A 72,089-nucleotide genomic window follows, 5' to 3' on the forward strand; every position below is an offset into this window, starting at 1 on the left:
TGCGGCCCACTGCAAAAAAATGAAATATTGTTGGGTTAATAACTTGTACTCAGAGGCTAGATTGTTAACTGTCCTTATTGAATGAACTGACAATGAACAGAAAATAACTCTGGCTGGCACCGCTCAGCAAAGCGGGAAAACCAGATCCAGGCAGAGCTCGGCAGTGGGTAGACAGTCAGCGGAGCAAGCAGTCAGGAGGAAACATGTTGACAACCATTTAGGTATGGATGTTTGAAGTTGTTGTTCTGTAGCATAAGCAGCAAAAATATCTGCGGTTTATTCTTAAACCAATCAGCGAGCTTGAATAGTGGAAGCATAGTTACAGTTTAATATTTATTTTTGTTATTTAATTATATATATGAAATTATATTATGTAATGACTTAGACGATTTTTACATATATTAACAATATTATTATTTCTTTTAAAATCACTGGTTGAAAACCACTGGTTTAACATATGTATTTTGATAGTTTTTTGCGTTTATTGACTCACAATGACTTATTTTTATTCTAATGCTAATTAATGAGTAAATTAATGCACAATGAAATCAGTGGTGCGTGCGCATATTTTTTCGGCGCTTTCCGTTGGAAAGTGGAAAGAAGACTTGCTTTAAAAAGAGAGCAGAAGGTAAGATAGCTACTATTAAAACTACTGTTTTAAGACATTTCTTGTGACCCATTGTTAATAATACTTGGAAAAGATGATCTAACGCGTTACGTAATAAAAAAAGACCGCAAGCTGTGTAACATTTTAGTCAGGGTCAGACTCAGTAATGGCTAAAATAGCCTAATATACAAGCTAACGTGACTGGTGCGACATTCAAAATTAGCAAAACATGTATACCTCTGGTTTTGTGCGTTTTCTAACATTTGCTATATTTCATAAATTGTTTTTAGACGACACAAAACATCTAAGGCTGTTGCAAACAAGCTAAGTGTTTGATGAATTGTAAAGACCTGCATGATATGACTGACCTCCAGTGGATAGTTGCGGTATTATAAAGAAACAGTCATTCAGGTTTTCACAGGGTTTGACATTTATTGGAATTATAACTCAGCAATACTTCACATTCCTCCATGTCCCTTAGTAAATAAGAAATATATACATAAAGATGTAAGCACAACGCATGAATAAAAGTTCTGTTAAGCAAAACAAAACAAAAAAAGGTTTTATTAGACAAATGGATGGTCAAAGAAACCACATTATGTTGAACTGTATATTTCATACACAGGATGAAAAAAAATCTCAGGTTACCAAAATAAGAAAAAAATTCTCCCTATAACTTGGCATTAATGTAGAACACTAAACATGCTTGCCACATGAAGTGAAGTCACAATACTAAAACGGCAAAAACAGAAATTATGGATGGATTATTTTTTTAAATGTGTTCTCGAATCAATTCATCTACGCCTTAATAAGATTGTGAATAATGCCCTTCTCATCATCACCTGTGTTCAGAACGGATGTGAATGATTGAGTAGTATGTAAAATGCCTTATGTTAGGCGTATATTTAAAAATAAAAATATTACCTGATTGTAGTTAAACCGATTATAGTTCACCTGTTACCCTTACACGTTCCATATGGCTATTGGCCCAAAGTAACGCACGTAGTAGAAAACATGTAAAGCACCAGGCGCTGTGGAAGGAAACCTTGTGGATATGTGAATACAGGAAGGGCCGTGAGATGAGCAAGGTCAAAGGTCATTAGATAAGCAAGAGAAGGATGGTTAGATGTTCAGGGTCCCTCGCTGATACTGAATAAGGGAGCTCATGCAGCTGGGCTGGAGAACTGAGAGAAGACGAACAAAGACACCCGACCTATCCACAGTCTCACCATCAGCATGTCACGCTCAGGACTTTAGGTAGGACACAGAACTGCAGGATGGAGACGTGATATTGTGTTCTTGGTCTCAACACTACTAAATGTCTGTGCATGTACTTCAGATGCATTTATATACTGTATTATACATTGTTATTATAGTTCATTAAATGTAAAGCCATAAAAAACTGAAATCTAATAAAATATTAAAAAATTTCAACTTATTTAATTTCAGCTAGTTGCCAAAGCAACATTTCTCATTTCATTTAGTTTTACTTGATGCACTAAAATAACTAAAACTGAAATAAAACTTAATAAATACTATATAGCCATATCAAAAAAAAAAAACTAATTGAAAAACTCAGTGATACTACAGTAATGCAGGTGAGTTATTTATGAGAATATTTAGAGGAGAACAGTGATATTCTGTGAATCCAGCTATTGAATAAAATTGAGATAGAAATATACATTATCAAAAAACTGTTTTCCATGTATAACCTATTTCAGAGCCACAGTTAGTTTCTCTAAAATTTCAGAATAAATAATAATATTATCTAAAAATGATGACAGCTAAAAACCCCATAACCTAACAAAACCATTTAAAACATCATTAAAAAATTATAATAATACAAAATTATTGTGGTAGATAGTGGTGGATACCTTTTAATATATAGTCCGTCAGGAGGGTCGGGACCTTCTCACTGTCTTCTTTCATGGCACAAAGAACTGAAAAAAAAAATCAGTTGTATTAATGGTCACTATTATCTTTTCCTTTGATGCCCTAAATTTGTTAAGTATTAAATTAATATAAGCAAATATTACTATTATTAGTGCAGTTCAGTACACTTACTTTTTGTGAGCATTTGCAAGTCATCCACAGATGGAGGAGCCCCTTTTTTCTCATATGGGATGACTGTGTTTAGGTACTGTCGAACATACATATGAAAAAATTATCAGAAAGAGTACACAAATCAGATCTTATTCCTGCATATATATGCAAGTTTAGTTCAGAACATTAGCTGAAATGCTCCTCCTTACCTGTCGTTCTGTCCCTGAGGTCCCAAAGGTCTGTCTGATGCCTGTCTGCAGGATGTTGGAAAGACCCTCCATGCTGAAGCGCTGGAAAAATGTAAACATCAAATATTAGTAAGTGCCAGAGACTTCCACTCAGATTCTGTAAAGCACACATCCTTCACCAAACTAGAGAAAACAGCTGGTAGAATTCAACTGGGGAAATCATCTAGAAATGATGAAAACAAAAATGATCTCATAATTAAGTATCAGCAAATTATTAAATGCATATATAACAATAAATATTATAATATCCGTTCTTACATTATACTTACTGTACATCATAATGTTGTGATGCCATTTATTTAAGCTTTTGAAAGTATTGTTTTTATTTCTATTATGTTTTATTTGCATGTTTTGAGGGTTCATATATATATATATATATATATATATAAATATATATATATATATAAATATATATATATATATATATATATATATATATATATATATATATATATATATATATATATATATATATATATATATATTGTGACGCGTGGCCCGAGCTCTCATCAGTGTCGCCCTGGAAACTGAGCAGGCACACCTGCACCTGCTCATTACAGGGAGAGCGGTCACAGCTGCAGCCCATCAGGAGCGGGCTTTATAAGCAGCGTCGATGAACACAGAGGTGAGAGATGTCTCCAAAGGACTCAGCTAACAATTCTCTGTGTTTCCCCTCCAGACAGCAGCGTGTGACCGCCAGCCCGCTAAGGACACGGACCTCACGGACCCACACAGCACTGCGCACCAAAGGAGGAAGAGAAGGCTGAGCACTGAGCACCGGAAACCCCTCACATTGGCTATTTTTCTCTACATCACCTCAATAAAATCCACCCTTCGGGGAACTTACCTTGATCCTCGTGTCGTGTGCTTCTTCACCCCGTCACACTGGTGGAGAATGTGGGCATTGCAGTGAAGAAGTCACCGACCAGGATCCCACTACATCCCTATCACCGTTCACTTGGTTTATTGACGGACGTTTTTTTTCCCGGGCTTGTTTTCTCACGTCCCCTTCCTGTTTCCCCAGGTGGCGCTCCTCCCCCAACTATGGAGGATCTGTTAAAGCACCTCACCGAGGTGAGCATCCGCCAGCAACAGATTATGGAGCACAAGTCCTCCCGACAAGGGGAAACGGAACGAGAGCTCGCCGCCCTCCGCATGGCGGCCGCCCCGCGAACTCCGCTACCTGACCCCCGAGCCCAGGCTACCCAACTCATCCCAAAAATGACGGCGCATGATGTCGTCGAGACATTCCTTCAGATCTTCGAGGCGATCGCCGTCCGGGAGGCGTGGCCCAGGGACGAGTGGGCATGGATCGTGGCACCGTTGCTGACGGGAGAAGCGCAAGGGGAGTACTTCATGCTTACCCCCGAGCGGAGCGGCTCTTACGAAGAATTGAAGAAGGAAATCTTGGGGTGGGTTGGACTGTCACCCATTAGTGTCGCCCAGCTATTTCACGACTGGTCCTACAACCCACTGCGGCCTGCCCGTGCACAAGTGACCGACCTCTCATGCCTCGCCCAACATTGGCTACTGGCCGGGGGTCCCACCGCACACCAGGTAGCGGAGCGCGTTGTAGTGAACCGCCTTCTACAGGCCCTTCCCCGCCCTCTCAGGCAGGCGGCCGGTATGCGGAACCCCACCAACATCGACGAGCTGGTTGAGGCCATCGAGCTGGCGAAGGCCACCCAACACCAGAAGGCTGGGGAGCGAGCAACGCCTTTTCCCCGAAGGGTGGTCCAGAAGCGACGCGCACCGGAGGGCACCCAGCGACCAGTCGGCAAGCCGGCGGTTCCCGGGCCACAGGATGAACCCATGCCCACCGAAGCCCCTCACTCCTCTGGACACGCTTGGCTGGCAGGCTGCACCGTCCACACGGAAACTCCGAAGCGAGCCCCACGGGCGAAAGTGAAGATAAATGGCCGGCCGGTCCTCGCCCTCCTCGATTCAGGCAGCGCGGTCACCCTTGTCCGGCCAACTGTCCTTCCTCCACTGCCGGAACCCAAAGCCAAACTGCCCATCACCTGTGTCCACTGCGATACTACAGAGGTACCGGCACGGCGCGTCACTATTACGGTGCACCCTGGTGCCTGGCTGGTGGAAGTCAGGATCGTCAAGGATCTGCCTGTACCGGTCCTCCTCACAACAACTGTCCCACCTGTCAGCGGACGTCGCCACGTACCCCTCCCCCAGCCCGCTGATTCCGCTGCCCATCATTGAGGTGCCCTTCGAGCGGATAGGAATGGACCTAGTGGGGCCGCTGCCAAAATCCGCCCGGGACACAAACACATCCTGGTCATCCTGGACTACGCCACCCGCCACCCTGAGGCCATCCCACTCCACAAAGCCACAGCGAAAGCCATTGCCCAGGAGCTCTTCCTCTTGAGTAGTCGGGTCGGCCTACCATCCCAGATACTGACTGACCAGGGCACCCCCTTCATGTCCCGGGTGATGACTGACCTCCGCAAGCTCCTCCAAATAAAACAGCTCCGCACCACCGTATACCACCTGCAAACGGACGGCCTGGTCGAACGCTTCAACCAAACCCTGAAGCAAATGCTTCGGAGAGTGGCTGCGGAGAACAAGCGCGACTGGGACAAGATGCAGTCCTATGTCCTGTTCGGCATCCGGGAGGTACCGCAGGCGTCCACCGGGTTTACCCCTTTCGAGCTCCTTTTCGGCCGGCAGCCCCGCGGCCTGCTTGATGTCGCCAGAGAAGCCTGGGAACAGCAGCCGGCCGTCCACCGCTCCACCATCGAGCACGTCCGGGAGATGCGGGAGAGGATTGACAGGGTCATTTCCATCGTCCAGGAGCACCTTGCCAAAGCACAGCAGGCCCAGCAACGACATTACAACAGGGCGGCCCAGCCACGGGAGTTCCAACCTGGAGACCACGTCATGGTCCTAGTCCCCACTGCCGCCTGTAAATTTGTGGCCAGCTGGCAAGGACCCTATACTGTTACGGAAAGGATCGGCCCTGTCACCTACCGGGTCCGGCAGCCTGGACGACGCAGAGAGGACCAACTATACCACGTGAACCTTCTGAAGCGCTGGGTCGGGTCCAGGCCCCAGCTTGCAGCCCTAGCTCAGCAACCTCCCTTGGCTGTGGACATGGACCTCTCGGCCGCCCAAAAGATGGAGCTGCAACACCTGGTCAGTCAGTTCACCGATGTGTTCTCTCCGCACGATATCCCCACAGCACCCGGAGTGATCGTCCGGCAACGGCCCTATCGTGTTCCGAATCTCGGCGCCACGCCATTGAGGAGGAGGTACAGGAAATGTTGAGGTTAGGAACCATCGAACCATCACGCAGCCCTTGGTCCAGCCCCATCGTCATGGTTCCAAAGCCCGATGGCACCTTCCGCCTGAATGAAGTCTCGGAGTTTGACGGCTACCCAATGCCGCGGGTGGACGAACTCGCCTAGGAAGGGCCCGGTATATCTCAACTCTTGACCTCACCAAGGGCTACTGGCAGGTCACCCTAACGGAGCAGGCCAGGCCGAAGACGGCATTCTCGACCCGTAGTGGCCACTGGCAATACCGGGTCCTACCCTTCGGCCTGCATGGGGCTCCCGCCACCTTCCAGCGGCTTATGGAAATCCACCTGCAGCCCCACCAGGCCTACGCCGCCGCCTACCTAGATGATGTGGTCATACACTCCGAGACTTGGGAGGACCACCTAGAGCGGCTGCGGAAGTTGCTGTCGAAACTTCGCCGGGCTGGGCTGACCGCCAACCCCTGTAGGTGTCACATGACCCTCACCGAAGCCAAGTACCTCGGCTACCAAGTGGGCCGCGGCCTCATTCGACCCCAGGAGAAGAAGGTGGCGGTGATCCTCTCCGCGCCACAGCCCACCACCCAAACGCAGGTATGGGCCTTCTTGGGGTTGGCGGGTTACTACCGCTGGTTTATTCCTAACTTCTCCTCCTTAGCCTCTCCCCTGACAGACCTGACCAGGAAGGGGCAGCCGGAGAAGGTCTCATGGAACCCGGAAACGGAGAGCGCGTTCCAGGGCATGAAGGCCGCCCTCACCTCCGAGCCCATGCTCAATCGCCCCTTCCTGTTGCAAACGGATGCATCCGATACCGGGTTGGGAGCCGTCCTCTCCCAGGTCCTTGACGGTGAGGAACACCCGGTCATCTATATCAGCCGGAAGCTGACCTCAGCGGAGCGATGGTATGCGACCGTCAAGAAGGAAGCACTGCCCATCAAGTGGGCAGTCCTGGAGCTCCGCTACTACCTCCTCGGCCACCAGTTCACCCTGATTACAGACCACGCCCCTCTACAGTGGATGGCCCGAGGGAAGGACACCAACGCCAGGGTGACTCGGTGGTTCCTCGCGCTCCAGGACTTCCACTTCACCATACAACATCGAGCGGGGATGGCCAACGCGAAACGCCGACGGTCTCTCAAGGATATGGTCAGCTTTCGCAGGTCTGTCAGGTTCCAATCCCCACCCTCCCCCAGTTTCCCCACTTCTCCACATGGACAGAACGACGCTTAGCGGGGGGGAGTGTGGCCCGTGCTCTCATCAGCATCGCCCTGGAAACAGAGCAGGCACACCTACGGGCTGAGCGGTCACAGCTGCAGCCCATCAGGAGTGGGCTTTATAAGCAGCGTCGACGAACGCAGAGGTGAGAGATGTCTCCAAAAGACTCAGCTAACAATTCTCTGTGTTTCCCCTCCAGACAGCAGCGTGTGACCACCAGTCCGCTAAGGACACGGACCTCACGGACCCACACAGCACTGCGCACCGAAGGAGGAAGAGATGGCTGAGCACTGAGCACCGGAAACCCCTCACGTTGGCTATTTTTCCCTACATCACCTCAATAAAATCCACCCTTCGGGGAACTTACCTTGATCCTTGTGTCATGTGCTTCTTCACCCCGTCACAATCATCTTAACAAATATTAATTAAAAAATAAAAGTAGTAGCCATTTATCAATTATCAGCCATGACATACAATACAATAATCCTAAGCTTCTGAGTTCAGGAAAAAAGTGTAGAGAATTTAATGCATTTAATAATAATATATTAAATCTGAGCTTCACAATTTGCCGCACTTACTAACTCAAGCCACTGTGTACAAAATAACTCAAGTGATCAACTCATCCCTGTGAGAACATGAAGGATGAGGACGCAGAGATGCAGTCCTAGCAGGATGTAATGAAATCACAGCGGCATTACTGTAAGAGGAAGCTGGTATTGCCTTCACAGATCATACTGAAGGGGAATGCTTCCTCTGCTCTTCCAGTAAGTGCTTAGTGCAGCTGAAGAGTAATGGGCCAAGAACCATTAACCAAAGAGAGAGCTGTCTGTGCATGAGTCTGAATGGAGGTAAACAACATGCTGTTCGTATCAACACACATACTTTTGCAGGCATGCCCCCAGTCTTCTCGGAGCGGGCAGATCCTTGTAGACTCATGGCTTTGTCCTTACGCCTGCGCTTGCTCAGCTCCCTTTGCTCCTTCTGTCTGTTCTGGACCTCCATCAGAGCTGTGATGAAGGTATTCTTCACCTCCTTCTCAAACTCCAGCTCATCCCTCCAGGCCAGCTGGGCCACCAGTTCCTCCGAATACTCTCGTATCGACGCCTCCATTCGACACAAGATGTCAAGCAGCGCCGAGCTTGGCATCAGCCTCAGACCTACATAACAAACATTCAGTTTAAAAAGACTTGATCAAAGCGAGCAACACTTGACTTTCACACTGTGATAATGTAACGTTTCTTTAGTGTTGTTCTATTTTTCATTGGCTTTTACTCTATTGCATCTTTGGTTTCAAAAACATGATCTGTTTCATCTGTCCATGGGATGAAGAAATGCTGAAACAACATAGCTTAAAATAGAAACTTTCCCTATATACTCGATAGGCACCTGTTTAGTATCCTAGGGAGCATGTTTGTATTGACCTTGATCTTGATCTTTTGCTGACAGACATCATAGACATCATGAACTGTATTTGTCAGTTACATTTAAAGCAGTATTTGTTCATCATTAGGTTCATCTGAAGATTCATAAAAAGCTTAAAAAGTCATCCTGAGGTTCACATATATGAATTAACTGCAGGTTAGACGAGCACCTTCATAGGAGCAGTTGTTGTTGGAGGCCTGAGACAGCATGCGGATCTCCTCCAGTAGAGAGGGACTGCTTATAGAGGAAGACACCCCGATATCATCCTCCTCCTCTTCCTCTGTCTCTCCAGGATCTGGTGAGTTTTCCATCATCTCCACAATCTCCTCAATCACCTGGTGAGAGAATAAATGACAGATGTCAGGGGGCGTTTAAACAATTTTGAGGACACAACAAAACTGTAGCTTTGAATATTAGCTTTGTATGCAATGAATGAATAAATATAGCACACTGGATTTTAAATATAGCATAGCTTTAAAGCTAGGTTACTGTTCAAGCGTGAACCTGCTCGATGTACAAATACAGAATTAGGCTAAATGATCAACCGTTAGTATCACAAAATACTGGCACAGTAATTTATTAACCTTTTGATGCATAAATTGTTAAATAACAAAAGGCAAAAATAATCCTGTCCTATAAACAGCATATAATCATTCTATATATATATTTATAAATGTACTTTTTTTTTTTGACCAGTGCAACACATTTGTTTATATTGTGTAAAAAGAAAACAGACAAAAATCTACATTTTTCTTAAAAGGCATCTGGAAAATGTTATGCTCACCTGATCAGCTGTAATAAGAGGTTCTTCACTCAGACAGCTGGCATTGTCATTCTTCTCGTTCATCTCATCCTCTTCTTTTTCGTGGATCTTTAAAACCAAGACAAATATGTAAATGAAAAGCTTCTCAACATGTTTAGTAGCACCTGTCATATCAAAATTACAAGCTCCATATAGTTTCATTACACTCATTGGTAATGTGTTGAACAGAGTGCATTCAAACGTTATCTTTGCACTTCTTCTGAAATGCATTGATGTACAAAAGAGTCTTGACTAAACTAGTCAAAAGCTAGCATTAGATTACATCATTTAACTATTAAATATTAACTAATTAACTAACATCTGACCAGTTGCATTAGTTTGTAATTAGTGCAATATTGTGTAAAGACTGTAACTGACTCATCTAGCATGGTGACAAAATATAAAATAGAATACAGAAATGCCAATTAGTCATGAACATTATATTTAGAGCTTCTGTGGGATTTTTTGTTGTGTCTAAACTGTTTATTGCAAAGCTTGTGACAGTCTGATTGCCAGAGAAAGTAGATCAGGTTGGGTTTTTGGCTCCGAGTGTATGTATCTGCCATCCATTTGGCATAAATATACACACCACACCCTGAATCAAGAGGGCGAAGCTGTACTCTCATATAGTGCGGCAGTCATTTGCTCAGAGGAAATAAATGCCTTTTCAGTGAAGGAGAAAGATATTCCAAGATCTTTCAAGAAAATATATATAAATAGTATTTATTGATATTAACCAAATAATAATATTAATACCAGGGATAATCTAGTAATACCATTGTATGATAAAATTCATATTATAATGTTAAATTACTAAAAAATAATGTAATATAATCATATAAGTATCAAAATAAAAATTTGTGTCTGCATTGGTAAAAATATTGTTGTCCCTAACATGTTATTGTACTCTTAACTTATAGTCATGTTCTGTAACACTAATCAGTAACCTTGCAGTGTAGTGTCATGTCAACACCATGAATGTTATCAGAGCAGAGCAGCATTTACCTCTTGGTCTGAGAGGTTGCCGTTCAGTGTTTCTGAGGTGGGGTCGTCCCAGCTGGACACAGAGGAGGGGATGTAGTTGTCAGTCAGAGCATCCCACACGCTACAAAAACACATGCATGGACATTTATATGCACAACGTTCCAACCGACACACAATGAAAATGGAACAAATGAGACATTCGTTCACACAAAAAATGAATAATACAATCTTTAACAACACCTTTAATAAGCCCTAACTTCATTAACTGAGGAATTTAATTTATATGTATCAATTACGATTTGTTAGCACTGAGAAATATAGAGCATTAGTTTTATGTGCATTTGTGCACCTGTTTATTTTAAGATGTTCTAAGTAGCTGGTTTGCATGTTTATATAACTGGGCTAGTGACAATGCTTTCTTTCTCTTTTCTATGTATTAATCTACATATTGAAATTACTCTCTACACTTTGTGCCTCTGTCTAGTAATCCAGGGAACAAGTGGCCATTCAAAGTGTGCTGATCCTCTGAGGGCACACAGACACAAGACTACCAGCCTCTATTCCAGCCCTGCAACAACACCAAACTGGTACAGACTCATCGTCTACCCATATGCCATTGTCAGAATGAGTTTAATTTCTGTTTGCTGTCTGGAGATCTTAAAAGGCAACATCTTATCTAGAATATTTACTAACCACAGATAAAATAAAAATACTGAGAACTGCAGCAGGCTGGTTTCTTTAATTCGTCAGATGCACAGCCACAGGCTGATTTCTAGCGCAGGGACAGATTTGTGTCTGAATACAAGCCAAGAACAAAAGCCACAGGCAATGAGAACACATCACAGTGGGAAGCGCAGAAAAATAACATGCTAACAAATCATAAATGAACTGCATATTTACAGCACAAACTATGAGAGTAATGAGCAAGATGCTCAAATACTGGAAAACCCAGTGACGTTCATTTTTATCTCTTGCAAGGCTACAAAAAGGATAAAACATTTTGATTTCAATCTCATTTTGTAATTTTTATGCTCTTTTTTTATTTTCTCACTAATGTTTGTGTATATATTTGCCATTACAGTCTAAATCAGTGATGATGTTTGGACTGTTTTAAATCAACAATTAAGTGCGCTATATTTAAAACAAGGGATTTTTTTGCGAGAGGCAGATTTGACGGCAGAGAGAGAATGGTGACAGGCTGCCAGCACAGACAAGTCAAGACAAAAAAAGCACCGAGGCGTATAAAAATTTGCTGAATAATTCACGGCCAAACCGTGGACACACGCACACAGACAGGCTCTGGTGATGGACAAATGGTATTTTTATACAGTTTGATTGGCAGGCCAGTTGGCAAGGATGTCAGACATGTCCTCACTTTTGATTGGCAGAGAGACAGCCTGGATGGGGATATTTATCAGCACAGTAATAACAGTATACATGCTAGATTCTTTTGGTGGTGCAAAAACGTGATGCTAAATGCATCAAACTTCATACAAAATTCATTAATTAATCTAGCTATATTTATTTACTTTATATATATAAGGAGTGGAGCAGAAACAATCTTACTCTTCATCTTGAAGCCTCTCCTCATCCTCCTCGGCGTGTGATTGGTTGCGAACAGGTGCCAGACCTTCTGTCTTGGTGTTGTAATTGTGGAAGCACACGTTCAGCTTCTCGTCAAATTCATTGACGAGGTCCTCCATGGACTTGAAGCTCATCATCTCAGAGAAGTTCTCCAGCTCTGAGAACTCTTCACGGCACAGCGGGGCCAGAGGAATGGTTTTGTGAGGCCTGCAGGAAGGCTGCTCGGGTTCGAGCTCGTCCATCTTGCAGGGCCGCAGATCCTCGAATTCCTCATCCAGGCATACCAGAGGGGCTTCCATCCTGATGCCCTCTTGATCACACGTGGAGGTTGCTGCTGCAACAGTCCCTAATTAAAAATATGATTATTGTCAGTGTATCATTCAACATCTCAAATCCGCATCTAAAACATAAAATGCAGATTTAAAATTTTGAGTAATTCAAATAGATTTTTCACTTCTCAGCTAAAACTTTATTTGAATATGAAACATTATATAACAGCAATGGCTTCTTCAGAGACAAGAACATTTTGTGAGGCTTTTTTAACTATGAAAATTTGTACTATGAAATACAGTTTTTCCCAGATGACATCTCATTAAATGAATTACCTTCTTTTCCACTAAGCGAGCAGGGAACAGGAATGACTGCATTTTACTCAAGCAGCGTGAAAGTAGTTGTGTTTAATTTGCATGGTGGTTGCTTCAGCAGAACCTTTGGGATTTCTCCTTGGGATTTTTTATCCCTATTTAATGAATTAAGGGACTGTGAGGCAGCCAGAGTCAACCTGCAATTAAAGCTAATTCTAATCCACTTTTTCAAACATGAAAAAAATAACACTGTATGTAGAAATATAAATATAAGCTTTTTTCTGCAATTATTACTGGCTACTATTATTACTGTTTCTAGGCAAAAATACATCTTGTTATATTCTGATTCACCCAAAATAAATGCTTTTTACATTATGTTCAGCTCAAGATGACTTCTATAAATATTTGCTCTTTATTAAAATTAACCTTTAGTTCCTGCATCCTTTTTCGGCCTGTCTGACAGTTTCCATGAATGAGCTCTACAGGCTTTATCAGGCATTACATCAGGCTAAAAGGCTGCAGGATAGAAATCCATTTAAGACAGGCTTGCATAAGCTTTAACCCCAACATTACATTAGTCAGCAAAGTTTCATTCCACTATTACACTATATTATTTTACCCTAGTATGTATGTGTCTGTCTGTACTATGTCAGAATCAAGGGAATGACTTTTTCACCTCATGGTTTTTGGCTACTGTTTGATTTGTTTATCCACCATATAATTCTGTGCCTATGGCCAAAACCCATTCAAAAAACAAAGCACAGAGGTAATTCAATGTTACAGTGATAAAGAACTGTCCCTCATTCACAATTCCTGAGTAAGGGGTGGGATTGAGCAGGAATGTAAATAGCATATTGACTGACCATGGAATAGAACACTTTTGCTGTGGGACCCCTGCTGAGAATGATATCATCTAAATGTGCATCACATTCATATTTATCACTGTGCTGAAAAATGCAAGAGATATTTCTCAAACACATTACTTAGAAGATAAATTTGGACCACAGTATGAATTGTGAGTGCCAGTTAACAGTGCTTGTGGCAGGTGCGCCCTATATTGTGAAATATGAAAATGAACACAACTATGTCAAGGTAAGATTAATCGATGAGCCATGATGGGAAGAAATATGGCGGATATAGGTCAAACCATGTGGATTTGAAAATATTATTTTTAATTATCTAAATGGAAGAACAATATTCAAATTGTGCAATACAAAAATAACAATTATATATTCTTTCTAGAAATATGTGCAGAATGAAAATGGGAAAAAAGGGATGGATGCAGAACGGATGGAGATCAAACTTACCCCATTTCCCAGTGGGAATAATGGGAAAACAATGGCGGGATGGAGACGGAGTGATGGAGGTGAGAGAAAGAGAGAGGAACAAATTACCTGCAGAAGAATCTCTCCTTGTGTATCTGGGTAGAAACAGCCCCTCCTATTCCAATATAGTCAGAGAGAAACCACCATCAGCAAATCTTGGTCAGGATGAAACAACAGCAGACACAATCATTCCCATCACACACACAGAAGCTCCGTGTCGTGATGGCCTCTGTTCTAGTCCACGGCGTCTTGTCTAAGCCAGTCAAGACTCAGAGTGTTGTTTTCTGAGCATTAGCAGCAGCCGTCCTCTCCTGTTCCACGGAGTCTGCGCATTGCTACGGCAACTGACGGAATCATCCACCTCACTGCCCCTCCCCCTTCTGCTCCTCTCCTCATGCACCTCACTCTCTCCGCCCCTTACCCCTCCCGCTCCCTTTCTCTCAATCTGCCATAAGCCAAATCCCTCCATATTCATGAGGAAGGGGAAAAAATAGTGAGAGGTAATGGAGAGAAGCTGTTCTGGGGCTTTAGTCACACCTTGAACTCGCTTGTCATCGGCCACATCAGGGGTCTCTTGGCAGTATCCCCTTCTCATTATCCCTCAAAGCATGCTCAAGGGATTTTCAATGAGGAGGCCTTCCTAACAACAACATGTAATGCCAGTTACTTACTGTCAAGTCATTCCTATTGAAATGAAAGCTATAAATTTGCCAAGATTACAGTATTTTAATAATGTTGTAAGGTCATATAGAGTGATAGTATAGCATAGTAGGGTCCAAAAGTCTGAGACGACTAGTGAAAATGCTTCTATATTGTATTTATATATATATATATATATATATATATATATATATATATATATAAATTACAAGTAATGTTATTGGTATAACAATTTAAGTTCAAATTAACACATTGTCAAATGTTACAAATTTGGTAATTTGATTAGTGACCTATAGAATGTTGTCAACATTTGTTTGTTTAAATAACGTAATATCAGTTAGTGGAGGATTTTAATTGTTCATACTCATCTTCCCTAGTTTTACATTTAGATCAAATGTGTTAAATACACTAACAATTTAATACTTTTAAATATAATATTTTGCTAATCTTCTGCTTTTTATTTATTTAAACAAAATAGGATAGAATTTTAATAATATGCTGTTTATCAGTTATCGGACATTACATGAAAATAATTATGATAACACTCTACAGTAAGGTTTCATAACATTAGAACTAATAATGAACAGTACTTCTACAGTATTTATTAATCTTAGTTCATATATTTTTCAAATCAAAAGTTGTATCTGTTGAATACGCTGTTTCCAGCTAGATTTGTCTGACTCAGTAGACAATCCAGCGAGTCAGAAAGACAAAGAGCGTGGCTTATAGGAACTGATGGGGCATAAAGAACCCGTTTATTTTGGTCATAGTATTGCCCAGTTGCCCTTTACGGCACACATATCCACAACTCCTATGTGCAATGCCCCTCTCCCTGCTGCCCTATATCCTTCATGGTTTTTAATCAGAGTCTCAGCTTGTAGAAAGACACATAGAGTTAGAGACGCTTTCCAGCATGCATGTGTCTGCATGCAAACAAGCTGCTTAAAATTGGCTTGCCTTATTCTAGGGATTAGCATCTGATTTTGTGGATCACAGACAATGCTTTCACAGTTTCGAACAGATGACTGTGGGAAACAACAAAAGTGTGGCACACGCTGCTTTAACAGAGCTTGGACATCATAGGATGTCTGGTCCTTATATAGTAAAGCTTCCTGTCCATGTGGCCAGATTTACTCCGAAATGCATTTTGTTGCTTGAAGCATGCAGTGTGACTGAAATACAAATGCAGGTGTATTACTGGCTGCTTGAATACGAACTGTTAATAATTATAGCATGCTTTAATATATTTGATGGTTTAGGACCGTTGTTGGCTGCATGTGATGTGGCACTGCTTTGTCTAACAGACTTTAAATCATGTCCATTAATGGTTAATAAGGAGGAGGAGAGAGCAGAAAGTAACAGAAGTGGATCTTTATGAAGGGGGAGGAATATTCTGCAAAGCTCAAAGACAAATATGACATAATCTCCTATGGGAGTGTCAATCATTGTCTAATGTATTCAACAACTACAAAACTGTTAGCTATATTTTTATCATCAAAATTATTTCGATGCAGAGACCCTTTCAAAGCATCTTTCAAAACCCCTTCCACTTGTCAAAAAGGGAAAAAAGTCTAAATAAAACCGCAGATCATTCATATACCTCACGTTTGTTTTTTATCCATATAACATTAGCTGAAATAGAATTTGATGAGATAATATAAAAAACTGAGAATTACACACAGTGACCTGATTTCCTGTGCAGACTCCTCCTTCTCCCACAGATGCAATGCTTCTCCACAATACAGTCAAAAGACTCGGAATGACGGAGGCCCCTTCACCATGGTAACTGGGTTTGTGCAGCTGAGCATTGCGCTTGGAGCAGTTGCTGCAGTTATTGGTGAAGGATTGGAACTGGCTCATTATCTGCACGCCTCCACTGAAGGCCTAATAGGTCTGAACAATGTGGCCGCTGGATTTATTAAGCTAAGATGTTGTTTCAGCTGACATTTAATATTTATGATGTGAGGGCAAGTTACTGTATTTACTATATGAACCTCCATTTGTTTTTGTAGGGCAAGATGGTAGTTTGCCCCTGCCACTGACACCTTTGACAGAAAATCAGTAAACTAAACTTAAATTGCCAATAAAATGTTTAATAAAAAGAATTTCCTTAAAACAATAATACAATTTATTAATAATGTACTATTTATAGCAGTAGTAATGACAATAATAAAAAAATACCTTTATATTATTTCGTCTAGTACCTTTTTTTCAAAATCAGATTGAATTTCCTTCAAAATGAAAAGTGATTTTATTTCACACAAGGAACAAAACAGCCTCCCTGAGGAAAACATATGTTGTAGGGCTACTCTATATTGTGTGACAGATTCAGTTCAGGATTTGAACACAAAGGCTTGTTATTGCTCCTCAGTCCTCATTAGTGTCTATGGGCTTGAATTCTGCAGATGTAGAGAAAGAGGACTTCAGCTATGATCAATACTCATCCAGGTTTCTCTTCTCAGCTTCAGAATTCACTTGGAAAATACAGCTGTCAGCACCACGGCCAACCGATCAATAACAACATCTCCTCAAAGCCAGAGGACTGCACACACTATTGAAAACTCATCGGCTAAGGTATCTGCCTTTATACTTGTTCATATGGAACATTTTACAGCGAAGGAGTAATAAAAAGCTTATACCTAAATGCCTACAGTTTGGAGTACGTTTTTTTTTTAAAGTCTCTTATGTCTACCTCACGATTTTCATGTGATTTTTTTTTATATATATAATTTAAAAAACTGTTTTCTATTTTGATATATTTTAAAATTACATTTATTCCTGTGGAGGTACAAACCCTATTCCAAAAAAGTTGGGACACTGTACAAATTATGAATAAACCAGAATGGAATGATGTGGAAGTTTCAAATTTCAATATTTTATTCAGAATACAACATAGAAGACATATCAAATGTTTAAACTGAAAAGAATTTATAATTTTAAGGGGGAAAATAAGTTGATTTTAAATTTCATGGCATCAACACATTTCAAAAAAGTTGGGACAAGGTATCCCCTCTTCTTTTTATAACAGTCTGGGGACTGAGGAGACAAGTTGCTCAAGTTTAGGAATAGGAATGTTGTCCCATTCTTGTCTAATATAGGCTTCTAGTTGCTCAACTGTCTTAGGTCTTCTTTGTCGCTTCTTCCTCTTTATGATGCACTAAATGTTTTCTATGGGTGAAAGATCTGGACTCCAGGCTGGCGATTTCAGTACCTGGATCCTTCTTCTACACAGCCATGATGTTGTAATTGATGCAGTATGAGGTCTGGCATTGTCATATTGGAAAATGCAAGGTCTTCCCTGAAAGCGACGCCATCTGGATGGGAGCATATGTTGTTCTAGAACTTTGATATACCTTTCAGCATTGATGGTGCCTTTCCAGATGTGTAAGCTGCCCATGCCACATGCACTCATGAAACCCCATACCATCAGAGATGCAGGCTTCTGAACTGAGCGCTGATAACAACTTGGGTTGTCCTTGTCTTCTTTAGTCCGGATGACATGGCGTCCCATTTTTCCAAAAAGAACTTCAAATTTTGATTAGTTTGACTAAAAAAAGTTTTCCATTTTGGCACAGTCCATTTTAAATGAGACTTGGCCCAGAGAAAATGCCTACACTTCTGAATCATGTTTAGATATGGCTTCTTTTTTGACCTATAGAGTTTTAACCGGCAATGGCGAATGGCACAGTGGATTGTGTTCACCATCAATGTATTCTGGAAGTATTCCTGAGCCCATGTTGTGATTTCCATTACAGTAGCATTCCTGTATGTGATGCAGTGCCGTCTAAGGTCCCAAAGATCACGGGCATCCAGTATGGTTTTCCGGCCTTGACCCTTACACACAGAGATTGTTCCAGATTCTCTGAATCTTTGGATGATATTATGCACTGTAGATGATGATAACTTCAAACTCTTTGCAATTTTTCTCTGAGAAACTCCTTTCTGGTATTGCTCCACTATATTTCACCGCAGCATTGGGGGAATTGGTGATCCTCTGCCTATCTTGACTTCTGAGAGACACTGCCACTCTGAGAGGCTCTTTTTATACCCAATCATGTTGCCAATTGACCTAATAAGTAGCAAATTGGTCCTACAGCTGTTCCTTATTTGTACATTTAACTTTTCCGGCCTCTTATTGCTACCTGTCCAAACTTTTTTGGAATGTGTAGCTCTCATGGAATCCAAAATGAGCCAATATTTGGCATGACATTTCAAAATGTCTCACTTTCAACATTTGATGTTATCTATATTCTATTGTGAATAAAATATAAGTTTATGAGATTTGTAAATTATACCATTCCTTTTCTACTCACAATTTGTACAGTGTCCCAACTTTTTTGGAATCGGGTTTGTATTTTCAGCAGCCAATCATTCTAACATTCTGATTTGGTTCTCAACAAACAATTATTATTTTTGTTGAAAGCAATTGTGCACATTAATATTTTGTGGAAACTGATACATTCACTGATGTACAGTGCAATAATATGAAAACCTATTTTCAAATTGTCTATAGTGCATTGCTGATTGGTTAAATGAGGTTAGTCTGCCCTCTAGGGGTTATCAAGAGCTACTTCTGACTGATTTTCAGTATTTACAAACTCAATTAACCTCAAAAAGTTTAATTTTACCATGCAAATCAAATTGTTTTGGAGAAAGATATGAAATGAAACTAAGTTTATGAATTAAAGATAAAAGATACTCATTTTAAGACCAATTCAAACTCCTTTAGCTATTTTAAGAGATATTTAAATACATATGCAAGATTGACCATGTGGATTTTTAATTAGAAATATTCACAAAGGCAGCACTATGTATAAGACCACAAAACAGCTTACTTTATACAGCTTATCTTTCCATTCTGAGTTCCATTGCTGGTGAAATGACAACACACAACACTGTAAGTTTATATGAGGGAAAAGATTTTTAATCAAAAAACAAAATGTCATATACAGCACAATTACTAAAAGAGCAGTTAGGTTATGTCTGTTCTGCACTCATATTTTACATAAGCACAGTTCTAGAATCTTCTAGAATCCATTTTGTAAACTCTGCTAGTACCTTAGAGTGATTTCTAAATTATTTCAAAATCATATACTTAGAGTTCATACATAATACACTGTACATACATAATATTAATATAGAAATATGGTTATCTAATGCCATTTTAAGCAGCACTTTTTTTGCACAATGATAAATGTAAAGAAAGTTCAGAAACAACAAATTATTTTTTCCTGCTTTGTTTTGAAAGGATACACAGTGCTAATTTGTAAAATCATATACGTGAAGTCAGTAAACACAGCGTGGCACACAAAGCTATGATTATTCTGCAAAGAGACAGCTGAGACATCAATTACACATAGAAATGTGAGCTTTAGCCCTCTGTGACAGGCCTTGCCACCTTTTACTAGTTTGACACCAAAAGCAAGGGTTCCTGACATGGTATGTAAAAAAAAAAGAAAAAAAAAGGCAATTTTATCAAACAATTATCCAGAGTCTAGTGTTTGATCAGTATATCACGATCTTTCATCAAACACATCACAAATCTTAGTTTCAAATCAAATCAATGTTCATTGCCGGACACACGGATCATTTTCTACTCAAGTGAATGGAAGTACTAACAGAAGACCAATATTGTGAAATTGCAGTCTCACAGAAGGCAGCTCATTGTGACGATACATCCTGTTTTTTTGGACGGATAAACACCCCCACGGTCCTAACACAACAAGAAATAATCATGACAATGAGAGCCACTAACAAAGCAGCCGTAATGAGCCTGCAATCTCAAAATGGGTGTGCAGTTACTTCCAGGATATGCATCCATTAATACTTTTCATCCTCAATACACACTTTATCAGTATTTTCTAACCTGTATGTTATGGTCAAAGTTTTCTGACATAGGGCTATTGGATAGTGACTGGTTAGATATGTGACGTACTATGAAAGCTGATCTCCAGTGTTGGTAAAAATGAGAACTAAAATAAGACATTAATGCCACCGAACATTAAACATTAAAACAACCAATGATAACTTAGTAACGCTTCGAAATTAGGTTGTTCAATAGTTAATCCTTTAACATTTATAAATCTTGATTAATGTTAATCTTTACATAAAAATAGTAAATTTTTACTTTAAAGTTTTTTTTTTACATTAGTTTGTTTTATTAGCCAACACAAACTAACAAATAAGCAGTTGAATCATAATTAATTTATAGATAAACATTAACTAAGATTAGCATTTTGAACTTTATAAAGAAGTGTTACCCAGCAACGTCAAACATTTCGGTTTCCCATACCAAAACATCAACAGAAATAACACTGAATTAAAATTAAAATCTTTATACACTTTTATAAACACTGCAATTAGGTTGTTCATATAATGTTATCATTATATCTGCACAATCTGACAGATAAAATCAAAATAAAATGCAGGTGCATTTCAGTTTAGCTGCATACGTTTATGGAAATTGATTTGGTTTGTTTGTTGAATCGAAGCAGAAATGTGTACGTGATTTTGGGCTGATATGGAGTTATGGGTCCCTCCGGAGACACTGAAATCACATCGGCAAAAACCCTGAAGTGCTTAGAATTTATCGTCTGGAATGGCAACAAAAGCAAAAAGGCATGTATTGGTAAGTATATTTAAAAAAGATCACTAAAAATATGAATTAGTTCAACTCCATTTCATTAAAAACAAAAACGGAATACTGTATGCAAAGTATAGGTTATGAAAGAAAAAAAATCTACAATAGCAAAACATTCGATACAGAATTAATTCGAAAAAGGCTGTGAATGGAATATGGAGATTGGAATGGGTCGATTAAATTCAGGGTGGCTGGCAAAAAGTAAACAATCTCTGAGGAACCGCAAAGAAGAATTTGTAAATATCGCATTGAGGTTTCTGGAATCAGTATTTTTACTTTTCATATTCATCCCTTTTTAAAAGCAACTTAAGAACTTGTTGATCATAAACTGGTATGTTTAGGAATGTGAAATATCACGTTTACATTGCCATCTATTTTGGGAGCACACAGCTTCTTTAAATCCATACACACACTCTTAACACAAATGAGATGATGAGAAGACATAGTTAGGTTTAGTCGTCCTCCTCTTTAGCTTGAGAGAGTGCTTTCTCTGAGCTTGCCGAGCCCTCGAAGCGCTGGGAGGCGATGGCAGCTTGATGGGACATGCTCTTTCTCACAATGTCTCCTTTTCTCCATAACGTAATCTCCTAGAAATCCATAAAAGTGTCAATTCATACATAAAATAGATCATGTTCTAGGCATATAAAGGTTAAAATATCCCTCCTGCTATGCAAACAAAAAAGAATGAATCATTAAAATCAAAGTGGTCAAAAATGGAAGTAGTTATTAATGAAAATTAAAATGCTTTTGTTTTCACATATACTTTGCTATTTTTTTATTTATTAATTTAGTAAAAAAGTAAAGACCAACCTGTTGTTTGAAGTAACGTCTCTCTTCTTCATCAATGAGTACAAGATTCAGGTAATAACGAACAGAGAATTTTTTATTAATGTCCCTCATCGTGGGCGTCATCTCGTACCCAGCCAGAAAAAGACGAATGGGGATGGATTCACCTAAAGCCAGTACAGATCAAGTTAAAAATCAGTACACTTCATTTCATCATTGAAAACAGAGTGAGTCAGTTTCACATTAATCCATCAGAAACGTAATCCTTATAAACGGATGTGTTAAGAATAGTTTCATACCTCGTACAGGCGCTCCATCCATTATCTCATATTTTGCAATGGTGTCATTTTCATGGTACACATTGGGCCCTGTCCCTGTTGTCTCCCGTTTAATAATATCAATCTCCATGTGTTTGATCTTAATTCGCACCAACAGGAAATAGATCTTCCCTACAATCACATCTTTCAGGTGATACCTGCCATTTAGGTGAAAGAAAAAAAATGCAAGCAGGATATCAGTGGATGAAAAAAAAAATACATTTTATTAACTGGTTTTAGTTAAAACCATAAACTCCCATCCTCTGGCTGTCTTGGCTTACTTGGACTTGTTGTACTCAAACTCAATGTGCAGACAGTCCTCAATTCCCACCTCCATCTTGATGGAGGAGTTGAGTTCTGGATATGTGCTGAGTGTGTGCACTACAATTTCCAACTCTTTGCAGATGTCATTGAGTCTCCTGCTGATGGTCGCCCGCAGGAAATAGCTGTAGGACAAATAAGAGTTTAAAATAAAACCATCTAAACCAACTTCTTAGAGGGTTAACTATCAACTAAGTGCACAATATATTGTTGGGAGCTCATAAAAACAATCTTTCCAGAGCTACACAACGGGAACATACCGTAGTTTTACATTCTGGCCTGTGTAGGACTCGTACGGTTTCTCCACGTGTGTGAACTCAAAATCAAAGGTCTGAGATTGAGCCATTTCCCCAGGCCGAGCTAAATCCTTAACCAGAGAGACAAACTCATGATGGTTACCTCTGTCGAAGTACAGCTCTAAGAGGAAAAAGCCACAGGAGAGAAAAAAATGTTAGTAGATGCACAACGTTTGACATGGTTTCTTAATAAAATTTTCATATTTTGTTTGTGTATTCTTTTTCCAAGTGAGAACAATTTGTTAAGGCTTTGTGTTTGTTAGGTTTGCCAGGTATGAAACAGCACAGCGTTATGGAGTAAACTATGCCTTTAATATACACTAAATAAGGCTGTATAAATATATTGATAAAATTAAATAGGCATCAGGTGAAAAAAGAAATTTTCTTTCCATATAAGTTACTGCTCATTTCTTTGAAATGCAATAATGGTATATACAACTTTAAATACATAGAACAAGGGAACACAAGCATCTTTTAGGGAACCTGTTCATTACTGAAAATAAAAACAGGATTCATAGCTTATGACGAGCATCTAGGGGTGTGGTTCCTATTAAACCGCGTTTTTTACTAGAGATGGGAGTCGACTCATTTCGGAGATTCTGTTCTTTTGAACAATTCGTTTCAAAGAACGGGATAAAAGAACTTAATATGGTTATTTTATATGGTGCACATAGTACTATTTATTATTTATTTTCCTCCATTTAATCTGTTCCACTTCAGTTTGTTGCAGGCTTGCAGCCATGATCATGCTAACATCGGATATTTGTTTACAACATAAATATAATTAGCATTTACCTTAAAAACAATAACATTTTATTTACCTTTCTTAACTTAAAAATTCCAGGTACTTTTTGGTTAATAAACCATCTCCAGTACAGGTTTTACAATTTGTAACATTTCTGCTTTTTAAAAATCAACTTTTTTGCCTCACTCATCAATTCTAGACTAGTGAGGGAAAAATGTCCGACCAGGGCGGTTCTCGGATCAACAGGTCGGTGAGTTGTTGGCTGAATTAGGAAAATCATACTTGTGGATTGCTCTTGCCTTTTTTGTCATATTAAGATACGCTCCGAGTGATTTCTGAACGATTCATTGCTAATCGTGAAGGAATCATTAGACAGGCTTTGTGAATCGGATCGCTCGGCTCACTGAAAACATCCAACTCGAAAGGACGATTCGTTCACGAATCAAAAATGTGTCATATGTCACGAGACTAACGTAAGGTGTTTGTAATTTGACACCTCAATATATTAACATGTTATTACTTAAGTCTGGACCCCCTTAATTATTTACAAAACAAATTTACCCGCGACAACTCCAAACAAACGAACACAGATGTTAAATGTTGAATTGTCACATAACAGCACATACGTTGCATCGCTCGTTCAAACGTACTTACCGATTTGCCCGATAAATTCTATTTTGATTCCTTGATGCTCAAGCCTCTTGCCTGGGTTCTTTAGGGTTACGTTGACTTTCCCAGAGACTGTCTCCCCATCGTAAAACAGGAAGTATTTGTCCTTTTTCCCGTCCTCTGTTTTGTGCTCGACTTTTTTTCTCGTCTCGGCATCATTTAGAACTATGTCAATTTCAGCAGTTTGTCCGAAACTGAAGAAGGTCATCCCGACACCTTGTGCTGGACTGGAATCCTTTTGTATTCTAACACCTGGTCCAATTCCACATCAATACAATCCCGTCCTGTTCACAAGCGAGCTGCTTTGTCTTCTGCAATGCATGTACGTTTATAATAGGCTGTTTCAAATAATTTTGAGCTTATTCTTCATATGGCTACTGTATTAAGACATGCAGATGATTTTTTCAGCAATGTACAAACAGGCACAAGCTTCAGAAATGAATTTACTACCGGGATAGTCCACGTAAATATTTGCTTTTTTCAAAATAAAAGTCTTAAATAGACGACTGAACTCAAATGTAACAGACTGAATTTAATTTACCAAGAGTCAAATGTACATAAGAGTAGTTGTATTTAGGGGTTTTAAATATTTTCATTTTTAATCATTTTATGCACACAAAATGTTATCCAGGGGAGCACAGGTGCGCATACGCGACCAAAATAAAAATGCGATGTGTAAATTATATCCAGACCGTTCATTGCGTACCAACATTGTTGACAGCTGTTAATGCACCTTTTTAGATCGACTAGCTGTGATACTGTATAAGATTTCCACTCAAAGCGAAAGCATAAATCTGGGTTATGCATTGCTGGTCTTAGAGCAAAACTCATAACTGATATTTCATTCACTCTGCAGCAGGCGCAACCCGCCAAAATAAAAGCGTGCTGATTTTAGGTTTGAAAATAATGAAAATACATAAAATAAATAAATAAATAAAGAGTTAATATTAGCATCGTATTTTCAAGTGTAGTATAAAATAACTGTATTTTTATTTTATACGCAATTGATTTATTTTTAAATATAATAGTATTATTACAGTGATTTTTTTATTATTTTTTTTATTATATTTTGCTTATTATTTTATTAAAATACAAAATAAATAAATGCAATAGGCCCTAATACTATTATCTCTATTAATAGTTATTTTATTTGTATAGTTATATTTAATGAGCCAAACTATGTGCCGTGTGAGTTACAAACCAATTCTCCTGGTGCTCTCATAAGAACCAGACCGAAAAAACTCATGTGCATCCCGTTTATATCATTTGTCATATTGGACGCGGTTTTTTCATCAGTTCATGAAGGCATTAAATGTTGCATGCACTAAAAAGTTCTTAAAAAGTCTAAACAATTACCTTCAGACAACCTGCAGAAACCCCGATCCATGGCTGATCGAACTATTAGGAGAGCCCTAGTTTGTTGAAGTGTCATATTAAAAAAAAATTAAAAAAACGTTCTTATTTATAATTGTAACGTCTTTGAAAATGCTGACAACACTGTCTTCGTTAAAAAAAAAATTAAAAAAAAAAGATTAATTTTTAAGAAAAGTAATGATGCACCCTGGTCTATTTAATGTCTCCCTCTAGTGACCACAGCTAGTGATAGCACAGCTCTGCATGAACACCGGTTACTAACATTCATATCGTTGTCACATGCATGTGTCACATGCATGTTTTGTTGAAAACATAAAGGATTTTGTACAAATTTAGAAAGCCAATTCCAACCAGATATATATACTATTTGACAGACGTAGAAATCCCAAATGGGTTCTAAGTCTCATTGCACTCAGCCTCTTAAATCTTGATGAAAGGACCACTTTTAAAGCCTATTAACAAAAAAAATTAAATGTTGATAATTTGATTTAGACAACTAAAAAGGTGAATGGAAAGCTACAATGTGTGGTCAAATTCTTTCATGGCAGTAATAATCCTCTGGAATTCCTGTTTAACTGAAAGTATAAGGCATATTAACATTTATTTATATCATACCAATGGGCTACTTATTTTAACATATATTTTAATTAAGCAAACAATCCAACACTGACTAGTATCTTTTTCGATTTTATTAACTAGATATGAATAATGTTCACACAAAGAAAGAAGTGTGGTTTCAGTAACCTCAGTTAGTGTTGAAACAGCCATGTCAGGGAGATGCTGTGTGTATCTCGGCGAAAGCAAAAGCACTTTATTTGGCCTTCAGAAAGTAGAAAGTGCCTTTAGGAATCTTTAAGGTTACTACCAACAGAACAGCAAAGAATTTTATGGAAGACTGTTTTGTGAACCTAGGAGAGGAGATAATTCGGACTTTACGACGACAATCTGGGGCTTCTGAATCAGGTACTGTGAGTATGTTTTGTTATTAGTTTAAGTATTTGCTATTGAATGATCAAATGTGGAGTTTTGCGTGTCATGTGTGTGTGTGTGTGTGTGTGCATGCACACGTGAGAGAGAGAGAGAGCGGGACAGGGTCACATAGTGGAGTCAGCTGTCTAAACCGTCCATAGGTTGTGTACTGCAAACATATACGAGCTTCATCACTGTGTCTGTCACGCGACTCTGTTCCCCTTTCAGGCTTGAACTGATGGTAAAACTAAGGACATTATTAATTGTCTTTACATTTATTTTGAAAGATGAAGCTTGCGATTATGGAAAGGGGTGTTACATTTCCAATGAGTGCTTGCCGTGTTCCACCAATCACAATGCACTGGGTCAGTTGGCCAATCAGAGCAGACTGCTCTTGTCGGAAGGAGGGTCTTTGTAGAAAACAGCTTGTTTGAGAGAGGCGGGGCATAGAGGACCTACAATAATGTACAGTATTTAAAAAATAATGTTTAAAAAAAAAAAAAAGCATGTCAACATATTATATTACACCAAATACACAAAATAGCGATCTTTAAAAAAAAAAGCATCATGTGACCCCTTTAACTATTCACTTCTTAAAGGTGCATTTCATAAGTTTTGCCTCTTTGTTGCCCTCTCTGTTTGAAAACCTGCAATTGCAGCTATTTGCGTAGTTATCTACCTTGCGTGGGTTGTTCACCAGCACAGATCCAGCGCAGATTAATCTAATGTGTGGCTGTCAGTCACTGCACTGGAGTGGATACTGTATGCACAGATCCTATGTCGTGGAAGGATGAACCAAACAACAGTTTTTACTGGAGAATGTCATCTGAACAAGTAAGTAACAACTGCCACTTTTGTTCTGATCAACTGAGGAAAAAGCATTGTAAAAAAATCTGCTATCAATGGTGATTAAATCTAACGATTGGTTAGCTTATATCACATCAAACCGTGGCAATTCGATCTTTCTGTATCGAAAACTTACCCATACCACTCAAATTAGAAAACTTTATTACAAGCTTACAGTGTGAATGAGCTAGGGTAAGGCAATAGTTTTGAACATTGGCTGGTTATGTACTTGCTCAAAAATTTATTTTGGATCATTTTTAAACAAAAAAAGTTATGGACTGTAAACTAGTGACATGAAAAATGTCCCTAACAGGGATAGATACTTTTGTCTCTTACTTTAAATAATAGTGACTAACTGAAAGGTAACTAGTCACTAGGAATAATTACTACTAGTGAACTTGAAAATAGATGCTATTAGTCACATATGAGTGTGATATATGATATAAGTGATTAATACTAAAAAGTGAAAGACTTTTCGGTGGGGGGGGTGATTGTTAAATGAGCTTGCCATAAAAAGTGATAAACTGGAGTAGCGTGTGTTATGCAAACGCAATCTCTGTTTATCTTTTGAATACGCGCTTGTGATTGGCCGTCCAGGCTGTCACTCCGGCTGTGGGCGTGGCCAGCTCACTATACTCTAAAACACGCTACACCCTGAGAGCGCTTCATAACAGTCATTTCATTTACGACCATCGGCTCTGATCATGTGCGATTGTTAGAGTTGGCATACTAAACTAAATCTTCATTCACTTATCCTCTGTTTAAGGACTTTGGCTTTAATTTTGTCATGGCAGAACCGCAGCAACAGCTGGTTGACATCGACCCGGATTTCGAGCCTCTCTCCCGGCCGCGATCATGCACCTGGCCACTGCACCGACCGGAATCTAGCGAGCCGGGGAGCTCGAACACGTCCTCCCCGGCACCGTCCGTCAAGCCGGAGCAAAGCGTTGTGGACTTTATCAACAGCCTAAGTTTACTAGAAGAGACCGAGGACTACCCGGAGGAGAAACCCGTCCTTTTGAACGACTTCCACTGCCAGGACAACTGCGTTCATCCCCAGCAGCCGAATCCCCAGCTGACTCACCCGCAACAGGTGCCGCCGCTCCCCGCCCCTGCCAGCAGCTCCAGCCCTGTATCGGCCCAGAGGAAGAGCAGCTCGTCTCGCAGGAACGCGTGGGGGAATATGTCTTACGCTGACCTCATCACCAAGGCGATCGAGAGCTCCCCTGAGAAGCGGCTCACCCTGTCTCAGATCTACGAGTGGATGGTGAAGAGCGTCCCTTACTTCAAAGATAAGGGCGACAGCAACAGTTCAGCCGGCTGGAAGGTAATGGCTCTCCAAGGCCAAGCACAAATCCCATTAAAAGTAGCATTATAGGTCCCATCGTATTGTATTTTATGTTTAAACACACTACGCACACTATATGTTAGTGTATTTAAACAGTATTTGTTGTAGAAGTATTTTCTCCTGTGGCTCAGTCAGAGCATTGCTTTATTAGCGCAAGAGGTTGTGGGGTTCAATTCCAAGGTAACACACATACTGGTAAAAAAAAAATTGTGTATATCCTGAATGGACTGTAAAAGTGTCTGCTAAATGCGTAAATCTAATGTAAGTATTTTTGCACAATGAAAGCATCCTTTAATGTGTCCGTAAAATTATTATTTAAATTTTATTATAACATCAGAAACTCAATTATATATATATGAACTGAGGAAAATAAGGCATGTGATTCACAATAAGCTCAATGATGGATGTATTTTTACACTTAAATGTATGCAGTTTTAAGCTAAAAGAGCAATTCATATCTGATAGACTTTAATCTTTTACACACATTTTCTTAATCGATATTTTCATCTGTATATCCAGTAAAAATACTTAAACTTCCTTAAAAGAAGATTAATTGAATGTGTAGGACATTATTATTATTATTTTTTTATTTTTTTTTAAATATACCTTAAATTAATTGTTCATCATTTCTAGTATAAATCTAACAAAATCAAGAAACACTATTTATGATTTATTTAGGCAGTGTATTTCCTCCTAAATGACCTTTTTACCTGACCTAATTACATGCCTGTATGGTAATTTTTGTTGGTAACCTAATGTAGGCAAGCTTCACCAATCATATTCTAGCCCACCCCTTCAGTCACCCACAACTGTCAGTCCCACCATATATCTCTTATATCTTAGAGCTAGTGAATTGAATTGAATTGAATTGAATTAAATGCTTTTGACTTGAGTGTTGTTTCTTACTAGCTACTTTTGGTGTTACCACATGAAGCACATGTTTAGGTGGCTTTTTTTTAATGCAGCGTAACATATGACAGTAACAATTATCCCTCTAAAGTGCAGTTGTGGATTTGTTATGGTTTGGTTCAAACATGCGGTTTGTTCTGGAATTTAAGGCTCAAAAGAGGAGGGATCTGAGCTCACAGTGTTCAGAAGAATGCATAACAACCCAGTATCAGCTGCGCATTTGCTGATCCCAGATCAGTTTAATCGTTTAATATCCTTGACAGAAGAACATGTGGATTGGCTTTCTTTCATCAGCCTGATGTAGAAAGAGGGTTAAATAAAATTTTACTTGCCCTCATGTCACTCCAAACCCGTATGACTTTTTCTCTTCTCTGAAGATGGAAAATTTGTTTCGAATGCTATTACTCAAGCTTCAAAAGGATGCAAAACCGTTGTTAAAAAGTGGTCCATACGTCTTGTGCACTATATTATTCGAAGTCTATGCTTATGGCATATGACAGCTTTGTGTGAAATATAATGAAAAGAGCGACCATTAAAGCCTTTAAAGTTTCCACTTTTTGTGTGTAAACTACTGTTATTTATCTTGTTGTGTGACTGAACTGTGGTCATTTTCATAGGTTGTAGTTATGTGACATATGCAGAGGTATGTAGCAAGTCTTGTGATCTGACGACACATTTCTAAAGCTCCTGAGGTGCTTTGAGGTTCCTGATGACTAAAACCAACTATCATGAGTCCTTTAAGGTTGCCACGAGTGAGGTGGAGCAAACAGAGAGTGTTTTAATGTTGAAAGGGTCTTTGTCAACCTGTCATTTATCTCTATAAGAACACTTGTTCCTGTCTCTGATTCACCCCTCCATACAAGCCACTTTTGTTTCTTTGCTTGCTCGGTGCGTAAATGGAAATACAAATCCTTACAGTCACACATGTCAGGGCCTCCTCCCAAGACTGAGCTAAAAATACTGGCAGGATTACCTGTCATTACAGGGAGACACATTTACCTGAAAGGTGTGGTCCACCCCCCTCCTCACCACCATCGGCTGTACACGCCACAGCAAAACATTGTCTGGACTCCTTCACCCGTGACATCAGAGTTTCAGCATTCCAGTCACTCGTAGGAAGTTTGTAGGGGTTGGACTGTTCTTTATCATCATAATGTCTACATACCTGAGACAATACAACTGTATTCTGCTTCCTGTCCCAGTAGATTCCAGTCTATAATTCATATAAAAAATAAATATATATTCATATATTTTTATGTATTTTAGACGAGTAGCAAGCTGCAACAAATAGTTTATTTGTTTTTAAATTAACAGTAATAGCTGGAAATGATACAACTATGATGCAACTTCATTACAGCTATAAATTCATAAACCCACTTTTGCTGGAAAATTATGTCATAATGGGATTTCTTTATGATTTTCAACCCTTTCTAACTGATGCTTGCAAGACACCACAAATTATTCTTGAAACTGTGTTAGCCAGCTGGATAAATTTAACATGGTGACATATTTAAATTTGCAACAAGAAAACCAAATGCTTAAGTTTGAAAGACATACAAACTGTATGCAAATGTCTGTTAATGGAAGACATACCGTCTTTGCACCACTTTATTTTTTCTTTGCTTTTAATCAGAAACTTACACCATGTGCTAAAGAGTTTTTGTCCTAACCAGTTATGATAACCAGTCATTTTGTTGATTGGTTGGCTGTGGTTTTTGTAGTGTAATGCTGAATTGTTCTTTCCACTTTGGAATCTCATTGGTCCGAAACACTGTTCCACATCAAATGTGTTCTAATTGGCTGTTATCGTGCCTTTTGGGCCACATCAGTTTCATTGTGGACAGATTGCTTATCGCTGGAGTCATGTTTGTTTAAGATTCAGAATCATAACTGAATCAAAGCTAGAGCTGTGTGCAAAATGATCACTTTTGTTTAGTTTGCTATAGTTTTTTTTTTTTTTTTTTTAAGCCTTGAAATTTAGGTGTAGCTGCTAGATAGAAGTCAAGGAGGTTGAAGTGAAAAATGCTACCCTGTGGTTCAAATGTCTCCGGGGTTCAGAGGTCAAAATTTAAAGGTCATGCTACCAAGTTTGTGGAACATGTAATGGGAGTCCATACTCATTCCCTTTAAGTCAAAGTGAAGTAATGAGAATAGTGTTTAGACTCATTTTTTGAGGTTTTGGCACGCAGTATGTTGTTTCATAACTCTCCTGTGTCTTTAAATATGCACACCATTGTTTATGCGCCTTGAGTAGTCAAAAACACACACGCATACAGGTAGAATTCAATGTGGGTCAGTTTTGTTATTCCCATGTGCCCTCATAAGCACCATGACTACTGTAAAAGTGGCGTGCACTTTCTGTTTCAGAGCCTTGGCAGTTTGCACCCAAAGCTAGATATGTATTACTATGTCTGTGGTATAGTGATACAATCTTGTGTGGAGCCTTACTCTAGCTCATCGTGTAAATCAACAGACTCTTTATCATTCATATTGTTTTATTGCCATTTTTCTATTTTAATTCCATTCATAATGTCATTAACGGCACTAAGAGTTACTCACCTGAATTAATAAATGAACTTATGTGGTGTTCATTTAGTTATTTTAGAAAAAAAAAAAACAAGCTTTCTCACTTCCCCCTTTTTCTCAAGCTTTTGAAAAATGTTTAACTCTGAGCCCTACTTACGGCAAATGAACCCTGTTACCTCTACATGCTTTGACGTTCACCATAGGCTTTCACCTCACCCACTAACACTCACACATGCACAAACATGCAAGCCATACATTTGTACGTTAGTGTTTTCAGGCTATTTCAAGGCACACACAATATTTGTTCAAGCTTATCTTGAGCAGATACCAATTTGTATCCCAGTTTGTCGTTCAGTAAGTTTCGAGTGTAGGCGTACTGGCCACTGATTCTCCAAAACTACAGTCACTTTTGACCTGTATGTGGATTTTAAGTGTGCATTAGGTAGTTTTAAAATCCAAATTCTAGAATTTTACCTTTATCTTAGTCAGTTTGTGAACTCTGGGGCCGTTTCTCAGAATGTATTTGACAGATAAATGTCAGTACGTACAGGTGAAGCGTGCAGAAGTTGAAGTTTGTGGTTTGTAGATGATACCTGATCTGCATAACACGAGTAATGTGTAATTAGCATTGTGCAAGGTGCAGCAAAATTGAGGGACATTTTGCTTTTACACACACACTCAAAGCGAAAGAGAGGAAAGAGTTGAAAATGAAATGAAAGCATATGCAGTGCTGCTCCACCGTGCCACAGACAGATGAAAGACTTCATCACTGTGGCTCTGCGAGTTGGTGCAGACTTTGGCTCTGTGGGTACCTGTGGCTTTTAATCTAGATGTACATCAGTGTGCAGGCATGGGACAGTAGCGTGACAAAATGATAAACCCTCTGAATACATCAGATATCAGGGTAAAAGTCCCCAAACTGAAATGTCAAATGATGACAACCGGATGTCAATGCCAAATGCAGAAAAAGAATGTAATGTAGTTACTTATGATTACAATTCATGTGAAAAGTTATTTCACTATGTACTTTCATTGTTGTCATCCAAAATAATAGTGAATAATGATTTACTGTTAACCCTCATACTGTGTTCCAGTTATCTTGAACCGGATAGGTTTTTCTTTTTCGAAAATGCTGGACATTGTTATTGCAATGGACTATGTCCAGCCTATAAAATCTACTAGATTTCTCATTATGCTACTGTGTATTATTACTAAATATTAGATTCAATCTTCAATCTTTATCGACTTGTTTTCTTTCAGTTAGCACAGGTTTTGTTTTTCTATTTGGATCTGATTGGTTGTAGGCCTCATTAGCCTGAACTTTGCCAAATTGCCAAAACATTGTCCAAATCATCCACAATTAATGCTTTTTTCACACACAAAAAACTGTGTGTAAGTTCAGATCAATGAGGCCAATCAGTTCCAAAACGAAATACAACACCTAATTTAAAGAAAGATAAAAAAAAAAGATTGAAATGAAAGACTGAATCCAAGATTTGGTAATAATATAGCATAAAAAGAGATTTATAAAAAAAAATGTAAAAAGGCTGTTCATTTTTGAGTGGGAACAATTTCAGTTAAAGAATTGTTTTATTGGGGTACAATTGGTCAAATTGATTGGTAATGAATGATTGGATTTGGACTGAATTAAAGGTAACTGTAGGTAAATTGAAATTAGTGGAATTTTTAAAGCTGATTTATTTGAATGGGTGTCCGAAGGCCAAATCACATCTATAGCGGAAAACTAAATTTGAATTGAAATGATTTTCACTGAATTGCATTAAGGTGTAGCATTCCTAGATAAGAATGAACCATTGAAGCCTAGACTGTCTTTCATGATGAAGACACAGAAATATAAGATAGAGAGGAATTTACCCTTTAACTTGCCAGCGACATTCCTCAAAAACTTGTTTGCACTTGCTACGGAAAGACACATGCATTTTAGCTCGAAAAATTCCCTGGACTCATCAGAGCTGATGTCATGCCAACTTTATCTAATTATTCCAGAACGCAAGACAATAATACATTTGTTTTAAAAGCTACACCACAAGAAATCAGATCTCTTATTGAGATTTTTCCCACCACAAAAGACAAAACATGTCTCTCAACCTCTTTTTGCCTATTTTTCAAAACATTCAAAAGTTTGGGTCCAGAAATTATTATTTATTTTTTTTATTCCTGCAGGCTGCATTTATTTGATAAAAACTGCAGTAAAAACAGTAATACTTTTATATTTTAGTACATTTTAAAATGTAATTTATTCCTACAAAGGCAACGCTGAAATTTCAGCAGCCATTATTCCAGTTTTCAGTGTTACACAATCCTTCCAAAGTCACTCTAATATGCTGATTTGGTATTCAGTTGTTATCAATTATTGCCAGGTGGTTAATCGTTGAAAATGATTTCTTTATTCATTATTGATAATAATTCTTCTTAATTTAGATAAATATATGAAAACACTGGAAGGTGCAAAGATACAGCATACCAGGTTTAGGTTGTTCAGGACAGCTGTATCTAGCTCATCTTTCAAATTGTGTCACTTCAAAAGGTCAACAACATCCAGGCGGTGGTAACCTCCACATCTCGTTGTCAGATCTGTCATATAGAGGAACGCACCTGGCTGACGCCATGTATATAGTGGAGGTGCCATGGGAGGTCTGCATTGTTATTAAATGCAGACCTCCTATATCTATACCCTATAAAGCATGCATGATCTTTGATCCCATTTCTGTCTAAAAAGTCTCACTTGTGGGATTCCTCTTGCTAAATCCCGTAGAGTTCAGAGACATCTGGGATCACTAAAAGGCAGCGGAGGGTATTTTGTAGGCCCCACTGTACTCTAGCCCTACTGCACAATCACAGGAGGTGACAACGACTCGTCAGAATTGTGGAGAGACGGAAAGGAGAGAAGGAGGAGGACGAATAGAGGGAAGGAAAGGGAAAGGGGGTTACTAGGGGAGAGCATCAAACATCCTCCATTCCTGAGCACTGCTCTCATTTCCATCTGTGCGTTCCTTAAAACATTTCCTCTGCATTCCACAAGAAAACACAGTGAAGTTAATTTGAACCACTTACATCAACATTGTTTCTGATAGCATATTGTCCTGCTTAACAGTCATTTCTGAACCCCCCCCTCCCCCATTATGTCTTTTTGAGTACTAAGACAACATCAGAAAGAATGTGAGATTGCTGACATTTGAAACAGCATTGATTCAATGATTCATTTGAACTTCATTAATCAAGTTTTCGATTGGATTGTGTTTCGTGATTATTCAGAATGTCTCCTTTTGTGTTTCATAGAAGAAATAAAGTTAAACAGATTTGAGGGTGAGTAAATGATGACCGAATTTTCATTTTTGGGTGAACTATCCCTTTTAACCTAAAAAACAAGCATGTTAAAGCTTCGTTTTGTGTAACTCTGAGCTTTCCTTTCCCTCTGATATCCCGCTCTTCTTAACAAAGGCCACTGACCTCTCCGTTGTCCAGTGCTGCTGTGCATCCGTGTCTCTGTAACAGAGCCGCTCTCTCTGAGAAAACACTGATGAATGACTTCCCCATTTCCTACCACTAATCATTCCAGCATTGATTAGAATCCACGTCCTTCCCGTGTGTGTAAATCATGCTCAGAGAATGCCTGCACATGCTCTTCTCGGTTTTTAATGTTTCAATTTGCATAAATAGCACATCATTAGTAGAAATATATACTTTTTTAGTATAGAAAATCTTGTAGGGTTTTTTTTTCCATCAGAAGTTTGTCCTTGACACCAAAGTTATTATTCAAGTCATAAATAATTAAATATGTAAAATTCATTTTATTTATTTGTAATTATATCATGGTATGTACATTTGCTCAATTCAATTTTCATTGGCAAAAAAAAAAAAATTTAAAAATGTTTTTTGCTCCACCTATGCCTGCTATCAAAATAATATCTGTTGCCCCAAAGGGATCTCATTAAAACCATGGCTAAATCAAACATAGCCCTTTTCTCTGGCCCCTGCTGAGAGCAGTAATATCCTTTTCCTTCAATGTAAAACTTCAGCCACTCCTGAACCTTAGTCATGTTGAGTCCAGTGGCCCCGGTGGAACCTTTGGCTTGAGGTTATTTTTGCACTTTCCTGTGAAAACAGTGCACACGTCTCCCACAATGAGTGATGATGCGTTTCCTGCTGAGTGGCTGGAAAATAGCGACATTCTCTCTGCTGAAAAAAACACATACTGCCTCACCTGGGAGATGGGGGGCACCAGAGTTTGACAACAAAACCCGTCTTCAGCCTGTCTGGTTTATTCCAGAATTCAGACTTGACTGTGCTGTACAATATAAAGCAGTTTTGCCATCCTATTAAAGCACATGGGAATTAATGATGATGCTAACTCCCACTAAATAAAATTTTATAAAACTGAAATATTTATTAGACTGGGAAAAAAAGGAGGCAGAATCCTTTGCTCGGCATTAAAAACATTGTCATGAGTAGGGCTGCACAGATTTTTGTGACCTTTATTCATGTTTCTTGCAATAATTGTGTTGGGAAATCTGTGCAATTCTAAGGATTAGATGTAAATACAGGGCTAAGAGTCCTACACTTATTTTTTTGCTGAAAGCATTATAAAATTAATCGACATAATTACTGATACAGATAGCATTGAAAATCAGTAGATCTTTGTGGATGTGATGTTCTGTGGAGATTTATGGAGGTATTATAGGACTAGACTCAATTTATCCTTTCAGCATTTGATTGAATCATGAATGTTAGACTGTGATATTACTGGTTATATTACTTTACCCCGCCTACTTGGTCTTGGTTACATCAGCAGAAGAGGAAAGCTGTTAAAGTGGCCAGGAAAGTTAGTAGTAGGAACGCCCGGATTGATCATCCACTGACCAGAATCGGACAATAATCACTTCATTTAAAAACTATTATTTATATATTATTTATTAATATTTAGATTTAGCTTTTATTTTAATTTATTTTAATTTTAGTTTGTTTCAGTAACTTTTTTTATATTTTTATTATTTATTTATTGCATTTAATTTCAATAAATTGTTTATTGCATTGCAGTATTAGTTTTAGTATTTTATACCTCCAATTTTTTATAATTTGCTTCTGTTTTGTGTTTTCATCTAAGTCTGTTTCAATTTCTTAAAATGATTTTTAAGTTTTAATTTTAGTTAATAGTAACACTGGACTTGTTCAGTGGTCTTATGACTTCACCAGTGCCATAAACTAGTGCAGTGATGATGCATAGAAATTTCAACTGTGAAATGCAAAGTTTAAGTGGAAAATGTATTTAATTTGTATGTGAATTCAATTCAGGGATATCACATAAAAATGTAAAATGTAAAAACAAAGATACGATTTTCAGAATTTGCATAAAAACACTCGCCTGAGGTAGATAAATTTATCAAATATCCTGATGACGAGAAATTAGCAATCGTATCAAATCCACAACTGATCAGCTTTTCTTTTAATAAAAACGAATAAAAAAATAAGTGAATTTTTTCATTATTGTTTTAGCTAAAGTTGTCTTTAAATATTTTCAATTTATAATTTTTTTTGTATGGTGGAGGAGAATGATAGACCGAGCAAGAAATAGCAGGGGAGGGACAGGAGGTGTGTTATTCTTAACACTGTCTCACAATAACACACACGCCCCTTCAATCCTCTGGGGGCTAGTTGAGCTGGGGGGCTCCGCATCCTGTAACACACACACACACACACACACACGTACCCGTGCAAACATGCACTCATAACAAACACACAAATGCACACACCCACAAAAGCATGTTTGCTCCGATTCATGCACACAAGGCCAGGTGCTTGTCTTGAGAGGGTGTTCCCTCAGAAGGGGGTCCCGCGGTTCCGTTTTTTCGCTTGCTTTATTTCTCAGGGGAAGCTGTTGCTCACTGGATACTGGTGGGCAGAAAGACCCTCTATGTGTGGCGCCTTATATAAAGCCTGTATTTTTCTCAGTGGCTTGTGACTTTAACAGTTACCACACGTGCAGTATGTCAACTGTCACCGGCACAGATTAACGTACAATAAACCTAACCAATAAACAAACCTACTTCAGAATTTCTCAAAGTCATTTTTCTTTCACCATGAGAGTCAAAGGAAGTGAGTGGACATTTGTTGATGCGGGAAATCCAGTATAAAGAGGTGAATGTGTGTTTGTGTGTGTGTGTGTGAGAGAGAGAGAAGAGATAGTGAGAGAGTGTGTGTTTGCGCACACTTCTTCTGTTTGTGGGGAAAAAAAGCCAGAGATGAAAAAGAATAGATAAGGCTTGCTTTTGGAACCACATGATTAGGGTGGGTAAATGATGATCACACATTTTTGTTTTAAGGTCAGCTCTCTTTAATACAACAAGTACTTGATCTCAGACCTTGAGTGCCTTTACTAGTACAAACCAGCTTTCTTACGTTTTAAGGACAGTGTGCCAAACATCTATCCAGCCTCTGTCTTTCTGATTGACCCTGAGCCAGATGTGAGAGAACTTAAAAAGAAATTGAAAAGTCTTAAGTCCTAAAAGGGTGAAATGAACAGTCAAACTCATTTAGTGAGTGACAAAGTTCATGTCGAGACACCCTATTATTAAAGCAGAATGAAAAAAAGAGGCTGCAGCAGGCTCCTCTGGTTTCACAGCCCCCAAAAACACACACACACACACACACATTCTTTAAAAGGCACATATTATTCATTTGAAATGTCACATTGTGATCTATTATAAAACATTTCATTTTCATTTCACTCAACAGAAGAACTGAATCACCTTCAGAATTTGTGTGTGTGTGTGTGAGAGAGAGAGAGAGAGAGAGAGAGAGAGAGAATGTGTGTTTTAATTCATGCTGTTCCCATACATGCTTTTTAGTTATCTCTGCCTTGCCTGCCCCTCCCTGGAGAGACCACATGAAATGATAAAACTACAAATCTGAGTTCAACCCAGGTGTCTGCTCGTGTGTATGAGAGTTGATTGGGTGGGGTCTGGAAAGCAGTTAGAAAAGCATGTTAAACCTCAGTGGGTGTCGAAATGACTATGACCTCCTGCCCTCTTTGTCCCTGTGCACAACATGTTTAAATTCAAAAATAAGAGCTCTAATTGTGCTGGTGTTTTCTTAGTATTGAGGGCAAAGAGAGACTTTTGACTCTTCAGACTTTAGAAATCCCACGTTTCTTTAGAAAGTCTCACACATCTGCAATCAAAAGTCTGAGATTCAAAATCTGCTAATCAAGTATGCCTAGATTTGCTGGGGAAGCTGGTGGTTGACCTAAGAAGTCCTGCTTGTTACTCTAGTTGACGACCAGCATTCAAAACAGGCAAATTAGTTTTATTGCTCAAAACTACTACTAACGTTATATACACTAACGTTCAAAAGTTTGGGTCAGTACGTTTTGTTTTTTTTTATCTCGAAATAAAGTAATACATTTAACATGTATGCATGAATTTTACGTTTACATTTCAAATAAATGCTTTTGAACTTTCTATTTGTAAAAGAATCTTGAAAAAAAAATATCACCGTTTCCCCCAAAAAATATTAAGCAGCACAAGTGCTTTGATAATAATTAGAAATGATTCTTGAGTATTAAATCGGCATATGAATGGTTTCTGAAGGATCGTGTGATTCAGCTTTGCCATCACATATATCTAAAAATAAGTTTTGTAAATTATTTTGTAAATAAAGTTGTTGTCGTAAATCGCAATAATATTTCACAATATTTCTTTTTTTTTTTTTACCATGTTATTTATCAAATAAATGCATCCTTGGTGGGCTTAAGATACTTTTTTTTTTTTTTTTTAGAACTTCCAAAACAAAGTTGATACTGCCATAACTGATGACTCCAAAATGTAAAAGAGCAACGTTTTAGCAATAAAAAGTGGCTTTGGTCAAGATTAAAGGGTTCAAAGTGCTAAACGGCTTAGTTTTATTTGGAACTACAGTTAATCAGTCATTGTCGGACTACTTAGTATTGTTGCTTATAGCTGCAAAAATGTAATTTACCCGTTACAGTGACTGACTGATAAACAGTAATGCAATCAGGGACTCTTTTCACATGTCAGACGACACAGAGAAGCATTCCTCTTAGCAAAGGTGTTTGGCACTGTGTCTCTTCGCTACATCATAGGGCAGGTCTTTGTATCATTTATTAGGGCATATTACTCCCCAAAGGCGGCCCCTGTGTGTGTCTGGTCTGTGCCCGCGCGGAGCCCTGTGGTCTGGCAGAGCGGGAGGGCAGACGGGGCTCCTATCAGCTTCACGCAGCTTTTCCTGAACGGATGGGCCAAGGAGGGCGACGGGCCTCTCTCTCGCTCAAGTTTTCACTTTATCCCTCTGTCTCTGTTTCACGCTTTTAAAATAACCCTGCTGCCAGAATGCACACTAATACACACACACTCACATGTGCATATGTTTTCTAACTACTAACCAAGAGAAAAAAGAAAAGAAAACAGACTTTGAACAAGCAAGATTAGGGCTTTTTGCAGTTTATGCGTTTATCCCTAACAGTAGGCATGAGCAGGATTGTGTTATTCTTTACAGCAGTATCAGGTAGATTACCGTCCTTAGCACGCAAAGGAACTGTGTGTACGTTTATGTACATCTCATTGCGTTCGTCATACTTTCCTGTCCCTCCTCTCTGCGACCACATGAAATGAAGGTAAAGTGCAGCCTGCGTCTTTAATCTAGCTGTAGATTTCTTCAGAAGTGCAGGTGTTTTTTTTAACTCGAGGTGCTTACTTGTTACTGTAAGAATCTACTTCAGATTACAGTGCTACTGGTTTTCTGTAGGCGTCACTGTAAGGTCTGACATTTGTTTGAGTTCTGATATTGAATTTAGTTCGTTTATAATTAAAGAAATATTCAATTAATTGTCTCTTTAAAAAGATCACGCTATTATAGTAATAATTAATTTGTTGTCGTTTTTAATATATATATATATATATATATATATATACAGTACAGACCAAAAGTTTGGAAACATTACTATTTTTTAATGTTTTTGAAAGAAGTTTCTTCTGCTCATCAAGCCTGCATTTATATGATCAAAAATACAGAAAAAACAGTAATATTGTGAAATATTATCACAACTTAAAATAATAGTTTTCTATTTGAATATACTTTAAAAAAATAATTTATTCCTGTGATGCAAAGCTGAATTTTCAGCATCATTACTCCAGCCTTCAGTGTCACATGTAACATCCAGTCTATCACATGATCATTTAGAAATCATTCTAATATTCTGATTTATTATGAGTGTTGGAAACAGTTCTGCTGTCTAATATATTTGATGAATAAAAGGTTAAAAAGAACTGCATTTATTCAAAATAAATTCTAATAAATAAAATAAATAAATAAATAAATTCTAATAATATATATTCTAATAATATATTTTCTTTACTATCACTTTTTAGCAATTTAACACATCCTTGCTGAATTAAAGTATTGATTTTATTTTAAAAAAAAGAAAGGAAAAAAAAATACTGACCCCAAATTACTGACCAGTAGTGTATATTGTTATTACAAAATATTTATATTTTAAAAACATAGTTTCTTTTTTTTTTTTTATTCATCAAAGTATCCTAAAAAAGTATCCCATGTTCTGAAAAAATATTAAGCAGCAGAACTGTTTCCAACTTTGATAATGAATCATCATATTAGAATGATTTCTAAAGGATCATGTGATAATGATCCTAAAATTCAGCTTTGCATCACAGAAATAAATGATAATTTAAAGTATAATAAATTTAAAAACAATTATTTTAAATTGTAATAATATATCACAATATTACATTTTTTTCTGTATTTTTGATCAAATAAATGCAGGCTTGATGAGCAGAAGAAACATCTTTCAAAAACATTAAAAATAGTAATGTTTCCAAACTTTTGGTCTGTACTGTGTATATATATATATATATATATATATATATATATATATATATATATATATATATATATATATACACAGTACAGACCAAAACAAAAATCAATTTAAATATTTTATTTATTATTAAATTGTAGATTTTAGTATAATTAAAACATAACTTAAAATAACTGAAAGACAGTATAGCTACATTTTTGCACATTGAACGATATAAGCCCAAGAAAATCTAAAAAAAATCTTGCCTACAGTATGTGGTTGCTAAAGGAGCTCTAATTGGTTTTTAATATTGTGCTATGTGGTACCTAGAGTGTTCTGGGTAGTTGCTGGTCAAAGTGGTCACCTTACCCCACTTCAAAGGGTATCAGTTAAGCCTGTATCTAAACTGTCTGGAGCATGTTAAGAACCATAATTTAATACTGAAAAGATTTCTAAAAAAGCTAAAAGAAAAGTTCTGCTGAATAAAAAGGAAAAATGATGAACTCTCAGAATAATGCTGCACGTATGTATATATAGAATACTAAAAGTTCTAACCTAAGTTTTTCATTCATAACAGGTTCCCTAACACATAAATGTTTTTAGTCTCTTCTTTTTCACTTCAGTGGTAAATATTTACAATGAAGGAGAGAGAGTGAGAGAGAGAGATAAAGCGGATGTGCGCAGGAGGAAGTGGTTAGCCCATTGAAGTCTCTTGTCACAGCTTATCTCTGAGGACCTCTTGCCGTTCTCTGTTGAACTTGTACATTCCACTTGTGTTTATCTCTTCTCACTGAAATCTCACCCACTGACACTATTGTCTCAATCAGAACTCGGAAAAATCTCTTTTTGACATGTATATTAGTCATGGTTTATCTGTTTATGTTTATTTATTTTATATATATATATATATATATATATATATGCCTAGTTACCAGACATATTGAGCCTTGGTGCACGCATGGAACCTGGCAGGTTTGAGTCCAGCTTGCATCATGTCCTGATCCCATTCCTCATCTATTTCTCCATTTATTTTCTCAAATTAAAAAAAAAAACATCCATTTCATTTCATTTTTGACATCCATTTCAAACTGTACATTTACTCCTTTCTGTGCATATGGCAGAGAGGGAGGTGTTGTGTTATGTTTATGTGTGAACATCAGGCACTTGCCTGTCGGTTCGCACCTGGTCTTTGGAAGTGCTGCTTGTTTACTCGGACTGGTGTTCGTTGTCAAGACGTCACGGCTGACTGGTTCCAGTCAAACAGCTGTGTGGTAGTTATCCAATCCACTGGCGCCAACGTTTGAATGTGTTCTCAGTAGAGCATTTTACACCATGTCTACACTGCAGGCCTTCCCCTTATTACCGTAACAAAGCAAGTGCATAAAGCGTTGACCGCTCTGCTCTCACAGCCGCATTCTTCAAACCCAAAAACTGATAAAACAGTAGCCCTAAGTGTCTATATCTAGACCTCAAAATCAAGGAAGTCTTCATATCTCACGATTGCAACTTCATATCTCTCATTCGTCTCACTGTATTTCATAATTATGAGCCTCATGTTTCGTAGTGTTAATATCTCGAAATGTTACACGCAACTTTATATCTCATTATTGTGACAATGTGATCATCACATGATTTATCTTGATTTTATCATGATTTATGCTGCTAGCTTAGCTTAGCATAGATATTTGAATCTGGTTAGACCGTGAACATCTCACTTAAAAACGACCAAAGAGTTTCTTTATTTTTTCTATTTAAAACTCGACTCTTCTGTAGTTACATTGTGTACTAAGACCGACGGAAAATGAAAAGTTGTAACTACGATGTAACTACAGAGTCCAGTTTTAAATAGGAAAAATATAGAAACTCTTTGGTCATTTTTTGAGTGAGATGCCAATGGTCTAATCAGATTCAATGATCTATGCTAAGCTAAGCTAAAAGTGCTACTGCCAGACCCGGAGATAAAAACTAAACTGTTTAACTCCAGGGGAGTTTGAAAATGAGCCTATTTTCAAAAATAGTGGAGTGTACCTTTTAATTGTGTCAGTGTTTCATAATGTATCTCATAATTGTGAACAGATTGACTTCATGACACTTATTGTAAACTTTATCTGACAATCATCTGTTTTATATTTTATTCCAATTAAGAAAAAATTACTTGTATAGCTTTCTAATAAAAGAATTAGTTCACTTTCAGAATAAAAATTCCCTGATAGTTTACTCACCCCATGTTGTCGCAAAGAAATTAAGGTTTTTCAGTCCGTTGGCCACCACTGAATTCCATTATATGGAGAAAAATCCTGGAATGTTTTCCACAAAAACCTTAATTTCTTTGCAGCTGAAGACAGAAAGAGATAAACATTTTGGATGACATGGCATAGAGTAAATTATCGGGATTTTTTTATTCTGGAAGTGAACTAATCCTTTAAGGTCATCTGTTTAAAATCATTGTTGTCTTTGTTCACATACATTATATTATGTGAGTTTGAGTTGGTTTGGTTATGTTGATGAGTTGTACGTTGTGAATGTGATGGCTGATTAATTATGCCTGCTTGTTTTTAAGTGGCAGTCAGTGTGTGTGCTGTCTGGGGTGTCAGACAGGATGCAGATGGGGTCTCTCGGACTTGTTTATAAATCCCTCAGGAGATCTGATGCACACACACACGTGCACACACTCCACTACATAGTGACCTCTTCAGCACAGCCTATTGGCACCTATCACTGAAGAGATAGATCTGAAGATTATAATAGAAATGTGTTTTTCACACATGCGCACACACACCCGTTTTAGCATCACACACACTTATTTGCCACTGCACCTGGGTACTACAAGCAAATTCACTTATGTTTACCAATTTGTCATACTGACCTTGTGCCAGAACTGTGACATTGAATTCAGTTTATGTTTATGATTTTGTAAATTAATTAATTATTTTAAAAAAAAATTAATTAAATATATTTTTATTTATTTATTTTAGTTTTATTTTAGATAACAAATAATTTTAACAATGTAATTTTTTACGATGATGGTTTGATTTAGAAACTGTGACACTGGACTCAAATAATATTTGTATTTCATAACTGTATTTATTTTAAACTTAAATATGTTATAATCTATTAGTTGTTTAATATATATACCGTGTATATATATGTGTGTGTGTGTGTGTGTGTGTGTGTGTGTGTGTGTGTGTGTGTGTGTGTGTGTGTGTGTGTGTGTGTAGTTTTTTAATCAAAATATTTTATTTTATCAGGTTAATTAAAAATAACTGTAACACAATGTAATTTGTGGCATGTGCCCCTGCACATTTTTTCTCATGATGGTTGCATGTGGAGCTGATCCTGTTTGACTGACGAACTGATGAACCTTTATGTAACAGCCTGAAATTAGATGAGTTTCAGTTTGCACAAACTCTTAGCACACTTCCCACCATCTCTGTAGAAATTGGTGCATAGGTCCACAGTTTTTCATCTCACACTTCCAGCTGACTCAGATCTTACCCAAAGGGGATTTTAATTCACACTTTTCTTTACTGCCTCAGATCAGTTGGGGATATCCCATATCTGAGACCAAAGGTCATTCTGTAGCCTTGAAATACCTTGCATACCTGTGATAAGAGAAGGGTAGAGAAGGCCCACACCATGTGTAGATGATCCATGTACTGATCTCAGACCAGAATTACTAGGTTCAATCACCCAAAATGACAATTCTGTCATAATTTTTGCACATCCTTCCAAAATAACTTATAATATATATATATATATATATATATATATATATATATATATATATATATATATATATATATATATATATATATATATATATATATTCATTTGTTATTGAAAATCTACCTTAGCTCTCAAATATCAATTGCATTTATGTGTCTACAGCATCCAGAATTGACATCTGTGACACAGTTGAATTGATGTGCTGATGTGTCTGTTTATTAATATTTGTAGAAATCTAAAGAGCCTTTTTCTGATTTTAGGGGGAGCAGATTTCATGCAAACCTGGCTATTACTCACTTCCTGTAATCTACATTACATTTTAAAGCTGACTTCAGATCAGTAGTCAAAGACTAACTGCAGGCTTGAATTTATTTTGAGGATATTGAGTAAATAACCTTACCTGAACCTGAAGAAAATATTCAGGCATTAGGGTAATTTTTTTTATCTTTTCTTTTTTTTTTTTTTTTGAACATGTGATCTGATCACCATTTTGATTAGAAAACTGTCACACCTTCTCCGTTGCATTCCTGTAGTGACTCATATCCTGGCTCCAGGCCTCGTGTGCATGTGCTCTGAATGTGACTGTGTGTGTGATCTGTTAATACACTGGAACACTCACAATATCCTTTCTTTCTTTTTTTTTTTTCTTTCTTTCTTTTCTCCCTTATAGGAGGAGTGAAGTGTAGAGTTTCAAGAGACAACCTTTTGTCAAATTATGTTTTTGGTAAAGCAAAGTTAGAAGTTGATGATAAATTAAGTGTTTAGTGAAAGTATGCCGTATCTGTTATGAATAAATGTATAATCTTTTTTTATGGTCATGAATGTTATTTGAATGAGAGTATGTAAGAATATGGTATTATGGTGCAATATTTCTTTGGAATGTACAATATAATGGTACTATAATGGTTACTGATACTTTTACATTGCCTTTGCTATCAACTACGATCACTTAAATCATAAAAAAATAAATAACAGTTTAATTTAGAAAACCTCAAATTTAATATTCATTTTTAATATTGCATATTATTAGTTAGCATTTAACATGCATTTAAAAAAATTTTTTTATTAATTTGAAAAGTAAAAATTCATTTAATTTGATATTAAAAATAATATCAGAATATATATTTCCAAAAATTTAATATCAGCAGCTTTGAAAATTATATATATTAGAATTTCTTTATAATATATTATTGTATTATCGTTTTTAATAATATTATAATTTAATAATATAAGAACAGTTTTAACAGTTATTGGCCTGAACATATTGATTATTAACTATTAATATTGGACTGAATTTTAATATCCAGGCATCCCTATTATTTCTTTGTGTCTGTCTTTCTCTCTCTCTCTCTCTTTCCCTCTCTCTCTCTCTCACTCCCTCTCTCTCTCACTACCTCTCTCTCTCTCTCTCTCTCTCTCTCTCTCTCTCTCCCTCTGTGCTGTGTGGGTTCTGTTACAGTGTAGACAGACGCCAGACAGCCCCATAAGTTAATACTCTCTCTGCGTCTGTTTGCAAGGATCTGTCAGCAGTACTGGAGAGGCTGTCCTCCTCTACACACAGCAAACTCATCGACCCCGTCCCTCTCAGTAGGAAAACATTCCCACTGCCCTGCCTCAACACAGCCTCCTCCTCCTTCATGACTCAATGCTTACTGCCTCCCTTCTTCACCACTTTACTTTCCATACTGGTACCTCTCTTTCTCATTTTATCTCTATTCCTCCAGTTCTTCCTTTTCCTTTCACTCAGCATCCTGTCTTCCGCTTTGTTTTCCCTCATTATTCTTATCCTAGTAGGGCTAGTTAAAGGGGTCAGACAGAAGATCCAGAATGTTTCCAGAGCCCCTGCACATTTACTCATTAACCCTGTTCAAATCTATGTGGGCGCTCTCTTCACTGATTCTGTGATGTAGAAGCTGCATTTCCCTCAACTTGACCTGTTTGGTCATGACCTTCAGCGTCAAAGGTTGACCTTCTGTTGACCTTCTTCTGAGGCTTGAGCCTCTACTTTCCCTCTTCCTACCAATTTACCTCCTGTTACTCAGGAAACAGTCAGTTCACCCCGTAAGTAAAGCGACACTTAAAATTTTGATTTAAAATGTAGTATTGCATAAATACTTTATTTGCTTGGACCAATACATTCAAACTGCTTTAACTTTTTCTAGTGTTGATTTAGTAAGTCTTCCCAAAAAGATTTGGTCATTTTGAATGTTTTAGAGACACATAATGAATAAGAATATAACCAGAAACTCTTCCCTTAGAAAGATTCGAAGCATTTTACATGTGGACCCATGTGGTCAATATGTATGGTGGCAATTTCTAACTTTCTTCTTTTCTTTTTTTCTACATTACTTGAATTATACTAAAACAGGCCTCATATTATTATAGGTCTCATGACTTCTTGTCCAAAATGTATGCTAATGTAGAATTAGGATGGATATCACAAATTTACTTTTAGATCTGATGCCAACTACTATCAATGACGCAAATAACTATTAAATGTATTTATTTTTTTCTATTTTTGAGGGAATAATGAGTAATTATATCCATTTGTCATTATGTACTTATATTATTTTTAATGTTTGTTGTTCGTCATTACAAAAAAACTTCAATTTATACTTCACTTAATTTGAAAACACTTCAGTTATCAGGCATTCATCACTCAACACCATTAATAAATGTCACATTTACTCTTTTATTTTTAACATTATTTATTGTGAAATAACTCTTGTTATGACCTCTGGTAACACTGTTATTTTTACACTTTAATAATTTCGATAGCATGAAATCATCCAAAGTACCTCACAAAACAAATGACCAATCACTTTCAATTTCAATTTTCAGTTTGACCTTTATCCTCTTCTGAAAGTCTGTATTGTTTACTTTTCCTGTTCATCTCTTCAATGAGCAGTTCAGGCCTGAATGACATCACTTTTCTCCAAAGGAATCACGATAAGAGTTAAGCTAGCAAAATATTTGAGACTTTTAAATTGTACTATGATGTTCTCTCTTCTTAGTAGATGTAGGTCTGGTCAGGATGTGAATTGAAAACTGAAGCAGACAAAATATCATTAGTGCAGGATGTGTGTGTACAGGTTGAGTTCAGTGTTTGCCTCCAAAAAGGACATGACTAATACAGCTTTTCCTCTGCCAGCTAACTGGCTATTGCTCTGCTTCATATTGTCAATAGCCTCTGAAAAGGCTGCTTGTATTTGAATGTCTTTGATTGTAAGTGATTTGGTAACATAAAACATCGCCTGTTTTGTCAATCAAAAGTCACTTTTCTTTTATGTGACTGGTTTATCTTGTATGTTTTTTATATCTGGTCTACTCAATTTTCACAGCAATTGTTGTTTTATCTAACAACATAAAAGCAAGATATTATGACATTGATTTGGATGATTGCAGATAATTTCCACTTATTGTGATTGGTTTTCTATACTCAGATTTTCATGTTCTCATCTTGTTCTCTCTCTCTCTCTCTCTCTCTCTCTCTCTCTCCCTGACAGAACTCAATCAGACACAATCTGTCCTTGCACAGTCGTTTCATGCGCGTCCAGAATGAAGGAACGGGGAAGAGCTCATGGTGGATGCTGAACCCTGAGGGGGGAAAGAGCGGCAAGTCTCCACGCCGGAGAGCCACTTCCATGGACAATAACAGCAAGTTCACGAAGAGCCGCGGACGAGCAGCCAAGAAAAAGGTCAGTTGGGGGGGAAAAATCTCTGCTTGCCCACTAGGTGTAGATTCACTGTGTGCCAAAACATCAGTGTATTGGTTTAAAATACTCAACATAAGGCTTCTGCAATCAGTTATTTAATTATAAATACTGTTAAAAATATCTAATTAAAATAATAATTAAAACATTTTATGCGCAATTTTTAGTGTTGTAAAATTACTTCTCTGTTCTAAAACAACCCAGAAAACTTTTTTCTTCCTTTTTCCAGTCTAATTCAGTTTAAAAAATAATTAATGGCCTCAAACTTAAATCTCATTGGTTTGCATTAGTGAACACTCTGTGATGATCAATAGTTGTGCTACTTCCAGTGTAGACATGGTGTAAAAGTGATTTACAACAATCGATATCTGAGCAGTAATGTGTTACAGTTGGTTTTCATAGCTCTTCTTTTGTATCTGTAGATGTCGTTGCAGAGTGGACTGGATGGTGGTTCTAACAGTCCTGGTTCTCAGTACCCAAAATGGCTCGGCAGCCCTAACTCTCACAGCAATGATGACTTCGAACCCTGGACCACCTTTCGTACCCGTGCCAGCTCTGATGCCAGTACGCTCAGTGGCCGTCACTCACCCTTCCTACCTGAGGAGGACGAGCCCGGTGAGGTCCCCATCGGGTACCCAGGCACCAAACTGGGCGGCCCCCTCCCCAGCCTGTCCGAAGTGACGGGTCACCACGGTTCTGAGAATGTGATGATGGACAATCTCTTAGACAACCTCAACCTCATCTCACCCAAAAATAACTCCCAGGGCAGCCAAGATGCCCAAACTGCGCTGTCTTCCCCCATGATGCAGGGTAGTCCTGGGTACCCGTCTTACAACTCGCCCAGTATGGGTCCTCAACCCCAAGTCCAGCAGGACTACCGGAAGTGTAGTATGTATGTACAGGCCGGAGTGGGCAGACTGAGTCCAATTGCAATACCGACTTTATCGGACAGTCAACCAGGAGGCTACGGCCCCTTCGTGAGTCAGTACAACTGTGCTGCAGGGCTGCTCAAAGAGCTGCTGAGCGCAGATGCCGATCCGAGAGGGGACATGATGCAGCCTTTAGAGTCATTGGGGTCTGGAGATGGGCGACGGGTGCTACCTAGCTATGCTAGTCTAGGACAAATGGGACAGGGAGGCAAAATGATGACGCATCCTCACCTGCATGCGCACACACGCTCGCTTCATCAGTTGCCCTTGCCAGCAATGGGCATGAATGACCGTGCCCTTTTGCCCCACAGGCATCCTGTTCGCCTCGGTAACATGAAGCTACAACCACACCTGCCTCATCACGCTCAACTGGAAAGAGGTGGAGGCGAAGCTGGGATGCCGAATTACACCAATGGTTTCCACAGGCACGGACCGGGTCCTCACCACCATCACAGCCCACTGGAGCGGCTGCCCAGTGACTTAGATGACATGTCGATCGAGCAGCTGGAGTGTGATGTAGAAACCGTCCTTCACGACACGCTCATGGATGGGGATGCTCTGGACTTCAACTTCGACCCCATGAGCAGTCAGCAGGGTTTCCCACACGGGGTCAAGACCAACACACATAGCTGGGTATCTGGATAAACACATTATTAACTCAAAACACATACAGATTGGTGAGCAGGATGTTTATAATCATATGATATGAATAAATAATAACAAATGTGGGTGAATATATATGTAAATAGGTCATAGACATAAGCAGAAAGCTGTAGGTCATACCAAAAGGCTGCACATACAAGAGAGATTTGAACCTTACATTTCCTTCCCACCTGCTAGGACTCAATTATTAAAAATGAAATATAAAACAAAAGTAAAATACATAAATAGATTTTTAGCATCATTGAAGCCCATCTCCGCATAATTGTGACTTTATTTCCCATTATTGTGTCTGTCTAGCAATTCTGTCTTTATTTCTCACAGCTGTGCCTTTTTTATAGATAAGAATACATATCTCGCAATTCCAGTTTTATTTCTCCCAATTCTGAATTTATTACTCACAATTATGCATTTTTATAGATAAGTATACATATCTCGCAATTCTAATTTTATTTCTCAAAACTGTGACTCTATTTCCCATAGTTGTAAATATATATCTTGCAATTCTGATTTTATTTCTCCCAATTCTGAATTTCTCACAACTGTGTCTCAATTTTTCGTAGATGTGAATATATATCTCACAACTCTGATTTTAATTCTTCTCATTCTGAATTTATTTCTCACCATTGTGACTTTATTTCCTTTAGTTGTGACTATATATCTTACAATTCTGATTTTATTTCTCCCAGTTCTGAATTTATTTCCCACAATTGCAACTCTATTTCTGGTAGTTGTGACTACAGTAAGTAGTCAACTGAATTGCCTATGACCACCTACTCACCACCTACAGACTGCATATCTAGAAATTCCAATTTTATTTCTCAGAATTCTGACTTAACTTCTCACAATTGCAACTTTGTATATCTCATATAAAATAGAAAAATTACTGAAATGACGGATGTTATAATAATAGTTTTATTACTGTTACCGTTTTCTCTATTCTCTCTCTCTCTCTCTCTGAAGAGTGTGCATGCACCTCATGATCTGTTTACCTCAGTCAGAACTTCTGCATCCAATCAGCAGAGGCCAGTGAATGGTCATATTTTTTACTGATTTACAGTACATTGTTCCAGTAGACTCCATGATTGTCGGGAATCATCATAATCTTCTTTTTGCTTGCGGTTAGTCAGAACGTAAATATTGAAACTGTTTCATCAAAAATAGTCATGTCAAACACTCAGACATTTGAGAATGTTTTGTATATTTTTGTCTATTTGCTCTTTCAGTTTGGCACTGTATGCCACTGAAATGAATTAAGGGCAGATGTGTGCGCATATTAACTGGAGTGCTGTGTAATGTCTGGTGTAGTGTACATTACAGTTATCTTTGTTATTTCTTGGTGCTGAATGAATGTGTTTTGTACAGAGATGTTTATTTTTGTTGTACTGATGGGATGGTTAATGAAATGTTTATATTTGTACATTTGTAAGCTTCTTACAGGTGATTTAAATGCTCTTTAATAACCTCTCCCAGCCTTTAAATGTCTGAAAAAAATCCTGGCATTTGATTGATGTGATGATTCTTCATCGATTTCTGATTTAAAATCCATTTTATTTATTTATCTATTTAATGAATTAAAAAAAAAAATGTCAGAGTGGTTTAACCATCATAAGATAATCGCAAAAAGTCTAAATATTAAAAGGCTATTTAATTTAAAGTACAGCCCCACGAAAACTTCATGATATTCATGATTCAGACATTCATATTTGTAAAATAATAATAATAATTTTAACCTTGGAAAATTATGTATTAAAAACATTTTTATATAATTTACCTTCCTCCTCCCCAGTTAACCATAATGGCAAAATGGAACAAATTTAAAATGAGCAATGTGGAGATTCTAGAATTCTCAGAAAAGGTCACTGGAGGCTACACTTTACTAAAGACTCATTTTGCATCTGTCTGAGGACATCAGGCTAAAGGCCTCTTAAAATATTTTAACATTAATTTGATAATTTTGTTTAATTTAAGATTTTTCTGTGTTCTTTTTTTATTATTGTTCATGTATGCGCGCACACACACACACATTCATTGTAAATGAACATCTACAAAATATTTAATTCTGTGAGATTTCTAACGTGAGATTTTCTGTCTAAGCATTGAGGCGTACCATGAAGGTTTTATAAATTATAAAGAATTTTAAACATATGCATATATTTTTGACATATAAAACAACAGTCTGCATTTTGTAGTCATTTCAGACCGTGAAAGAATATCAAGTATGTTTTTGTTTGTGTCTGTTATCAAATATCTGTATATAATTACATATCCTTAAGTGTCATTGACTTTGAGTTTCTGAATGTTTTTTTTTTTTTTGTCTGTTCGTTTGATTCTTTTGACATGTAAAAAGCATTGATTTAGTCTTATTTAATAATCACAAATGTCATTTGTTTTGACTCTAATTTCCTAATGGATGAATTTGCCTCAAATGTATTAGTGAAGTTTTTTATTTTTGTCTGATTTTAATGTTGTCTGACATGACCTACCGTAATTGAGATGGGAGATGTATTCCCACTGTAGCCAACTGTACATTAGAAACATACACTCATTGTACAGTCCTTGTCAGAACCACATGCTTTTATAGACTAGTTCTACATGGAGGAAGTGCCTAATATTGTAATGTAAACAGCGATGAAGAATTGATTTTAATTTAAAAAGAAAATTGCAGCTGTTATATGAAGCCATAATTGTATATAAAGGTATGAATATATGAATTAAGAAGAGTCTGTCATCTTTTTGAGTTTGTGTATTGTTGTATAACGGTGTTATGAGTTTATATGGGTGAGAGTGTATAAGTGATATTAATTTACAGAACAGTGTGCTCACAGGAAGTTGGATCAAAATGGGTAATCGGCATCTGATGTTGTTAGCGGTCCAGAAGAATGTATATGAAACTAGATTTGCATATCAAAAAACAGTGCTTTCAGAGGCATAGTAAAGTTAGTTTAAGTTTCGCTTTATTTTTTTTTGTTAGGCCTACACCCAAGAATTAACAGTTACTGTGCATTTACTTTTATGAAAGGAACACTAGATGTTGACCGATATTGGTTTTTTGACAGGCGATGCCGATATATTGCAAAGCCATGCAGTGGGGGTTATAGCCGATATAAAGCCGATATAATTTTTTTATGTTATTATTCATATTTAAGAAATTTGAAATCATTTTACAATGGATTAAAAAATAAATGTGTAAAATAAACATACTTTATAATACGCTATACTACAGTATTTTTAAATAAATATTTACTAAAAATATAATAAAAATAAGTTAACACTGTAATCAACAGGGCACTCAGTATTCTGGGAAATTTGTGTGCATTGTGAATCATATTTTTAAAATAAAGCAGGGTTAACAGTCATTTTACATAAAGCACACAGAGAAAATGACATGAATATGACATTGGGCAAATGCATAAAGCGCAGCCTAATTTAAATTCACGAGTTCACACGGACCGACCATCACAGAGAGAACACACGATCATGTCGGATAAACATACACACTCCACAAGATTTCACAGCTGGATTTGACCAAGTTTGCAAGGTTTGTGAAATTAAATATTCAGTAGTCATTCAAAGATTTGTGATATAAATTATATAAATTGATGATGATATAAATACTTATTTGCTTAATGCTAATGGCAAACAAGAAAGTATTATAGTGTTTGCCTTTTTTATTACTAATATACATATATATATTATAATACTTTTTGTATATATTTTCATTCCTTTGTTTAACTGTTCTATCGGATTATTGGACAGACTTCTACCCGTATTAGACAGAACTGTTAACAATGACAGTAAACAAGAGGGAGAATATAAGCACTGTGAGCTCAGGCGCTGCCATTTTAAGAGCCGTCAAAATAAAATTCCCGCCTCAAAGACATTGGCCGAGCAGAAAAACGTATCGGCCGCTACCGATATTTGAAAAATGACAAATATGGCCAATATATCGGCCGACCACTACTAGACGCATCACAACGTTCTTTTGTGTCAGATCTGAACGATTTGTTCACAAATCAGATTGTTACATTCCTCGAGTCCAAACAAGCGGGAGATTATCATTGGAGATTACTTTTTCAGACTTTTGGTACAAAAAGCTATCATGTCTATACTTAAACAGTATGATGCCTTTGCATCCAATTTTAAGCACAAAATCTTCAGTCCCAATTTATCATAATTGCCTGTTTTCTTAGTTTTTTGTTACAATAAAGAAACAAACTCATACAGGATGGAACTGCATGAGGGTGAGTAAACAATGGCAGAATTTATATTTTTTGGGGGTCAGCTGTAACGATTGAGGCGTTGTGACAACGGATTGGGGATCCACTTGCAGGCTTTATTAGTAGAGTGTAGTCAAATGCAAGGTCAAACACCAGCGAAACTGTACATACAAGCCAATCCAAAAGAGTAATTAATTAAACAGGCGAAGGTCAGGGCAGGCAGTAAACAATCATAAACAAGGTAACAGTCCAAGGATCAAAACATGGAGCATGGAAACTAGAAAACACAGAAGGGCTAAACATTCAATCACCAGCGATGTGAGCATGTGTGTGTGCTGTTCTTATAATGTGAGGCTGATGAGGTGATGAGAGACCGGTGATTGCAATTGATGATGAGTCCGGGCAAAGGAATATGGGAAATGGAGTCCAGGGTGAAGTGGCAAGAGTCTGGAATGGAGTGCCCTCTTATGAAGCTCATGGGCACTCCAGCTAGAGATCGTGACATCAACTAACTCTTTAAAAAGACAAAAGTTTATTTACATATAACAAAAGGAGGCTGAGTCTTTCCTGGCTGAATTAATAACAAGATAATAGGCCTCTGCTGGTCTTACATGTGCATTATTCCAGTTTAACTGATGGTGAAGAGGTCAAGACAGAGGACAGAGGATCTTTTTGGTTTTTGGACATAAACCGCACTGAGCTCTTTTAGTCCTTTGAAGATGCATCTAAACGGTCACATGGCCATTTATTGAGAATTCCACTGGAATTCGTTCTTTTAATATATCCTTTATTCTGCAGTAAAAGAGAAATCAATGAGGACATATACAGTTTTCCACCTGTTTGTAACATCTAAAAACATAAAATGAAACAAAATACTTATATATATATATATATATATATACAGTACAGACCAAAAGTTTGAACACACCTTCTCATTCAAAGAGTTTTCTTTATTTTCATGACTATGAAAATTGTAGATTCACACTGAAGGCATCAAAACTATGAATTAACACATGTGGAATTATATATGGAATTATATACATAACAAAAAAGTGTGAAACAACTGAAAATATGTCATATTCTAGGTTCTTCAAAGTAGCCACCTTTTGCTTTGATTACTGCTTTGCACACTCTTGGCATTCTCTTGATGAGCTTCAAGAGGTAGTCACCTGAAATGGTCTTCCAACAGTCTTGAAGGAAATCCCAGAGATGCTTAGCACTTGTTGGCCCTTTTGCCTTCAGTCTGCGGTCCAGCTCACCCCTAAACCATCTCGATTGGGTTCAGGTCCGGTGACTGTGGAGGCTAGGTCATCTGGCGCAGCACCCCATCACTCTGCTTCTTGGTCAAATAGCGCTTGATGCCTTCAGTGTGACAGTGTGACATAGTCATGAAAATAAAGAAAAATCTTTGAATGAGAAGGTGTGTCCAAACTTTTGGTCTGTACTATATATATACAAATAAGTCATACTGTGTGATATGTTGTAATGTTTATTTACAAGTAAACGTCTTTTTGTGGCACAGTTTATATGCATCCATCCGCATACACACACCTGCATTTCTACATACTGTACGTGCATGGACAATTTCTCTAAGACACAGAGACTTTGTACATGCACACATTTCTTGTTCCCCTGTTTTAAAGTGTCCGTGGCGAGGCTCAGGCCACAGTTTGTTCAAGAAGGAAGTGAGACGTGTATCTCTCCTCAGCTGGAAACCGCCAGGCAATTTTTCAGCTGCCAAAATAGAACCCCATCGAGACTTCAGCTGAAGTTCATCAAGTTCAGCACAAGTGTGTCAGCATGCAGCACACACTGAGTCAGGTAGACCTACAGTATAGAAAGTTAAGTTCAAAAGAAAAAGAAAACGTTCAAAAAAAGAAAACACAAAAAATTGAAAGCGTTATTACCTTAAAACCTTAATTTAAAAGTTCTTCAAGTGCTTGCACTAGAAATGCTCTTCCTCTGTCATGGTTAAAAGAAAAAGTTGGAATAAGGACTTCCTTCAAAAAAGTACCATGAAAGTGGTCCATATCATATGACATATCATATCATATCAAATTCCATATTTATATTGGGGTGTAATAGTTCTCACTCTGTAAAAAATCAAACTGTACCGTTCTCCACCCACAGTTCAGCGTGCACTTGCACCGCGGTTCAACTTAAATCTGGTAATGCATCTGTAATTTGGCTTGTTAACTTTTTTTTTTCTTATTTTCTTTATTTTTATATGACAGTATAGTCATTTTTCCTAAACATGACACATACCAAACCATTCAAAAGGTATACATTTTTACCTTATTTAAGGTTGCATTTTAGTACCTTAAAGATACATATTTGTACCTTAAGTGTACATATTCATAACTAATTGGTTCATATTAGTACAGTTTGAAAGGGTACCATTACAGTGACAGGTTTTTACCTTTTCAAACCAATATGTTTTACACATTTGTCTGCAAAAACATGATAAAATTTCGTATGATCAATTTTTACAGTCCAATAAGTATGTTGTTTCATATTTACATTTATATATATATATCTGTTACACTGACGATAAAACATTGTTTCACCCATATTTTGACATTTCATTTTCACAAGTCATTTAAAACATTGAAGTAGACACTTTTGTTTTGTATATGTACAGTATTTTGTCAATAAATAATAATATCTGATTTTTAAAATGGATTGCTTCTTTCAGACTAGCTCCATATTAATAACTTAAATTTAGTAAGCATCATGCCTAGAGTACATACAGTTTATCTCCCATCATCTGTTTCTTGCAACCATGTCCATGTGGCACAGACAGTAAACTTTAAATCTGGATTTTAATCGTTGTTCTGGGCTGAAATATAAACAAACCAAAAATGTAAATGTTCTACAGAAACGTGAAATATAAGAAATGCACGTTAAATCTCTCAGTTCTGGCCTTCATTAGTGCTGCCTCTCTCATTTTAATGTTTGTCTTTCACTTTTTCTCTTTTACACACACTTATTCTCATTCTCTCTTTTCTCAGTCTGGATTTGACTTATGCTGATGAGCGATCCAATCTGTTTTTGGGTCTGTTTCGCCTCAGAACAACTGCTTGAAGCCCTCTGGCCATGCTAGAACGTCTTGTTAAGCTGTGAAAGTGGAAGAAAACTCACAGCGACTGCTGAAAGCTTTGATACGTGGAAAACATAAAGAGAGCTGAAAGCAGTTCAGTTTTGAGAGGCGCAAATATGATTATTACCCTTATCTTAGATCCATCTCTGCTGTGAGTTCATTATGGTTGCCTGGCTGTGTAGTGGATATGATGGTAATATTGCGATAAAGGTTGTCCTTGATGCACTTTTGTTAAATTTGTTATGAGATACAAGTAGTCAATGCATTAATTTGTTTAATTGGCAGCTTTAGCGACTTGTATTACACTAATTTAGGGACTGTCTGCCCATAGAATGTGGTCTTTTAATACATTTAAAGTATATATATACATAACATAAAACAGCACACATCATAAGCTTGACAATGGACTCACTGTATTCAGTTATTTTGAGTTTTAAGATTTCCTGTGGACCACTTGCTAACTTGGTTTGTTTTGCAGACATTTGGCCTTCGCTGATGATGCATTGGAAAGTGCATGTACAATGACTAAAGGCTAAAGTCTGCTTTAAATTTGAGGAGTAACCATGGCGATTGGAGACCACGTGGAGGATGATAGCAGAGGACGATTAGATGAAGGGGACAGCTGACATCCTGTCGTTTGGAGCGTACAGTTGGCTTGAAGAGAATAATTGATGTCAAGAATTTTTGTGTAATATGTAAACTACAGCGGTTAGTTTGCAAAGTAAGAAAGAAATGACCGTATTTTACACCTCACAAGGAATAAAAGCCTAAATGATGTTTGTGGCCGACAAATGCAACCTGTGGAGGAAGCAGCCTCCAAAATGAGACACAGAATCAAATGGCAATACTGATTATTCAGAATTGATATTTTTATCCAGCCCCACTAGTTGTGGCTTTGATATGCTAGTTCAGATCTGATTTGTTTATGACAGGAAGAGACACAAATTTGAAAGCTTCAGACTATGATTCCATCCAGTTGGAGGATTTCAAACATTTGTTTGAAATTTTGAATCAGTTTTAGAACACATTGTTTTCACGTGTCGTGTGTTTCCTGGAAACAATTCATGTTTCTGCATGAGTTTGTTGTGTTTGGAACGTCTTGAAAGTTTGCATGATTTTTTGCAAAGTTTGCAAAGTTTAGCGAATGCTAAAGTAAAAAGCTCTGTTTGTTACTGACCTTTGACACTCAAACACAGTGCATTTTATGTTGATTGTTAATGCTTTACGAGGTTGTAAAGGTGTTGTTAATGAAAGCTCATGTAGAGTGAATTCAGCTGTTTTTATTCACAGCGGATTTATCTTAAATTATCTTTGATGTAACACTTATCAAATGTCATTTAATTGAGTCATTTGTTATTTCTGGGAAAGTCTGATTGAACCTATAATTTTCTAAATGTCATTTTTTTTTCAGCACTCATTTTTATTATGCTTCAATTTTGCCACCTGTTATCAAAAGATCACAAATACCAATTTTCCTGCAAAAAGAATGTCTGTTTATGATCATTTGATCTCACCATACAAACACGGTACTGTGCAAAAAGTGCTATACTCTACATCCTTTAAGTCATCATTTTAAATGCTTAAAGGAACAGTTCACCAAAAACTAAAATGTGAATTGCTCCACCTGTCACTGAAGCCCAACATGTGATGGAAAGGCATGGATTTGCTCTCTCTCATCTGCATTAAAAGGGCACATAAAACTTTTCGTATTTTCCAAAGAAAAATATAACACATGGGTGAGTAAATAATGACAGAATTTAAATTTTTTGGATGAACTATTTATTTAAACAAACTTTGATTTGATCCACAGCCCTTTTAAAACTGATGAGAGACAGCAAATTGATGCCGTTGGGGTTTAGTGACAGACAGAGCAAATTACAGCTGAAAAAACACAGAACAGGCCAAAAATTATAGGACCCCGCGCTGCACTAAAAGGGTGCAAACAGCATAAGCATAAAACAAGTGTCCCAGTCATACTATTCCACTACATAAATCCAAAGAAAATTGCTTTGCACTATTCGGCTCATTAGCTGTCCTTGTTATTGGAGCACTAAAGAGAATGAAGTCCCTTATTGGCTGAATACGCATAAAATCTTTCTTCTTTATAATAGGTATTCTAAGAATAGCTTCACGTTTGCGATTTTTCTTTTCCTTATAAGATTTTTTTTATGTTTTGAATGATACTTTAATTGCAAAGATGAGTTTTATGATTATTTTTGTTTTACTTTTTTGTCCCCTAAATTTTAGACATCCCTGACACGATACATCATTTGTGAATATAGATCACACGTTTACTGAGAATACACGTTAAATTAAAGGGATAGTTCACCCAAAAATGAAAATTCTGTCATTAATTACTCACCCTCATGCTATTTCAAACTCATGAGGCCTTCGTTCATTTTTGGAACACAAGTTAAGATTTTATTCTCATGAATAGCTGCAAAGACTTACTTGGAAGGGAAGAATTTTTTTAATTAAGTCATTATTTTTTGTTTTCTTTGTGCACAAAAAGTATTCTCTGAGCTTCACAACATTATGGTTGATCCACTGATGTCACATGGATTCTTTTAAAGATGTCCTTACTACCTTTCTGGGCCATATAAAGTTTCAATTGCATTGCTGTCTATGCAGGGTCAGAAAGCTCTCAGATTTCATCGAAAATATCTTAATTTGTGTTCCGGAGATGAACAAAGATTATACGGATTTGGAATAACATGAGGGTAAATAACGAAAGAATTGTTTTTTGGATGAATTAAACCTTTAAGTATATTTTCTTATCTATATTCTGCTGGATTTATGCTCAAAATAAGATAAAAATTGGGGTAAGAATAATAAATTATTTTAAGATGTATTCTTTTATGCAATTTTATGATTTCCATTTTCATTGGAAATCAAGACAAAAATACTGATTATATACACACACATACATGCATTTATGTATTGCTTTTTTCATTAATTCTTTTTACATTAACATGGACTCTCCCAAAGATGAGAGAGAATTGTGTTGCTTGTTGATCTGATATTATCTCCTTTGTAGGTGGTTAGGGAGAGTATTACTAATATTGGCCACCTCCTGTGCATCAGTCCAGCTCGCTGTCACCACCCTCTCATCACTTCCTGTGCTTTAATCACATGATAAGGGCCAGTGTCGCCTCCTGGACGGGTATCATGCAGTGAGTGTTTGTGTGCATGAGTGTGTATGTATGTATATGTGTCCCACATGACCCACTGTTGATGTCAGTCACCCCAGGTGAGAGCCAGTCCTCCACCCTGCACCTCTATGCCACCCGCTGTCTCTCCCCGTGAGCGTGCTGCATGGCCTAACTGGCAACGTGGTGAGAGAAAGGCCCAGGAATGGGAATTAATCAGGTTTTCACTGAGAAAGCAGTGGGTGCAGACATGAACTTCCATTTTCAGACACTGACTCTGCTGACAGAAGCAAGAAATTATGATGCTTTGAAAAAAAAATGATGTCTGTCTGTCTATATCTTTGAAATGTGAAAGATATGGGTAACCATTACTGTTTAGCATAGATAGATGGATGAATATATGGATGGATGAATGGATGGATGGATGAACAATTAAATAAGAAAGAGATTGACTCCACTAACATGCTATGAATTTGTAATTGGAAGCAAAGTGGTGAACTGGGAGTTAGCCGTGTGTGTGTGTGTGTGTGTGTGTGTGTGTGTGTGTGTGTGTGTGTGTGTGTGTGTGTGTGTGTGTGTGTGTGTGTGTCATGGCGGCGGCAGGTTCACACGCGGTTCCGCTGCACTAAAAATGTAACATCTACACCCGTCGTAGCTGCCGGCGAAAACGCAGAAAAGAGCCAGTTATGTTATTATCAGGACTAATCGCAATGTGCTTGGTTTCAACCTTGAAGTTTACATACAAAGCTGCTTTAAAAAGCGGTAAAATCCAAAACATCGGATGGCGAATCCATGACCCGACAAATGTTTGTCCTGAAAGTAAACATTTGTATACCACCTGGGCAAACTTCGAACAGTACAATCGCCCACTTTCTGACCAAGAGTGGATGTGCTTTCAGGCACAGGAGAGAGAGTTCAGGAAAACCCTGGATGTTAAACTAATTAAATGACAGACAAACAATACAATTCACTGGAACTAATCCGCGTTACTGGACTAAACTTATAACCATCTTATCTGGAGTATACTACAGAAATGGATCTTATACAGCAACTCACAGAGATGGGAGACCATTAGGAATACCTTTGCTAAAATACACCGTAAGAATCCTTCGGAAATTCCCCCTCTGTAAAGCACTCTCACCGAGGCCCGACTCAGAGACGCGCACTGAATGGATAAATCAGCAGCTGCGCTACGTACGGGAAACCATCCAGCCGGCGCTCAACAAAGCGACAAATTCCAACAGTACGAGAGAACCCAGAGTGGTAAGCGGAAACGAACTAGCCTATCTTTGGGAAGACCGTAGGAGTAAGGCAATAGATATAATTCTAAACAAAAGCACTTACCCAGACCCCCCTCCTGCGATAAATGATATGAATAAAGTTTATGAGTATTATGCTGAGAAATGTCAACCAGCACAGTCACACCAACAGATGGGCAGTCCTCCGTGGTGTGGCGCTCTCGACCTGGAGGACCCGAAAGATGCCCCCGTTACTTCGGACTTCACTGCAGAGGAGATCTCAAGCGTGCTTTGTAGTCTCCCGAACAACAAAGCATGTGGTGCAGATGGTGTGACTTATGAAGTGCTCAAGGCAACAAAACTATTTTCAATAATGACATTAGCCTAACTCAGATTTTTAATGTCTGTTTAATTAACCGGAAAGTTCCCGATTCTTGGAAGGGAGCTATTATATATAGGATCCCCAAAAAGAATAACATTCCAGAAGATCCCTCCACCTGGAGAGATATATCACTGCTCCCCACTATATACAAGGTATTTATGAAGTGTGTTTTATGCCGAATTTTACCCTGGCTGGTGGAATCAGGAACATTGTCAACAAAACAAAAAGCATACATAGAGAGGCAGGGAATGAATGAGCATGTATTCTGTTTGAAGACTGCCATCGACGATTTTAAACATGAATCCTCCCGTTTCTATGCGGTATTTCTCGATTTTCGAGACGCGTTTGGCTCTTTACCACATAGCGTAATGCTTCATTCCCTTGAGGAAATAAAACTGCCGGAACAGTACATACATATAGTCAAGAATGTATATGACAATTCCTTTTTACAAGTGATTTGCGGACATCAACTAACGAAACCGATTAAACTTGAAGTTGGGATTAAGACGGGATGTCCCTGGAGCGCTGTGAACTTCATACTGGCCTTAAACCACTGGCTGAAATGGCTATGTCTCCTTGCCCCGCCTGGTATTACATCTCCAAACCCAGTTCAGGCTTTTGCCGATGACGTCCTCATAGTATCAAGAGAGGAGAACGTCATTACCAACATGCTGTCATACACCGACCGCTTTCTGCAATGGTCTGGACTCGAGGTTAAGAATAGTAAATGTGCGGTGTTCTACGAACGACGCAGCGGGGGTAATAGATGGTATAAGGCAAAGAGTGATCAGCCTCCATCATTCATAATGGCTGGAAGCACAATTAGAGTTTATTCAAGACACGAATCATACAATTATTTAGGACATATGTTTAATGTGGCAGGAGAATGGCACGAGCAAGTCAGTGATATCTGCAAAGAATACTCCAGCAGACTTGATAGATCAGTGTCCTCTACCGACCTGTATGAAACTCCAGGCCGTTCGAGATATAGCTCTTTCCAAGATTCATCATCTGTTTGCTAATGTCCACATTGCTAAAAAATATCTTACGGAGCTGAACAATAAGACCGTGCAGCTGGTAAGAAAATGGTTAAGTCTTAACACACACACAACAAGAAGTATTCTCTTTATGAATAAATCCGAAGGGGGACTGGGGATCCCTAACATTGAGTGGATTTATACAGCGACTAGAGTAAAGCATCTACTGCATATGTTGAATAACGATGACCCTACAGTTCGTGAAGTTGCCCGGGGCTCACTGTTGCTGGATCTGAGCAAACGTAAGGTCCCCTATGCTGCAGACGGAGAACCAGGTTTCCTCGGTTTCCGGAAGAAACCTAGCGGAAAGCTGGAGACCAGAGCTACGGGATTTGGAGTACGTTCGGATTGGCCCGATCTGAATGATTTGTGCAGCAATAACAACATACAGCTGAACTGGACACATACTGGCGGGGAGCAGGTGAATATCAGTCAGGGGCAGATTATGGATCCTAATGTGTATGCTGAGGCATCTATCCATCACACTGGAACCAGTGAGAGGTTGAATAGCCGGACGTGCAGGTATGAAATCCTCCAATACTTTCAAGCACAACAGCGCGATTACTGGGTTAACCTGCGTCTTCAAGGGAAACTTGCATGTCTGCAGAGCGCGGATCATACAGTCTCACACTCTGCGTTACAAAATTCAACCATCAACGAAGATATCTTAAAATTTGTTATTAAAGCTCGGCTTCAAACTCTCCCGACCAAATACAACCTCTCTTTGTGGTTCCCAAAACACCACGAACCATTCTGCTTACTACACAGCGGTAAGATAATGGAATCCACAGCGCATATACTGAACGGATGCCCCGCGTTTAAAGGACTTTACATCGCGCGTCATGATCGCATCGTAAACATAACGGCTCAAGAACTGCGCAAAGTATCTGGACAAAGTGCAATACATACAAACAAAACTGTTAAATTTAGCTGGTTTTTAAACTTGAATGATAATAATATAAGCTTTCTTAGAAGTGTTCTCAGGGAATACCCAAACACTCCAGACATCGTAGTCATCAATGAACTTTCTAAGAACATTCTGATCCTGGAAGTGGGCTGTTGTTTTGATCTTTACATGGATTTGTGCTTTTCTGAGAAAATGTTAAAGTATCAGTCATTAACAAATGCTTTGGCAGTGTGTGGTTACAGGATCAAACTGATTATTCTTATTTTTGGTAGCTTGGGACATGTGCACAGATTATGTGTCAGAGGCTTGCAGATTGCTGGACTGAGTAAAAAGACCTCTAAGCAAACAGTCAGATATTGTTCTGTGTCAGCAATCATAGGCAGTCTGCATGTTTGGAGAAGACGATGTCACCTTTATCCATAGCCTACTCTTTGAATGTGGTTGCAACTTGCATTGTCTTTATTGTCAGGTGAAACATAATAGGCTCTTTGTGAATATTTGGATGCTGTTGTTCTAATTAGTATTTGTCATTCCAAATAAAATAATCAAATGTGTTTGAACTCACACTATAGTTTAGCCAAAATCCACTAGTGAGTCCAGAGAGCCTCATTCCTCAGCTCTGCCAGAGGAATGTTTCAGCAGTGATCTAACCAAGAGTGTGACGCTCCACTGGAATGTCTGTGCTGTTGTCACTGCGGCCCAGCAATGACAAAAGGAAGTTGAATTAGGACGAGCTCATCAGGAAAACATGGCAAGATGATAGGATGAGATTAGTTGTGCCGGAAATTAAAGCTTTTGTTTTGGACAAGGGTTTAATTTGATTTGAGCACACATATTTAGCGAATTAAAAATGTCATTAACATACTCACATGATGATGTGGTTGTTTCATTATCAGTATTTTTTAACTCTTTATATAGACTCCCTTTACTATAATAATCCTTTACAATACCAAAATAGACAATATATGGAATATCAGGAGCATCAGCGCAACTGACCCGATCAGTATTTTTGTGTTTGAGCTCTCTTCAAAGGTTTCTACTTACAACTTGTTTTTGTATTGTTGTCCCTGACAGCACACGTACAACTCAGAAACGTCTATTTGACTTCTGCAAGAAGTATTTTTTAGAGTGCTTGCTCATCTGCAATACAAAAACGACCAAACGTCTACAAAATAATTTAAAGTCCCAGCTCTGTAAAGGACTGCTAATCTAAATAGAATTTATTATCTGTATTGACTTTACTGTATTGAAAGGTTTTGAAGGACTTTTATGTTTAATTGAACTTATGACTGCATAAATCATGACCCATTTAGTGTGTGCAGCTTTGTGAAGGACGCAGCCTGCAGTTTGTGGCATATTTTCCCTTCTCTTTATTGTATTTGTGCATCTCACTGAAAGGGTTATGAGGTAAATGATTTCATCATTGTACATTGTATGATGCGAATTGTTTATGTAATAATGGGTTTCGCATTTGGTTTATATAGTATTTGTTTCTGGTTTTGTGTGATTCTGTAGTTCCTATGGTCTTTACTTGATGTCAACACAGTAAACATTTGGGAAACATCAGTCAAAAATGACCATCAATTCAGAGGGGTAGCAACAAGATGAGCCTCTGTCCTTTATACTTAACCCCACCATCTCCATCTCCTCCATTCACAGACCTTATTGGTCCTGTTAAGATGTTTTTCATTTTCTTCTCCATCTCATTTGCTCTCATTACGTTATCACATTTACTATTGTACATTTCCATGTGTTGATCTGTGTCTGATCTCCTGTATTTTCTATATTATTATGAGCTTGGCTCTGGACGGTTCTAGCAGAAATCTCACTCTGTCAAGCAGCCAAATTTGTTTGTTTGCTCTTAACATGCAAACCTGTTACTATATTATTGAACACATGTGCAGTTATCACTGCTAATTATGCCAGGGATTTGGTTTAATTCATAAAACACACAGAACAAATGATAGATATTTATTTTAGCGTTATTTATATACTATTATAGTATTTATTAATATTTAGATTCAAGTTTGTGTTATATTCCAGTTATGAATTATAGTTCTCTATTCTGTTCCTAAAATTTAATTTCTATTTATAGGTTTAATTTATTTTTCAGGTTTAGTTTGTCTAAAACAGTCTTTTTAGTACTTTTAGTACATTCTATTTTAGCTCTATTTCACTTAACAAAGACCATTTGAATAGTTTTAGTTTAATAGCAGCACTGTTCAGAATAAGTATGAATCAGATTTTAATCATTATCACATCAACTATAATCTATATATCTAATGCATTGCTTGTCAAGATTCAGTTTTTCCTCTGGGAGGGTAGGTTTCATGGATAAAGTGGATAAAGTGCAGTTTCCCACACTGTCTAGTGTAAACTATGCCGACAGGTTAAACAAATATGCCGTGGGCTTTTCTGATTGCTTCACTGTGTTAATGGGCTGTCGGGATTCTGCTGTCTGTCCCATAGGAACTCTCATGTAGAACTTTGAATCATCGTATGTTGCCATGGTAACAACATAACACACGAGCACTCCCACACCCTGCCGCTCCAGCTCAGTTTAAGAAACATAAAAAACCTGTAGGGTGGAATCACTGAGAAATACAATGTACAAAGATGTACAAAAAAAAATAATAATAATAATTAATTAATAAAAATTCACATGCAGGTAAAACCAGTCTAAATTCAAATACAATCAGCAAAGGAATGCATATGATTAATGATGATCAGTGATGCTTGCTATAGGGAGCAAACCACTAACTGTGAGTATTAAGGTTTTTTTCCTTCATTAGATTAAAAAGAAATTAATGCTTTTATTCAGAAATAGATTTTATACACTAAAAGTGGTACTATTCACTCGTATACCTAATCTTTAGACCAAGTCTGCAAAGCTATAAGCACATTACGTGCTTTAAACTCAGTTTGCTATTGAAAAAAAAAACGTTTTGCAAAACTCAAAACAGTTCTCTACATTACACTGATCATTCAAGACAGCACTTTATTTTCATTTGGGAAATGCCACACTCATTTACTAATGACGTACACCCAGTGATCATTTGTGAAAACACATAATTTGTTCACTTAGAAATCAAAACTCTTTTGAGAAAGAAATTTTACCCCCTTGCATTTCTGTTTACATTGTGTGTGTGTGTGTGTGTATACATATATATATATATATATATATATATATATATATATGTCTGTGTGTGTGTGTGTGTGTGTGTGTGTGTGTGTATATATATATATATATATGTGTGTGTGTGTGTGTGTGTGTGTGTGCGTGTGTGTGTTTGTGTGTTTGTGTGTGTGTGTGTGTGTGTGTGTGTGTGTGTGTGTGTACAGTATTTTTTTTACAAAGTATTGTTTTACATTTTTCACATCTGTGTGTAGTTTGTCATGTATGTGGCTAAATATTTTAGGTTTGTGTGTAAAGTTACTACACTAAAATAAATTTTTTAGAAGAGATAAAATAGTTAAATGAAGTTTGATTTCAAGATATGTATGATGTTTTGCATGTTGTGTGTGTGTTTTGTGGTTTTGTGTGTAGAGTTTTGACAAATGGATCCATAGTTTAAAAAACTGTACGTATTAAAAAATAATAATAATAATAATAATATTTCACAGTGTTCTTTTTACTGTATGTCTGATCATTTAAATGCAACATTGGTGAGCATAAAAGACAAAAATGTTAAGGCAAAACGAAATCATTTAAAAAATCGTATTGACTCCAAACGTTTGAAAAATAGTGTATGTGTTTAATTAAACCATTTTCTAACGTAACTTTGCTTGTGTGTGTCTGTGCTCAAGTGAATTGATTGAGTCATAAACCATCAGACAAGTTAAATGCAACACTTTAAACATGCATAGTTTCTCAGTGAATCAGGGAATCACAGCCATGTAAAACCTCACACTAACCATTCCAAACACACAGAAAATGAGCTACCCGCAGGGAAGTGAGAATTGTTGAATAAGAACAACAATTATAATTAGGGATGTGATACCGCTGGCAGTAATGCTATAAAAGATGTAACACACATAGATACTGTATGTAACTGTATGTACATTGTGTCTTCTACTATACAGAGGGATTAGACACCAGCTGTGAGACACCACCTAATTACCTGATTTGAGCTGTGGATTACACCCAGATGGCAAGCTACTAGCAGTGGTAAGAGATCTCGCCCCTCGCAGGCAGGCCTAGACAGGCCTGATTCAGACCTGGGACAAAAGTAACGAGTATCATACATCCATCTCATGGGATCTGTAAGGTGTTTGGTGTTGACAAGGACAGTTGAGGGGGTGGTGCTGGTCCTTTGCCAAAGGTTTAAATTAATATTACATTTGGAATATTTACATTTCATTGAGTATCTTCAACTAAAATTGAACCATACTTTCACAAGATTTATTATTCTTGGTTTATATCAATTTGTACTTATACTTATTTATTATGAATAAACAAATCAATAATGAACATAAGGTAATAGCCTACAATATAATAAATAAATACCCTTAAAGAAAAAAAAAAAAAATATATATATATATATATATATCATTAGTTCAAAACCTAATGCATTAACTAAGGTTAAATGTGTCAACCTTAAGCTATTGTCAATGTCACCAATATATATATATATTTTTTTTTTATAAAAAAAAATTATTTCTGTATTTTTATAATATAATGTCTTGGTTAATGTTTTTAAATATAAACTTTTGTTAATGTTACAACAAACAAATCAACAATGAAAAAAAGCATTTTTAGTTTAGTCTGATACCTAAAGAATTAACTACAATGTAAAAAAATATATATATATTTAGAATTTGAAACCATTGCCATAGCTTTGAAACGTCCCAAATACATTTAAAAAATGTAAAAACAATGTATGCATAAGTTTGTTTTTAAACTAATGTTCGATTTCATCCTCAAACTATGTCTGAAGGTGTGCAGTGAAAATATGAGATTTATAATTAACACTAACCCCTGGTTTCACAGACAGGGCTTAAGACTAGTCCTAGACTAAAATGTAAGTCTGAGCTGTTTCCACTGAAATAAACTTGCACTGACTGATCTTAAAAATATATCAGTGCCTTTTTAGTTTTAAGATGCACATCGGTAATGTTTTTTTCTAAGCATGTTTATAAAAATTACTTAAATGTCCTAATTGATCTATGGTCTAATCCTGGCTTAGTCTAAGCCCTGTCTGTGAAACCGGGCCCATGAAATGTATTTATGAAAAAATTAATCAACTTATAACCCAAATTATTATACTGATAATACAATTTGTATTGGAAACTTCATTGAATTAGATTTATAAATGCAAATGGTCTCAGACATTGGATCTCAAAAGACTAGGATGTATATTATAAGACCATGAGAAGAATATTCACCACTAAAAGGTCTCTATGTATGAGTACTTGTTGCATTCACTTGGAAAGTAGGTGGGTAGATGTAGCACTTCAGATGCTGTAATATGATGATTTTTCATGTCTGTCTGTCTCCGGCACTCCATTTTTTTTTTCTTCATGAGAACAAAACGTTTCTGTATAAAAGCACTGCTGGACGGAGAGTGAATTAAGCTGAGCCTGCTCTCTGCAGCCTAATGGAAAGGCCAATAATTGCTCTGTCTGTTAAAAGACACAAAGTGGGAAACGTGGGGATAAGAGTGTGCCATTGAAAATGTGAACGGGAATAAAAGGACTAATCATGACGGGTTTTTTCACAGCCCTAAAATGCTGTGCTAGTTAAAGGTCAATCATTATTAGTCGGCTAGTTTTAGCTCATGCATCCTCTCTTCAGATTGTAATTTGGTCTTTATGAAAAGCAAGAGATATTATTTGAATCAAGGGCCATCTGGAAAAAAAAGCGTACAGCCGATGTAATAAAGCTGTTGCACAATGGTTAATATTCCTGTGTGGATGATAATGCCATCATGCGGTGTCGTAATAGTTAAAGTTACTCAGAGAAATTACCAAAATGGCTTTGATGTGGTGTTCAGACTCGTTGGAAGATGGACATTTTGAAGGTTATTTTCAGATGTCTTTCTCTTCTGCACTCAACGTATTTTCTTAAAGTTATGACTCAAAAAGCGAACACACAACTGCAAACTTTTAGGCCTTGTGATCTCAGGAAAGAAAGTTGACATTTACATACACAAGGACATGAAAGAGTCCTCTCCGTGTTCCTCCGTCGTGTCTCTCCGACTGGCCTGTTGTGGTGTGTTTTGTCTGATCATATTCCGTTGACTGCTGTCTATCCCTTCACTCTTCAGGAAATTGTGTTGAATCTGTGACGCAAGGCCAACTCTCACAAGCTCATTTTGATTTGATTATGGCTCACCTAATCAAATTTAGGCTTTAATGCTTTTCTCAATTTAATCTTGGCTATCAAAGATGCTCCTCAGTTCCTCACTACTGGTACCAGGTTGTGAAACCATGGGCAACAAGCCTTCAAGATGCCCAAGAAAAGAGTTCAAAGCACCAAATCAGATTCATTTCACCCCTAAACGATAAGATGAATCCTTTATTTTAGAAAATGTGTGCTTATCAGTGAATGTTACATTTTCTGTGTGGGTCTTATGCATGTATGGTGCTGGATTGAACTGAACACTTTTAGAAAATAGAAACTCTTTCCACTCAAGTTGTGTGGTCGTTTTGTGTTGCTCTACTATTCTTGTTAAAATGTGTGTGTGT

At 37.6% G+C, this 72,089-nt stretch overlaps 3 protein-coding genes across 6 annotated transcripts; 1 reads left to right on the forward strand and 2 right to left on the reverse strand.

Annotated features, from left to right (window-relative positions):
• Positions 1–1,019: 1,019 nt before the first annotated feature.
• LOC132132499 (fasciculation and elongation protein zeta-1-like) lies at positions 1,020–14,428 on the reverse strand. 3 transcript variants are annotated; one of them, XM_059544896.1, is made up of 10 exons: positions 14,155–14,428; positions 12,159–12,510; positions 10,614–10,665; positions 9,591–9,677; positions 8,976–9,141; positions 8,267–8,541; positions 2,860–2,940; positions 2,672–2,747; positions 2,482–2,547; positions 1,020–1,877 (listed from the first exon to the last, which is right to left on the reverse strand). In XM_059544896.1, the coding sequence occupies exons 2-10, from the start codon at positions 12,473–12,475 to the stop codon at positions 1,861–1,863; spliced, it is 1,137 nt and encodes a 378-aa protein (XP_059400879.1). In that variant the 5' UTR covers positions 12,476–12,510; positions 14,155–14,428; the 3' UTR covers positions 1,020–1,860. The 3 variants fall into 3 exon arrangements, with proteins under 3 accessions (XP_059400879.1, XP_059400878.1, XP_059400877.1); XM_059544895.1 differs by having other exon boundaries at positions 10,614–10,713; positions 12,159–12,507; positions 14,155–14,427; XM_059544894.1 differs by having other exon boundaries at positions 10,614–10,713; positions 14,155–14,427.
• Positions 14,429–21,409: 6,981 nt separating this feature from the next.
• LOC132132529 (vacuolar protein sorting-associated protein 26B-like) lies at positions 21,410–24,983 on the reverse strand. The gene is made up of 6 exons (XM_059544934.1): positions 24,505–24,983; positions 23,070–23,226; positions 22,770–22,934; positions 22,471–22,646; positions 22,196–22,338; positions 21,410–21,972 (listed from the first exon to the last, which is right to left on the reverse strand). The coding sequence occupies exons 1-6, from the start codon at positions 24,725–24,727 to the stop codon at positions 21,838–21,840; spliced, it is 999 nt and encodes a 332-aa protein (XP_059400917.1). The 5' UTR covers positions 24,728–24,983; the 3' UTR covers positions 21,410–21,837.
• Positions 24,984–28,345: 3,362 nt separating this feature from the next.
• LOC132132689 (forkhead box protein O1-B-like) lies at positions 28,346–52,017 on the forward strand. 2 transcript variants are annotated; one of them, XR_009429061.1, is made up of 4 exons: positions 28,346–29,035; positions 49,574–49,765; positions 50,203–51,736; positions 51,795–52,017. XR_009429061.1 is itself a non-coding variant. In XM_059545170.1 (3 exons), exons 1-3 carry the CDS (start codon positions 28,496–28,498, stop codon positions 51,352–51,354), a joined length of 1,884 nt encoding a protein of 627 aa, XP_059401153.1. In that variant the 5' UTR covers positions 28,346–28,495; the 3' UTR covers positions 51,355–51,772. The 2 variants fall into 2 exon arrangements, 1 of the variants encoding a protein (XP_059401153.1); XM_059545170.1 differs by lacking the exon at positions 51,795–52,017 and having other exon boundaries at positions 50,203–51,772.
• Positions 52,018–72,089: the final 20,072 nt, after the last annotated feature.

This window comes from Carassius carassius, chromosome 49, assembly GCF_963082965.1.
Source record: "Carassius carassius chromosome 49, fCarCar2.1, whole genome shotgun sequence".
NCBI lineage: Eukaryota > Metazoa > Chordata > Actinopteri > Cypriniformes > Cyprinidae > Carassius > Carassius carassius.

Excerpts from the sequence above, each read along its gene's own strand:
- LOC132132689 (XM_059545170.1), top strand. The coding sequence starts at position 28,496 with ATGGCAGAACCGCAGCAACAGCTGGTTGACATCGACCCGGATTTCGAG. Across the intron at positions 29,036-49,573 it reads ACAGTTCAGCCGGCTGGAAG|AACTCAATCAGACACAATCT; the intron begins GTAATGGCTCTC and ends TCTCCCTGACAG. Across the intron at positions 49,766-50,202 it reads GACGAGCAGCCAAGAAAAAG|ATGTCGTTGCAGAGTGGACT; the intron begins GTCAGTTGGGGG and ends TTGTATCTGTAG.
- LOC132132529 (XM_059544934.1), bottom strand. The coding sequence starts at position 24,727 with ATGACCTTCTTCAGTTTCGGACAAACTGCTGAAATTGACATAGTTCTA. Across the intron at positions 23,227-24,504 it reads AGAATTTATCGGGCAAATCG|AGCTGTACTTCGACAGAGGT; the intron begins GTAAGTACGTTT and ends TTTTCCTCTTAG. Across the intron at positions 22,339-22,470 it reads GGATGGAGCGCCTGTACGAG|GTGAATCCATCCCCATTCGT; the intron begins GTATGAAACTAT and ends TACTGGCTTTAG.
- LOC132132499 (XM_059544895.1), bottom strand. The coding sequence starts at position 12,475 with ATGGAAGCCCCTCTGGTATGCCTGGATGAGGAATTCGAGGATCTGCGG. Across the intron at positions 9,142-9,590 it reads CTCTTATTACAGCTGATCAG|GTGATTGAGGAGATTGTGGA; the intron begins GTGAGCATAACA and ends TTCTCTCACCAG. Across the intron at positions 2,941-8,266 it reads CTGGGGGCATGCCTGCAAAA|CGCTTCAGCATGGAGGGTCT; the intron begins GTATGTGTGTTG and ends ACATTTTTCCAG.